A 72089-nucleotide genomic window follows, 5' to 3' on the forward strand; every position below is an offset into this window, starting at 1 on the left:
TCGCTCAATGCAATAAACCAGAAGTTGTTATCCAGGAGCTTGTATGTTTTCTGGTATATGTGTGTTTGTCTCCGTATATCTCAGTGTGAGTTTGTGTATTTGTCTCTGGTTATGTGTGCATTTGTCTGAGTGTGTGTCTGTATTTGTCTCAGTTTGTGTCTGTATTTGTCTGAGTGTGTGTCTGTATTTGCCTCAGTTTGTGTCTGTATTTGTCTGAGTGTGTGTCTGTATTTGCCTCAGTATATTACAGTGTATTTGTCTCAGTTTGTGTCTGTATTTGTCTGAGTGTTTGTCTGTATTTTCCTCAGTTTGTGTCTGTATTTGTCTGAGTGTGCGCCTGTATTTGTTTGAGTGTGTGTCTGTATTTGTCTCAGGTTATGTGTGCATTTGTCTAAGTGTGCGTCTGTATTTGTCTGAGTGTGCGCCTGTATTTGTTTGAGTGTGTGTCTGTATTTGTCTGAGTGTGTGTCTGTATTTGTTTGAGTGTGTGTCTGTATTTGTCTCAGTATGTGTGTATTTTTTTAAAGTGTGTGTCTGTATTTGTCTGAGTGTGCGCCTGTATTTGTCTGAGTGTGTGTCTGTATTTGTCTGAGTGTGTGTCTGTATTTGTCTGAGTGTGTGTCTGTATTTGTCTCAGTATGTGTGTATTTGTTTAAGTGTGTGTCTGTATTTGTCTGAGTGTGTGTCTGTATTTGTCTGAGTGTGTGTCTGTATTTGTCTGAGTGTGTGTTTGTATTTGTCTGAGTGTGTGTCTGTATTTGCCTCTGTATATTACAGTGTACTTGTCTCAGAGTGTGTGAGAGTGTGTGCATTTGTGTTTGGTGTCTGTATATATGTGAGTGCGTTCGCAGAAAGAGACCCAACAACGTTCGACATGGTCTGATTTTATTACATCACATAAATCAGTTTCATATATTATCACTGACCTATATATACAATACGTGTCGTACTGGTGTGTTCCAATAAATTAGACTGATAGTGACTACAGGGAAACCCTATTAATTGGACGGTAATGTTCCAAATGACAAATTATTGTTACGGATTTAAATGTCGATCTTCCGGGGTTTCTGGATTGGCATAGTTTCAATGCACTAACCTAATCATGACATTGTTTTTTTAGGATACTATACACATTTGAATGGAACTATGGACTACTGACAATCGGTATAAAGAGACATGAATCGAAGACACTGGTCACACGGTAGTTGATGGGCGAAGACATGTGTTGCTATAGAGCTTTCCCTTCAACACGACTGTTGTAAGCATCCACGGTTTGTGTTAATCTACTCAGTGAAATCTCAGCGTCCATTTTGGCAAATGATCGTAAATGATCATGTATCGCAAATACATAATGCATGAAAATAACAGATAATTGGTACATCCATGTTCTTAAATATGAGGATAATTTAACAAGTGCATCATATTCATTTATAAAGTCTAATCATCCATTAAGGATGCTATATGTACTCTTCCATGACCCCCATACGAATATATATCAAAGGTACTCATCGAGCGCTATTTCCAAGGGCTGCTTAATTCTGAAACGAGTTTTATTTTATCATGCTATTTGTTTTTCCCACAGTGGTATACTTACAAAAGAACGTAGCAAACATAATATTCGTGTGCCGAAAGGAACATCCATTGTGACGTACTTACGTCACGTGTTACTTTAGGTCTTTTGGTATGACTCGATGGCTTCCTATAAATGATATCTACCTTTAACATCGAAATGACAAAAGTCAAAAGTTTTCTATGTACGTCATGCATCCAGATTGACATAATACTATCTGCTGCATCTAAACGTTTAAAGTGCAACTGGAAGCCTTGTCAACCTCCCTTACGTCGATATGTTGTTTGTGATGATCTAACTGTATCGTCCCGGCTGAAGCTTCGTCGTTACCAAATATCGACAGTCCCCTTGTCTCGAAATACCCATAGCTCAACTGATGTTCGAGAGAGAGAGAGGGGGAGGGAGAGTATGGTTTTACGCCGCTTTTAGCAATATTCCAGCAATATCACGGCGGGGGACACCAGAAATGGGCTTCACATATTGTACCAATGTCGGGAATCGAACCCGGGTCTTTTGCGTGACGAGCGAACGCTTTAAGCACTAGGTTACCCGACTGCCCCCGAAAGAGGATGAGTGGTTATGGTTAAAGACCTCTTTGAACAGTATTTCAGTTATATCACGGCGTGCCAGCATGGTGTGGAAGCAAAACCCGAAGTCTTAAATAATCCACATTGAGCACGGGTTTGGTGCTGGCCATGAAAAACCTAGATCCAACATAATCTTGGCGATTCGGGGATTCGAACCTAGCATAAAAGATTCTGGCACGCCTAACATCTTCCCGTGTCAAGGGCGTCAACTGACTATAAAAGTCCAGTTTCCACATGACATTTATAGTCAGTGAACTCCCTTGCCTGGGGAAGATGTTAGGGCACAATTTATTAATGTTTGCGAAGTTACAAATAATACTGTGCCACTTTCTGTCCTTATTGCGACATTACATGTTACACCACGAAGGATTTTAGTCACAGAAATATGTCAGATATTCTAATTTAGAAAACCTAGCATGAGGTGGCAATTATATTTAGATCAAGAAGACGGTGATGGCTTGTATATCTTACATTATGTAAATAAAGAAAACTACCCCTTCAATGAAAATGACACTGTTTGATGGAAACACTTCCTGATTGTCTTAGCTTGTCCCATGTGATTTTCACAATGTACCATGCATTTCTATTTTATTGACTAAACCTTGAAATACACCTGTTGGCTGCTACGGAAGTGCGTTTCCTTTGTGAAATGTCAAGGTCATGGTACGTATGTAACACACTTATACACTGTTAAAATGCCCTCGTCGAAAGAACCTTTCCCTTTGACCTCTGTTTTCGCAGTTGTGACGTAGTCCTGTACGCTACCTCACAACGTGGGTCACTGTGAAATAAAAACACATTATTGTTGCTAACGTCGTTAGACTCAAGCTTGTCCTACTGCCCACGTTGTCGGTGTTGCAGGCGTTTTCTCTACAACAGGATATACATCTGATTTGTGTGACGCCGTAGCCGATGGCTCTGCAGCCATACTTGCATTCGGCGGTGCAGTCCCTGTTTATGCTGATTGTCATTCCTTTGACCGTCACGCGCTCCACCTGGAAGACACAAGGAATATGTGAGATATGTAAGTCATACAATGACATTCGGGACCACTCGTGTCATTCCGGGACGAGCCGAATTTCTTCTTGCAGCATTCGTGACCAACTCGTGTTATTCCGGGACAAGCCGAATAGCGACTCGTGCCCCTCTCGTGGCCATTTTCCAACCGGGTTCCGTCTTAGCGCAAACGGGCATACCTAAAACAATTGTCAACTCGTTGCGCAATGGTTCACATATATTTCCCCATATATCATTTATATTTCAGATGCAATTAAAAGCACATCAGGACATGCGAAATTATACAGTATGATTGAACACATTTAACTGTGTCTTGGGTATATTTTTAGATGCAAGACATATGTAAAAACAGAAATTATTTCTGAGGGATTCTTTGACAAAGAACTTAAAATCATACGCGCATTCTGATTGGTTTGTCGTATTTTCGCACATAACATTCCTCGATAGGGGGACGAGTCTTCTTGCAGGTTACGGAAAGGGGCGAGTGGTGACGAATGTTCTTGCAGGTGACGGAAAGAGACGAGTGATAACGAATGATATTATGGATGAGTAAGCCGTTCTATCACAGCGCGCCAACTTGAAGGAACCTCACCGCGTTCATTCCTATCGCTGTTTATTCCACAACGAGGCTCACGTTACCGTGCTATGTTTTATAACGGATCTCTTTCTATAAATCTGTACTATCTGGTTATACGTGCAGAAAGGGAATTCCATTGTTATGTATTGAGTTCACGTATTACTTCAGATCTTCCAAATTTAGGAAGGGTTCCCTGGCTTCCTTTAAAACAGGTGGAAAGCCGAAAGTGTTCACGAGAATGATGCTGCCCACTGTTGATAAAGGATCATAACTTGGAGCAATCTAGGATTCGAACCCAGGACTAGAGGAGCTGGAAGGACCATGGGATGCAACTATGCATAGCGAATTGCGATGCAGTATTACGGAATAATGGAAACCAAATGTTATACATAATATATCAATACGACTATTTAAACAATTTGCGAAAGCCCCTGATGCGTTTACTGGGAGAAAGAAGAAGCTATGTTGTTAATAATGCGTACAAAGTGTCAATTAAACCAAGTCAATTTCCCTACTTAAGAGGGGCGTTCAATAAATTTTGTAACTTTAACACAAACGATATCAACTTGTTGCGGGTGTGACACTAGTCATAACATCAGCTTGACATGTATGAAAACAAGTTCCAGACAATAAGTTAGATGTGATGGCTTCATTCATCCAAGGGTGGTCACAATCATTGATTCTCTCAAGCATGAACAACGCGCTGTAATAAAGTTCCTTACATGCTCCGGTTCACAAGTCGAGAATTGCACAGGCCGTCATATGTGAATGTGGATTCGAACACTTAAATCACCCACCCTACAGCCCAGACTTAGCCCCCAGTGACCATTTCCTGTTCCGGCAAATGGAATCTGCCCCACGTGGAAGACGAGGAGATAAAGGCTGCCACAGAGGCGTGGTTAGGGGGCCAATCTGCGGATTTCTATAAAAGTGGTATTAAAAGCTTGGAGGACAAATGGAATAAGTGTATTGAGGTGAATGGAGATTATATTGAAAAATAAAAGTGCAAAAGATATTCTGCGAGTTGGTCTTGTATTGATCATGAAGTTGCAAAACTAATTGAACGCCCCTCGTACGACTAAAGATAGGATTTAGTGATACAAATATAAATACCCCTGTGGCACTGACGGTAATTAACATTGATGTCTAGGGGAAAAATAACGGTTTAGTGACGTCAGTTTCTCTGGTGGCTATTGTACGAAAGGTATCTCATATCACAGTTTTAGAACTGTTACCTTATCTGTGTTAAAAACTTACTTACTGTGAGAAAATGTTTTCCATCAAATTATGACAAATGCGGTAGTATTATGTTTCGGGGGTCAGATGTGCCCTGACCTCGACCTTCACTCACAAATGATTGTACCAATAGGGCAATATGTGATGATCTTATTTTCTAGCGGTATGTATATCGTCAAATCAGGACTAGACAAACTATAGGTTAATATCATGAGCAACGATCCAAGCCATCTTAAAACTATAACAGATAAGTCTCTTAGCCTGGGAGGGGCGGTCGGGTAGCCTAGTGGTTAAGGCGTTCGCTCGTCACGCAGAAGACCCGGGTTCGATTCCCGACATGGGTACAATGTGTGAAGCCCATTTCTGTTGTCCCCCGACGTGATATTGCTGGAATATTGCTAAAAGCGGCGTTAAACCATACTCGCTCACTCACTCACTCTTAGCCTGGGCACCTGATCCCCGGTTTAGTGTGCTCTTACGACAAGCGTGGCGCACTGGACCAGAATCCTTACGAGTTCCTTATACACTCATGCTTTTTTGTATGGTCGGAATTTTACAATCGATTCTGCATTTGGCAGAGATGTCTTGTGAACATGTAAAGGCTTTATTTACTTAAGAAGCTACATTTTTCACAGAGAAGTTGATAGAGGGCTTGTTATGTATTATATAGTTCCTTAAACTGTAGCAGCAGCGTCAAAGCCTGTCATCCACTAACACGTTGGAAGAGGAAAATGTCATCATTAAAGAATGCTACTCTGCCAACACAAGGACAGGGATATGTGCAAGAGTATGGCCATACAAGAAGTATTTTGCGGTATCCGACAATAGAAAATCTAATTCCGTGCCATGCCGTACAGTTGGGTATCAATCACTTTTACTTAAAGGTATTAAAGACTTTTAATTTTCCTGTCACTTAAAAACTCGAACATGTACTTTCAATACAAATACGTCAAATATTGTCATTAGGTCATATCAATCAGTCTTTGAAGCGTGTGTGAGAATGGATTTTAGATTGATTTTAAAGGTAGGGTGGTCATATCATGGTATTGACCAAGTTTAAGATTCACAAATAATATTGCCTGTTTGAAAATCGAAATCGCCGCCGTCATACAACTGGGATACTGCTGAGAGCGACGTTAAACATCAAATGTACACATGAAAATTGGTCAATTAAGTGGTGTTTTAACTTTTACTCCTAAAGTGACACATTTCCCGCATTTTATAGTGCAAAACGAACATGGAATGAAAAATCCATAATCTCTTTCAGAGAGTGTTTATGTACATGTTGAAAGTCATACTGAATGTCGTCAAAAGAGAACAAACTATTTTCCCGACACATATAATACAATGTTGCCTCTGTTCAGTAACCTTTGCCAGCCCTGATTATGTCTAGATAAGTTCTAAGGCACTTTCTGTCATTACAGGCGTATCTGGAATAGAAAGGCAAAAAGTTTGCTTACACAACCAACATTTCCTGTAGATGTGTTAAACATAACAAAGTGTTTTTTGGACCGTATAAAACAAGGGCAGTTCTTTGCTAATTGAGTTTAGATCTTCATAATGCTCTACAAATAATGGGAACGTTCGATTGCCATTAACTTTCCCCGGAGAAGTAAGTCAGTTCCGTGATGTCCTCGTGCAAAATGATCAATCATAAACTACAAGAAAGCCACGCTAAATGCAGATAACTATTTCTGTCACAGAAACAACATTTGTCAGAGAAAATATTAGTTGAAATTATACACCTTATTTCATGTATCGATTATTCATTTAATTCAAAAGAAAGTACACACTTGAAAATTGGATTTGGCCCAAAGATTACAAATGTTATCAAAACGTTACTAGGCTGAAAGCAGTCTCCGAAACACTGCATACGTAAGACCCCCAAACAAGTAAGATACAAGAATCAAATGCATCGATATCACCATCGAAAAACCCTTTCTTGTTTGTTTCACCAAACATGAGTGCTTACATTCTTTAGCCCAGCAGTTTATATGAACTACATCGGTCAACGATTTCAAAAATGCCAATATTATTTGTCAAAGTACCTCTCATAAGTTAGACTGAATTGATTAAAGAAGGTGGATTCGGTTTCAATGAAATGACATTTGATCAAGTAGAACTAATGAACCTAATTCAGATAAATATATCAATTAATTATTCACGATAATGGAGGTCTGTTCGACCAGAACGTGAATAATTCCTAAAGGCGATAGGTATCAGATAATTCAAACAAAACATTACTTGGACACAAGGCGTACCCTTGCACACCGGCTGACCTGAGCTGGATGACAATTACATGGTTGAGATCCATTTCCTATACAAATCACTAATCAATGGAAATTGTATCGATTTCCTACGCGTTTCAATTAAATGGTATTGGATCGAGAATGCAAATAACGGTAATTGTATATTGGACTGGTTCGGTATGTGTGGTGTATTTCATTTTCGCAAGAATTAAAAAAGAAAAATCTATATCTATATTTGGATGAAAAGTGAAAAAGTCTACAACATAAACATACTCATTATATTTTTCATTGAAATCAGTTGCTAGTTTAATGATTTCAATAGTATGTTGACGGTTATTAAACCAACATGGGGAATAGTATATTTTTTTATACTGTTAGGTCAATTATTGACCAACAAATTACAAACCTTCTCAAAACGTTACATAGCTGTAAACACTCGATGTAAACTTAAGGTCCAAGACACAACTATGCTTCCCGTATCAATTACACTACTATCGAATAACCATTTCTTGGTTGTTTCTTTTTAACCACCATCACCCATGGGTGTATACTTTCTTTTCCCCCGCAGTTGATATCCAGCAAGATGGAAATAATATGTTAATGTCACAGTAATGGGATCATACAATACACTGTAAGAAAATTGGACTATGCATCATGCAATGTTTATAAGACATCTGTCTTCATTGCACCATTATAGCGTTAAAGTCACTATAAGCCATCATCGTGGCCGATGTCCAAGATACATGGATAAACAGTATGAAATTATACTCTTGCATAACTCAGTATTCCTTTATACAAGTTTAGCACGGAAACTAAGATAAGCCTGTTTTATCAATATTATTTACAATCTAACGTTTAATGTAATACATATGCTTGGAATAACGGATTGACGGAGGGTGCCAGTTTTGGAATAGTCTCTTCTGCCATGTTGATCTTAAAATACCCTGACGGAAATTTGAACCCATTCATAGATACCCACTCGCGAATCATGGTTAACCTTGGCTCGCAAAACAGAAACCCGCCCTTCAGGTGATAGTTGGGGATGGGTCAGCGGTAACGCTGCTGTGAACAGAACAACACGTAGTGATGCAGGTCTTTGGTCTTAACGAAAAAGGATTTGACTAGACACATAACCAGGGCAAATCTGAGACTCGAACTCAAATTCATAGGTTTCTGTCACGTCTAAGGGAGGCAACTCAGAGCAGCGATTTGTAGTGTCACAGATGACTGGGTTACCAGTGCCCCCGATCCAGTGACAGCTGAGGTAGCTGTATTGATGTCAGCATGTCCATAACAGAAATTTTTATTTTAGTTATTTGAGGCCCAGGAAGACCACTTATCCAGAGTGTCAGGTCCTTAAGCAAATATTAACTTTAAACGCCCAAAACAGTTTGACTGTATATAATAAAACAGGACAGGTGAAGTGCGAGAGCAAATATTTGAACACTTTGCGTCGATATCCGTAAAAATAGACCCGGGCCTGACTCTATCTACTTAATCATCATTAAAGCCGATCAACTTCTTATCGATTAGTAGCCACGATTTGGATAGCAATTATAGCAATGAGAAATGAGCCAGCCACATGTGAAACACTGTTCTACCATGGTTACCTGTCCAGGATCATTTAAACGAAGTGCAGATTACCCCATATGGTTAAACGTAACTGCTGTGAGGTCATACGATTCAATCAATGCCATTCGCAAGGGTCTCCCTTGAGACGAGGAGTTGCAAACACATGGTCAGGCACTTAGTGTCAATACATGTTTCCCTTGCCCGCTTCCACCGCAAGGACTTATCAACCACGATAAGTGGGGAATCGTGTCCAGATAGTTGCGAGATACACAAACTGGTGACGCTTTTGTTTTCGTTGCGTTTTTCCATGTCACAGACGCTAAACTGGTCCCCTAAATCAACCTGTGCTGTGCTTGACATGAGTGTGCAGTAATGGAATTGCTTTAGGTTTAAGTGCACGCAACTGCAAAGTCAAATATGTATTGCATGTCTGGTAGTAAATTAAATAAATGCGATACAATCGAATCGTTCCATGTTGTTATCAAGAACAATGTTGTGTTTTGTGAAGCTCAAAGTACATGACAAGATCCAAAGTAATATAACATATAGTACAAATCAATATAGGGAATCGCATTGTATTGTCACATTTGGAAATGTCCTCCCAATGTCTACATATAACCTTTTGGAAGCTTTGCTAAGATTTTGAATGTTGTAACCTTGGTCAAAAATCTTTTGAGTAAGAGTCGCATGACACTCTCTGAACCTTTCGTGGTAAGAGCATGTTCGATTGTACCTCAAACGTTGTGGGATTTAGACAAAGGCCGAGCTGATGGACTATTGTTCGACAAAAGGGAACGTTCAGGTCATATCTCTTGTCATACAGTTGCGTGGCCTTACAGTCTAGAAGTAACGGGTAACGCCGGGGTTGATATTAACTATAATGGTTCCGCAATAAGTGACGGGTTATAACGGATTGTTATTAACTGTAATGTTTTGTATTGTTCTGCTACATGTAACGAGTTATAGCGGATTGTTATTAACTGCAATATTTTGCATTGTTCGGCTACATGTAACGAGTTATAACAGATTGTTATTAACTGTAATCTTTTGCATTGTTCAGCTACATGTAACGAGTTATAACGGATTGTTATTAACTGTAATCTTTTGCATTTTGCATTGTTCGGGTAAATGTAACGAGTTATAACAGATTGTTATTAACTGCAATGTTTTACATTGTTCAGCTATAAGTAACGGGTTATAATGGATTGTTATTAATTGTAATGTTTCGTATTGTTCTGCTACGGATAATAACGGATTGTTACCGCTTACTGCTATGGTTAAACCTTCGAAGAGGGGTATAGTGCTGACAAACCTTGAAACCTGTGATTCGAACCCACGATCATAGATCATGAATTGTTATTGTTTTTTTCTTATTTCTTAAACGATGCATATCCCTGGCCCACAAGAGCACTAGTAACACCTTCTCTATTGAACCTCACACTGAAGGTGACATACATGTCAATTTGTTCTTACGAAAGAGGATTCCAACGCTACCTTAATGGCACGATTTAGTGTAATGACACAGAATCAAGAATTGATACCAAGACTGTGGACATGTCATAACACCATTACACTGTAAAATCATGATACGACGCGCCGGGCCAAAGAACATCGAAGGATAATCATATATTTACGAAGGGTGGAAAGTGATTCAGAAACAAGTGTGGCCTGAGCCTTTATACGTCTACAATACTTTTGTAACTTACAATTACATTGTAACTGAAACTAATGTTCAAGGTGACTGCATCTGATGATATTGTAACCCTTGTAGTCTGGTTTCTGTGTAGCTTAACGATGCACTCGGCAATACCGGAAGACAAACCGGTGATTGATATTATGAGCACCAATGATGACACGTGATGACAAGGGGAATGATGACACATTATCAACCAAGTCACCGAGCCTGACTACCCGATCCATTAAGTTTGTTTGTTTGCTGTTTTACGCCGCAGCTATATGACAGCGGTCTATAAATAATCGAGCCTGGGTCAGACAATCCAGTGATTGACATCATGAGCATCGATCCACGCAGTTGGGATACGATGACAAGCTGAATCAAGTCAGCGAGTCTGACCATCCGATCGCGTTAGTCGCCTTTTACGACAAGCATAGTCGCCTTTTACGACAAGCATAGTCGCCTTTTACGGCAAGCATTGGTTGCTGAAGATCTGTTCGCAGCCGGATCTTCACGGATGCGATCCATTTAGTGTCCTCTTACGACAAGCATACGTTGTGGGCCAACCCGGAACGCCTACGAGACGTAGCCTGGTGAAACGAAATGTAGCCTGATTAAATTGTAAGCCATCGTGTCGCAAACCCAGGTTTGAAGCCAATTGTTATAACACAATCAATTCTCACGTATCCAATTTCAAACATAATCTTTACATAGATGTATTTCATTACATATCAAGTGTTTATCCATCGTCAAGTTCGTCACTTTATTGATGCATTTATTGTTGAGTTGTTTGTTTGTTGTTTAAAGCCGCACTCATCAATATTCCAGCTATATGACAGCGGTCTGTAAATAATCGAGTCTGGATCAGACAATTCAGTGATTGCCATCATGCGCATCGAGCCCCGCGATTGGGATCGATGACATGCATCTACCAAGTCAGCGAGCCTGACCATCCGATCCCGTCAGTCGCCTCTTACGACAAGAATAGTCGCTTATTGTTGAGTGTTTTCAGTCGTTATTTATGAAACATACGATATCTCTCACTGACAATAGTTCACATTTGTTAAATTACATGGGATTGAGTTGTCTAATAAATCGTCTCAACCTGTCAACCTGTCCATTAAAACACGTAAATCATGTGAATAAAAAAAATAATCAATCAAACTGTATTGAATGATAAATAATTTATTGGACCGCTTCCCGACTGTTTGTAATGAAACCGATACAATGCATATGCTTGTCGTTTGAAAATAATGACATGGCTTTTTGCTCGACTAAAATAAGATCATATTCATGGTGAAACAAACTGCCATGACTCACAGCACAGTGTTTTCTTGCCCGGGGATAGTGACACAAAGGCTACGAAAACAAAAAAAATTTAGTAGTAAGTACTTCATGGACTTATATTACCATAACAAGACTTTAGAATGCAAGCTATGTACTATTAACTTGGTAGAATGGTTTAGAATGCAAGCTATGTACTATTAGCTTGGTGGACTGGTTTAGAATGCAAGCTTTGTACTATTAGCTTGGTGGACTGGTTGAGAATGCAAGCTATGTACTATTAGCTTGGTGGACTGGTTTAGAATGCAAGCTATGTACCATTAGCTTGGTGGACTGGTTTAGAATGCAAGCTATGTACTATTAGCTTGGTGGACTGGTTTAGAATGCAAGCTATGTACCATTAGCTTGGTGGACTGGTTTAGAATGCAAGCTATGTACTATTTGCTTGGTGGACGACTTTAGAATGCAAGCTTTGTACTATTAGCTTTGTGGACGGGTTTTAGAATGCAAGCTATGTACTATTATCTTCATAGAATGGTTAAGAATGCAAGCTATGTACTATTAGCTTGGTGGACAAGTTTAGAATGCAAGCTATGTACCATTAGCTTGATGGACTGGTTTAGAATGCATGCTATGTACCATTAGCTTGGTGGACTGGTTTAAAATGCAAGCTATGTACCGGAAGCTAGGTGGACTTGTTTAAAATGCAAGCTATGTACTATTTTCAATACACTTCTTATATCGTTAGTGAAGCTTTTCAATTCCAGTCAGGAAGAAGTTTTCTGAAGCCAATCTGAAATACCCATTCACGGCAGCTTTGAGGTCATCGTTGTCGTCATAGCGCTTTCAACGAAGGTGTTCTTTCAGTTTAGGAATCAAGTGGAAATCACTTGGTGCCAGGTCTGGCTAGTATGGAGGGTGAGGAAGCTCTTCGAACCCACCTTGTCGCACAGCAGCCTTTGCAAGTCGATGTCAGTTCTTTTTTTCCTTACGGTCAGAATTTAGAAATTTGGCACCCAACAAGCAGATATCCTATTCATCTGTAAATGTTTATGAATAGTAGTTTCAATGGATTACATGACTTGGACCTGTGTTTTCCTCAAGTTCAGCAATGGTTATACGTCTATAATGACAATATCAGTTTTTATATCTCCTAGATTGAACTTCATTGATGGACGTCCAGACCTTGGGTCATCACCAAGACTTGTTCTCCCAGCCTCAAACATAGCTGCCCAACGTTTAACAGTGGAATAGCTAGGGCACTTTCCTCCATACTAAATAACAATAACTAAATGATTGCTCGGTAGTTGTTTTTTTTCCATTTCTGTGTCCATTTTGACCCCTATCTCGTTCAACCCGGGCGAAGATCCGGGGTAGAATAGGTTTCACCAACCCATGCTTGCAGTAAGAGGCGACAAACGGCATCGGATGGTCAGGCTCACTGACTTGGTTGATGCTTGTCAGCGTATCCCAATTGCGTGGATCGATGCTTATGATGTCAATCACTGGATTGTCCGATCCAAACTCGATTATACACAGACCGCCGTCATATGGCTGGAACCTATCATGTTCAACTCACTAATACACAAACAACCTCAAAAGACCAAATCCACTTGCAATGAACTGCTCAAACAATGCACAACATTAACTACTTCGTTATGGCCCTAAATTATTGACCAGCTTGTATTGACCTTATAGTACTCATCTGTAACTTAACGGCGTGGTTTACCTAACAGTACTTGTCACAGTATGGCTTACCTTACAGTACTTGTCTGTAGCGTGACCGTGTAGCTTACCTTACAGTACTTGTCTGTAGCGTGACAGTGTGGCTTACCTTACAGTACTTGTCTGTAGCGTGACAGTGTAGCTTACCCTACAGTACCTGTCTGTAGCGTGACAGTGTAGCTTACCTTACAGTACTTGTCTGTAGCGTGACAGTGCCTCAGTGGCACGGCAGTAAGGTTACTCTGGCAGGGCGTGAAGGGGTCCCAGTAGTTGTTGCTATCCTTCGTGTTCTCCGCACAGTCATAGCAGGTCAGATTGTTGATGAACTGATAGGTGGGAGCAACTGTTGCTCCGTCACCTGAAAATATTGCAAATGAATTGGGAAGAATCACAATGCCAGCATATAAAAGATGACCTCAATAAAAGCGACAAAACCCTTTCCTTTTCCAAAGAGTCTATAGCACAATTCCGGCTATATGACAAATATGTGTTTATGAATCATTATCAAATAGTGATGATACCAGGTGTTCGCGAAAAGGTGAGGCGTTCGAATACGACGTTGGACCGTCAACATGTTACATACACAAGCGGTACGGCACACAGGGCTCCTAGTGCTGAAGTGTTGTGATTTGTGAGTGATCAAACAAATATCTACTAACAAGAGGCCATTAAATGAAAAACAGTGATGACAATTAAAATGAATGGATGATCCGAAGTGGTGTTCATGAAAAGGGTAATCATGTTCTACCCTACAGGTATCAACCGCCATATGTGCGTGCGTGCGTGTGTGCGTGCGTGCGTGTGTGCGTGCGTGCGTGCGTGCGTGCGTGCGTGCGTGCGTGCGTGCGTGTGATTGACCTCTCCTGGCATTTTACTATAATGATTTTGCAAAAGATCATTGATTTTCTAGTAGTACATAGTTGATAAATTCATATCAGTGATTAGAGACATGTTTAGCATTTTCGGACAGCCCGATAGAAGTCCCATCTGCAAGATTCTTTACCGGTGCAATGTTTGGTATTTCACACTTAATACGTTTATTGAAATAACCATAACAGGAATTAAATAGATATAATCAGGTTTGGATTATTGATTTTTCAGTCACAGAATTGAATGTTTGTGTTACTTTGTCAGGAAGGGCCCTGAATCTGCGGTATTGGATGACAATGTGGAATTGAGTTGATGTTGTTAAATAATCATCCACATAATCACATCGATTGCACATCGATTGTGAGGCCAAATGATAAAATAAATATTGCAACTTTATATCTGCCCACCATTGGACGTCAGGGTTTTGCTGCAAAGTTGACAGTGGTTGGAATGTCTAGATATGGCTGTCATGTGGTAATCTGTGAAGCTGTTTATTCAGTGTAGAGAGGCCACAGAGGTTATCATTACACACGAAAGCGCATTTTAAAACACGTCAAAATATAAGTTTTAAATACAAACATATACGAATATACCAATCATGTGACAACACATTTATTAAAAGAAAGTATAGATGAACATATTTTGCAAAGACGTTAATAATCATTATGTCCCTTGATATCATTAACTCTTATTTAATGACTTCATATTTGGGAAGGTTGTCTACACATTGAGAATATACGTTTTCCTAAACATATTATTCAAGGGGCTTTGAAGAAGGAACTAAAGCACATTTCCTGTACATCTACTTCCCAGACGTCTTGATGGTTGGGCGTCGATATTTGGCTGAAATATTGTAACCTATTGAATGGTTTAACTTTTTGATAGTTAGACATCGGGTTTTTGGGTACAGTGTTGCTACATCTTGGTGGCTGGATGTGAAGATATGGTTGTAATGTTGCTACTTCTTGGTGGTTGGACGTCAAGATGTGGTTGTAATGTTGCTACTTCCTGGTGTCTGGACGTCAAGATGCGGTTGTAATGTTGCTTCTTCTTGGTGTCTGGACGTTAACATGTGGTTGTAATGTTGCTACTTCTTGGTGGCTGGACGTCGAGATATGGTTGTAATGTTGCTACTATTTGGTGTCTGGACGTCAACATGTGGTTGTAATGTTGCTACTTCTTGGTGGCTGGTCGTCGAGATATGTTGTAATGTTGCTACTTCTTGGTGTCTGGACGTCGAGATATGGTTGTAATGTTGCTACTATTTGGTGTCTGGACGTCAACATGTGGTTGTAATGTTGCTACTTCTTGGTGGTTTGATGTCCAGGTATGGTTGTAATGTTGCTACTTCTTGGTGGCTGGACGTCAAGATGTGGTTGTAATGTTGCTTCTTCTTGGTGGTGTGATGTCAAGGTATGATTGTAATGTTGCTACTTCTTGGCGGCTGGACGTCAAGATGTGGTTGTAATGTTGCTACTTCTTGGTGGCTGGACGTCAGGGTGTGGTTGTAATGTTGCTACTTCATGGTGGGTGGACGTCAAGGTGGGGTTGTAATATTGCTACTTCTTGGTGGTTGGACGTGAAGATGTGGTTGTAATGTTGCTACTTCATGGTGGGTGGACGTCAAGGTATGGGTGTAATGTTACTACTTCTTGGTGGCTGAACGTGAAGATGTGGTTGTAATGTTGCTACTTCATGGTGGGTGGACGTCAAGGTATGGGTGTAATGTTACTACTTCTTGGTGGCTGAACGTGAAGATGTGGTTGTAATGTTACTACTTCTTGGTGGCTGAACGTGAAGATGTGGTTGTAATGTTACTACTTCTTGGTGGCTGAACGTGAAGATGTGGTTGTAATGTTGCTACTTCATGGTGGGTGGACGTCAAGGTATGGGTGTAATGTTACTACTTCTTGGTGGCTGAACGTGAAGATGTGGTTGTAATGTTACTACTTCTTGGTGGCTGAACGTGAAGATGTGGTTGTAATGTTACTACTTCTTGGTGGCTGAACGTGAAGATGTGGTTGTAATGTTGCTACTTCATGGTGGGTGGACGTCAAGGTATGGGTGTAATGTTACTACTTCTTGGTGGCTGAACGTGAAGATGTGGTTGTAATGTTACTACTTCTTGGTGGCTGAACGTGAAGATGTGGTTGTAATGTTGCTACTTCATGGTGGGTGGACGTCAAGGTATGGGTGTAATGTTACTACTTCTTGGTGGCTGAACGTGAAGATGTGGTTGTAATGTTACTACTTCTTGGTGGCTGAACGTGAAGATGTGGTTGTAATGTTGCTACTTCATTCTGGGTGGACGTCAAGGTATGGGTGTAATGTTACTACTTCTTGGTGGCTGAACGTGAAGATGTGGTTGTAATGTTACTACTTCTTGGTGGCTGAACGTGAAGATGTGGTTGTAATGTTGCTACTTCATGGTGGGTGGACGTCAAGGTATGGGTGTAATGTTACTACTTCTTGGTGGCTGAACGTGAAGATGTGGTTGTAATGTTGCTACTTCATGGTGGGTGGACGTCAAGGTATGGGTGTAATGTTACTACTTCTTGGTGGCTGAACGTGAAGATGTGGTTGTAATGTTACTACTTCTTGGTGGCTGGACGTCAAGGTGTGGTTGTTATATTGCTACTTCTTGGTGGCTGGACGTCAAGGTGTGGTTGTTATATTGCTACTTCATTGTGGCTGGACGTCAAGGTGTGGTTGTTATATTGCTACTTCATTGTGGTTGGACGTCAAGGTGTGGTTGTTATATTGCTACTTCATTGTGGCTGGACGTCAAGGTGTGGTTGTTATATTGCTACTTCTTGGTGGCTGGACGTCAAGGTGTGGTTGTAATGTTGTTCTTCTACAGAAATGTTGAACTTCTTGATGGTTGGATGTTAGACATTGGCTCGAATGTCGAACTTCTTGATTGCTTCAATGTTTGATACAATGTGGTAACATCTGGATGGACGGGCGTTTACCTTACTTACAAGCAGCAGAATCTCTGTACTTGTACACAGCAGTCGTAATTCAAAATTAACATATCGTTGTTATTAGTTTCATCCAAACCAGTAAGACACGCAGTATCGTGACACTGGAGTTTTGGGTTCACCACCCACTTAAGTGTCTGGTTTGTTTACAGGTTGATTAGTTTGTTTGTTGTTTAACGCGGAACTCAACAATATTCCAGCTATATGACGGCGGTATGTAGATAAACAAGTCTGGACCAGACAATCCAGTGATTAATATCATGAGCATCGATCCACGCAATTGGGATCGATGCCATGCATCAACCAAGTCAGCGAGCCTGACCACCCGATCCCGTTAGTCGCCTTTTACGACAAGCATGGTCGCCTTTTACGGCAAGTATCGGTTGCTGAAGACCTATTCTACCCCGGATCTTGTTTACAGGCCGCCATCTGTACTGAGTATTGCTGTGCGGCGTCAGGCAATAAAAAATTATTTTTTTACTAAAATTGTGTGAATCGTGGGTGCTACCGGTAGGGCAGGTCATACCTATCTTTTACGCGAACACCTGGTGTCATCACCTGGTCCATTCATATAGTTTTCACAACTAGTGTACCCATTACGCCAAATGGAACCTGATTAGGTGGATAATCTATACTGATTATTCCCTTGCATTGACTATTTATATATAATGCAAAAATGTAGACGTGCCTCAGTTAAAGTTAAAATATCCTAATAAATTGAATGAATCGAGGTTCATGGCATGATAGTAAGTTGAATGATAGTAAGAGATTGAAGACATTAGATTTACAAACTTGTGTCTGATTGATTTCTATGATATCGTTGTTCCTAAACGGTGAATATGCTTGACAGACCAAAAGAAAATGATACTCATGTTCGGCATGGTCAAGTCTAAATCTGACACAGTAAGGACAATAATCACCTGTTCTCATCCCTATTTCCAGTTAAGAATAAGTACATTAGTGCGATTGATTAAACTAACTATTAAGAACATAAATATTCATGGTATAAACTCTCTTCCCTTCAGCCTCAAAAGTGCACCAAGTACTACTGTGCTTAAGTCTGGACTAAAACATATCTTTGTGAACGCCACAACTGAAAGTGTATATTTTTATTTTCTTACTGCCCCCTCTTTTGTATATATGTACATATGCTGAATTTACGCACTGAGCATGTCCCTCGGTGATGTGGATTTTGCGCTCTACAAATAGCTTTATCATTATCATCATCATCATAATTATAAAACTACGTCAGTAAAGGATCATCTGGTAATTTCAAATAAATTTAAATATATAACAAGTTTTATACCTTATACTGCCTCAATACATTCCGTCATTCGGAATGTAACGTTAGCATAGTGTCTATGTTCGTGGGGATTTCATCATCGCTAGAATCGTCATTCATCTGCCGATATTGGAACACAAAGTCTCACACTGTCTTTCCATATATTTCATATCTACAGGAGAAGTCATATTGTCTATCTACCTGCTTCAGCAAACATGTGTTTACATCTACGAATTTTAGACAATCTACCTACTTCCTCTGTCACATGTCTGTCTATCTACCCTCTCTGTCAACCTGTCTGTCTATCTACCCGTCTCTGTCCACCTCTTCAGGTTACGCCTGTCTGTCTCTTCTATAGACATCCGTGACATACCTGTAAGTAGTCGCCCAGCAAGGATGACAGCAGCGAAACACGCCCTCACTAGTGACCGGTGCAGTAACTCCATGTTGTAGGTCCTCTATTGGCAAAGACGAGGGAACATCCACGGTAAAACCATTTCCAGAAGCATGTGTAAATCCTTCCCTTTAGAACCTTCCACAATCACATATAACGACCCTGTTCAGTTGATTATAAAAAGTTACAATGCTTCATGGTTTGAATGTTTCCTCGTCACGCTGTGTTTAGATGTGTTTATGCCAATGTCCCATTGCTGAGATTCCCGCGAGAGTCGCTTTGGTGACGTCACAGTCACTACCCCCGTTTCATACGATCTCCGCTATGTAGCGCGTCTCCGATGCCCGGTGATTGTATGATTAATTCACGAGACAAAGCTCGGTACACGTGAATCCTTCAAGCGGAAAGCTGATCAGTGAACACGGGCAGCAACTCCTCATCATTTGCCGAGGATGTGAATGGGATCTCCTAGCGGCCCACCATCCGGAAAATATCTACATCTCCCATCCCGTTTAGTTTGTCCTGGGAGAATTGATGGCGAACAAGCTGTTTAGAAGTTGTCACTGAGACACCATCTCATTTCATCTTGAGTTTGGCTCACTTTTTTAACGGATACTGACACGTAGTTACACCGCCGATTGCTCAATCACGTTAGGGAACAATCCATACCTGAGACTGAAATAGTCACGCAGAGAGACAACAATTTGAAGTCTCGACGTTCCAGATCAGCAGTTCTTTACTGATATAAAGCATTGGAATGTGTGGCCATTGTATCGTGTTGGTTGTTTTGTTTGGAGGCTGATTAGAAAATGTTCTGACAGGGGATATTTTCACTGGTGATTGATAATGTGCTACAACCGGTGTGTATTCATTGCCCTGGCGACGGGTCTGTCGTCTTTCAATTACAGCCATGAAATGAATCTCATTTGCATAATGGCACTTAACTGTTAGACGGAAGGACTTCCGTTTTATAGAGTACGCAAAAAATGCAGTATCGCATTAGCTACTTGGCTGCTTGTTTCGGTACGTACCTGTCATGGCAGTTGCTTCTGCGAACGTGTACATTTCGATTCCTGTCGATAGCTGAAGTGTTTGTCGACAGTTGATAGGACATAATCCGATATGTTACTGACAAATGGTATTGACAATATCGACACGGAGCGGTGACGGGATATAAATTCTATATTTGTAAGGAATCGAGTGTTCCAGAAAATGCAATATTTCCAGAAGTTTGACTCAAGCGGTAGTACAGCTCCGTCGGAAAAGTCTGTACACGCCTCTACTTGCAATATTTAAGTAATTGGCTTTTTGTGACAGTAAATATAGATTGATTGATTTCATGTTCATGAAAGTATTACGCATTAGCTTAAATCAAAACAGAAATGGGTATTGTGATGCTACAACGCATTATATTAGTACTCGTGGGTTCGAATCCCAGAATCTCCATGATCATGATGGTTGGTTTGGTAGCACTTCACCAATGACCACACATGTCACCAAAGTTATACTCTTCGTATTGCCATCCCATAATAAGCTGACACATTTTTCCATAAATAAAAGAAAAAACAAACAAGGTTACGCCCAACCAACTCGCTCACTTAATGACCAAAACAAAATTTGAGAATGTTTATCACTTTTATATATATGACGATAGGTTTACGTCGCATGTTATATATCTGTCGATAGAAGATGGACTTGTTTTTGTTTGTTTGTTTGGTTAACACCGCAATCAGCAATAATCCAGGTATATGAGGGCGGTCTGTAAAAAATCGAGTCAGGACCAGACAATCCAGTGATTGACATCATGACCATCGATCCACGTTATTGGGATACGATGACATGCATCAACCAAGTCAGGGAGCATGACCACACGATCCTGTTAGCCGCCTCTTACGACAAGCATTGTCACCTTTTACAGCAAGCATTGGTTGCTGAGGACCAATTCTAACCCGGAATCTTCACGGGACTGAGGATCGAACGATCGATACTCAAACTGTAAATAACGCTTACGGAAAGCCACGGATTGCTGAAAAGCCACGTATATGCGCCATGGGTATGCTGCAAACAGGAATGGGGTAGAAGCGAAGTTCATGGAAACACAATATCATCTCTTTGGAGACGTTATGTACAGCAGGGCAACACTCATGACTTGTCAAGGGCATGTCTTCCACGTGTTGCGTTACGTTAAAAAGACAACCATATTGAATTGGTGCAACTACGGAATCGATACTAAACTACCATGTTAACAGGTTGGACAATTCCAAGGTTGATACAACGTCACATGCCCAGCTTCTTGGGTTCAGAAAACAGGACTGGAGCAGTATACTGTTCACATATGAGCCCAGGTTTGATCTGGACAGCTCTGATGGTCGTTGGAGGATATACAGGGGTCCAGGAGAACGATTTAGCTACGCTTGTGTTACTCGGCATCGCTAGTTTGAGGGTGGCAATGTAATGATATGGGGCGGAATCATAACTCAGGGAGAACACAACTCATTGTTGATATCAATTTGACGTACGCTACCGGGACGACATCGTTCGTTATGATGTTCTACCCTTTGTGCAAATGCAGGGACGTAACGTCATGGCCGCAGCAGGATAATGCCCACCCACAGACCTTTTGGGGCAGCATAACATTGCTGTACTGCTCTCCAGACCTCTCCCCCACAAAACATGTGATAGAAGGAAGCCTACGACAGGACCAGAACCAGCCGGTGACACTAGCTCAGTTGGACCAGTCATGGGTTGATATTTGGAACAATATCCCCAAGGCTGTTTTCAGTCATCTGGTGTCGTCAATGCGCCGCCTCTCCAGACCTGTATCAACGCAAATAGTGGCCACACCCGATATTGACATTGTTAATTGAGATGTCACACCACCCCTCTTTTAGGGCGTGTATCTCTGTCTCCAGTTAACAGATATGGGTTTGTCAATACATTTGTTATGACAAAACCTGGATCAGATGAATAACCAAATATTATGTAGTTATTCTTAATAACATATCATTTGGCACTTTATATGAAGCACAATTACTTTTTTCCGCTGGTATATATATCTCATTACATTATCGAGTTCACTTTCTGAATTTCAATATTTAAACCGGATATGTAAATATGTTGTTTGCTTAATGTGGAATTATTCTCTGTGGCGTTCTCTGCAAGATCTACACATCCATGCAACACTAAGTATACACTTGAAAATTGGATTTGACCAAAACATTACAAACGTAATCAAAACGTTTCAAGACTGAAAACAGTAACAGTAACACCCAAACGTAAGGTCCAAAACTCAACTACGCTATGCGAATCAAATACAACTCTATTGAATTTCGTGGTTGTTTTATTTTCAGCTACCATCTAACATGGGTGGGTACTTTATTTTACCCGGCAGTGTAGTCTCAAATACGTATTATAAGCCAGTACTTGAATAGGTGGGGCGGTCGGGTAGCCTAGTGGTTAAAGCGTTCGCTCGTCAAGCCGAAGACCCGGGTTCGATTCCCGACATGGGTACTATGTGTGAAGCCCATTTCCCCCGCCGTGATATTGCTGGAATATTGCTAAAAGCGGCGTTAAACCATACTCACTCACTCACATGAATAGGTAACACCTATATATAACAGTTTAATAATAGTTGTTTTTATACATAAAAATGATGAGGTCTAACTATAGAGTTTCCCCGTGCTTGCGCCCTCCTCACAACCCAGGTAGCTAGCATACCAACGCTATAAGTGGAAATCAATTCTAAATGCCATTATGTCGTTTGGGGGATCCTGTCAATATGGCTTGAATAAAGTTGGCGGCATATTTCGCTGTTAAATGAATCTATCGATAATTACTATTGATTCCGTGGTCAATACCACCTCCCGAACTGCTACCCGGCGACCGTTAATAAAGTTTTATCAAGGCCTGTCCAGAAAGGATTTTCTTTATTATTCCCTGTCAGGAGAACTTTATTGTGTCAGGGTGTATCCTGTGGTGTTGCTGGAGAGATACCTTGGGCAGGTGTCGCGGTTAGAAAACAATGTGTTAATGCAGGCGTTTGTAGTCAGCAATATTACAGCTATGTGACGGCGGTCGGATGCGTTTAATAGGGCAATGGGACAGGCCGATACAGGTTAAATGTGTGAGTATTGATCCACACCGTGTGGGTGTGATGGGACACTACGTCAGCAAAGTATCGCTTACATGATCAGGTAACTACATGTACTTTGTTTGTGGAAAAGGTGCGGTGTGTTCTGTGAGGCGTATGTTGTGTTGCATAGTGTGCAGCATGGGATACGTTGTGGGCGGTTTGTGGTTCGGGGTGTGCGGTGTGCCGCTTGCGAGATGTGTGGCTTACGATGTGCCGTGTGCCATGTGCTTCTTGCGATGTACGGCGCTCGATGTGCTGTACGCGGAGGGCGTCTTGCGATGTTAGGTATGTGGTGTGCAGTGTGTGGTATCCAGTGTGCGGTGTGCGGTGTGCGGTGTGCAATAGTTGATGTGCTGTGTGCTGCATGCGTCGGACAATGTACGATGTGCGGCTTGAGATGTGCGGTGTGCAGTGTTTGAAAAAGTACAGACAAGCTAAGCTTGGGACAGGCCGTGTGCGGAGTGCGGTGTGCGGAGTGCGGTGTGCCGAGTGCCTTATGCGGAGTTCGGTTTGCGGTATGCGGTATGCGGTATGCGGCGTGCGATGTATAGAATATAGTAAATATAAGAAACGGTTTTAACATTTTGTTTCTGTTAAACAGATTTTCTTATATTGAATACGCATATTATTTTACCAGAACGAAATGGAGTTTGTCAGGATTTTAATCGATTTCATCAGGCATACGCTAGTGTTTGTGTACATTTTACATATGATAAAATAGATTTTTTTCCCAGCAATCGTCATAAAGACAATTCTTATGTTTGATTCCCGTTAATCATGTCATGTTTGTTGTGCATTGTGCAAATCACGTGCAAAGTGTTGGAAACAAGAGTAGAGACACTGACTATAAAAAAACCGTTCAAAATTCATCAGTTCATTACGAATTTTCTGACGTGAACGGAGATCGAAAAATGCCAAGATTAACTGCAGCTGACCGAATTATCGCCATTGGACGTTTGGAAGCAGGGGAGTTCCAGTCTGCCGTTGCAAGACACTTCAACGTTCATCAAAGCACCATATCTCGACTATGGGATCGATATACCCGCATTAATTCGACTCAAGATCATCCCAGAAGTGGAAGACCAAGAGTGACCACCCCTGCTCAGGATCGGTACATCCGGTTGCATCACCTTCGGAATCGATTTGCTACAGCAACGTACACTGCAGGACAAGTGCCTGGTATGCGAAGAATTTCCGACCAAACCATCAAAAATCGTCTGAGGGAAGTGGGGATTCGAGCGAGACGACCAAAAGTTTGACCTGTCTTGTGACGTCTACACCGTCAACGACGTGTCCGGTGGTGCAAAAGAGTACAGGCATGGGATCTCAGGAACTGGCGACGCGTTTGGTTCAGCGATGAGTCACGTTTTCTTCTTCAACGACGGGATGGAAGACAACGTGTCTACCGACGTCGACATGAACGTTTTGCGTCGAACTGCGTTCGACAGGTGGACCGATTTGGTGGAGGGAGTGTCATGGTGTGGGAGCCATATCCTACACGGGCAAATCACAGTTAGTGGTTGTCCAGGGCAATCTTACAGCAAACCGATACATAGACCAAATTCTGCGTCCTCACCTCCTCCCAGAGGCAGCTGTTCCAACATGACAACGCTGGGCCACATACAGCACGTGCAACAGTTAATTTCCTTGTTAATGAGAACATCAATGTCCTTCCATGGCCGTCCAAATCGCCTGATCTCAACCCGATTGAACATTTGTGGGACGAACTTGATCGACGCGTCCGTCAACGTCACCAGCGTCCCCACACACTGGCACAACTCGCCAACGCATTACAGGAGGAATGGCGAAGAATTCCCCACGAAAAAATCTTGTGCAATCTGTGCCAAGGAGGTGTCGAGCAGTGACAGCTGCAAGAGGTGGTGTGACCAGGTACTGACCATGACGCCCCCTTGTGGCTACACATGTGCAGTGACTGAACTGAATTAATGCTGACAATGACGACAATGCTTTTGTCGATCACTGTGTCTAATTTCATTTGACTGTGTTCACGCATATTCTGTGTAGATACTTTTACATCCGCTTAATAAATATCCTTATTTTCTAACTATGCGTTTCTTTTCTTTGAAGAGTGTACACATAAATACTTCCACAATCACCACTGAACCAGTTTGGATCAAGCAATGGTTTACGGTGTGATCACACCATTATTCACATAACTTCGAGTAATTTAGTGGGTATGTGACACCTTTTGTAACAATATTATAGCAATGTCATAACTGGAACCCATGTCTTATTTATATAAAGAATAAAATTATATACAAGTTACTTTACATAATTTCAAACTGACCGCCTCCGTTGTGTAGTGGATATACAAGTTACTTTACATAATTACAAACTGACCGCCTCCGTTGTGTAGTGGATAGAGTGTCTATCCAGAGAGCGGATGGGCGGTGAATGGATACCCGGCCACGTCATCCAAAAATACGTTAAAAGATGGTACTTGTTGTGACCCTGCCTGGCGCTATCAGTATATCATTATCAGTACATTATTTGTTTGATGGTTATTTAACGCTGCACTCAGAAATATTCCAGCTATATAACGGTGGTCTGTAATTATTGAGTCTGGACAATCCAGCGATTGACGTCATGAACATCGATCTACGCAATACGATGACATGCATCAACCAAGTCAGCGCGCCTGACCAATCAATCCCGTTAGTCGCCTCTTACGACAAGCATAATCGCCTTTTACGGCAAGCATTGGTTGCTGAAGACCTATTCCTCCCCGGATCTTCACGGATCTGTAAGTGCATTAATCTTAATCACCTCACCCACCGAAATTCAAAGTACCTGAGAAACGCATACGATTTTACTGTCACTTCGCTCACCTTTACCAAAGCATTGGACACTATTCCATACACTTATAGAAATAGAATAAGGGATGGAACGATGAACCATTAAGAACAATTCATATAGTAGTCACATTCAATGATTCCTGTCCAAAGGAATTGGGCACGGTTGAATGTAGCCAATAACAACGTGTGTGTGCAAAATGCATGCAGAAGCCATGTCAGCACCATCAATTTGTCCCCTACGAAAGCCTTTTGGGGTCAAAATTGAAATATGGAAAAAGACACTAAAATAAATTCGTTAAAACGGAAAAAAGATTTGCTCTTACGGAAAAAAATTAGTTAAAACGAAAAAAAGATTCGTTATTATGAAAAATAATCGTTATTACGAAAATAAATTCGTTGTAACGGAAAAAAAAAAGATTCGTTATTACGGAAATAATTTTGTTATCACGAATTTGTTTTCGTATTAACGAAACCTTTTCCGTATTCCGTATTGACGAAATTATTTCCGTAATAACGAATTTTTTTCCCGTTATAACGAATTTCTTTTCGTGTCTTTTCAATATTTCAATTTTGACCCCAATAGGTTTTCGTAGTCCCCAATACTTCGCCGAGTGACGTAAAAAGGCAATTGTTGCTTTGTTACATGTGTCATCATGGTAGGAAAATACTTGGGAGTAGCGCACACATGGCAATAATAGGCACGATTTACTTAGTCCGGGCAACTTTAGACGTTGTATCCATTGTATACAGGTTATTTGACATAACAAGCGAGCGCAATCACCAGACTACCCAACGGCACCTCTCCACAGGCGGGCTTGTGGATCTGAGGCACAGTTTGAAGGGGCAGGTCGGATAGTAGAGCACATTATCACAGAAATCTCTTGTGATCCGTCTCTTTTGAAAACCGGACTCTTTGAGGAAACATGTGTGCTTTACATTGATGCAAAGAACGTGACCATCATGCCCAAGGACATTCAACTCGCCAGGAGAATTCGCGGTGAACGTGCTTAAGTGACTCAAAAAGTTCCAACACAGCTAAAACACACCATGAATAGAAAACTGGAAACATGAAGAACAGATCATTTGGCTAAAGTTCAAACTGGACTCACAGTTCAAACTTGGACTCACAGTGAGTGAGTGAGTGAGTGAGTGAGTGAGTGAGTGATCTTTTGTCTGTTGTTTAATGCCGTGAGTGGGTGAGTATTTCTGTTGAATCTCGCCGTGTCAGCTTGATGTGGGAGGAAAGCCCGAAGTGATGCATGTCTTAGATGTTTACCAACTAGGTAATACTCACGTTAACGGGTATGGTACTGACAATCACAGAAACATAATCAACGCGAATCTGGGTGGTTTCTGGCCCGCCTAAGGGCAGGGCTCATCGGTTTAACACTGGAGAAAAGCTTGAAGTGATACAGATCTTAGGCGTTTACTGCCTTGGTGACATTCACGAGCACGGGTATAGTTCTGACAAAACAAAGGATCACAATCGGGATTCAAACCCACAATCAACTGATCCTACACATCTAAGGACGATAACTCTGTAAACGAATTACGTCTCCTTGTACGTTCTCCATGCACTACATGTATATGCTGAATGGGTAAGGGGATGAAACGAAAGATGGAACACGATTTCACTCATATCACTGCGTCCGTGTAATGAAAGAATGAAGAGAGTCGTGAGCGCGGGCGTGGGGCGTGGGGCGTGGGGCGTGGGGCGTGGGCCGAACAAAATAAGGATGTTATAGAGCTGAATATAGGGTTCGAACCTACTCAAGAAGAAAATATATTGGCGAATTTCTCGAGGGTCTTTATCAATATACAATGGACATATAATACACTGGATAATGGAAGATGAGTGTAGGAAAACGGACTTGTCTAATATAGACATAAACATATGTTAATGTGGGAGGAAAGCCCAAAGTGATACAGGTCTCGGCGTTTATCATTTTGATGAAACCCACGAGCTCGGTATGGTTTGTTTGTTGTTTAACGCCGCATTCAGCAATATTCCAGCTATATGACGGCGGTCTGTAAATAATCGAGTCTGGACAAGACAATCCAATGATTAACATCATCAGCATCGGTCTACGCAATTGGTATACGATGACACGCATCGACCAAGTCAGCGCGCCTGACCACCCGATCCTGTTAGTCGCCTCTTACGACAAGCATAGTCGCCTTTTACGGCAAGCATGGGTTGCTGAAGGCCTTTTCTTGATGGGTCGGCAATAAGAAAAAAAAATGACTGAATAAAACATATATACCGTGACAAGGGGCGATCGGGTAGCCTAGTGGTTAAAGCATTCGCTCGTCACGCCGAAGACCCGGGTTCGATTCCCGACATGGGTACAATGTGTGAAGCCCATTTCTGGTGTCCCCCGCCGTGATATTGCTGGAATATTGCTAAAAGCGGCGTAAAACCATACTCACTCACTCACTCACTATACCGTGACATGCGTCGTGCTGGCGTGCATATAGTTCAACTGACTACACGACAAGCTGACTGTGCAGGGATAGGTCAGGCTAGTCTGGTTCCTTTTACTCCCAACAGAAAAATCACGAATATGCGGGAAATATTTTAATGTACATTATAAAACAAATAGATTATGATGAAATAACGTTGGACGCTTGTTAGTGATTATCGAAGCGACCGTAAAAGGTCTAAACTCACCTTTTCTTTTTGCCCAGAATATATGCATTCTGATCAGTCCATCTTAAACAGTGAGTGTTTGTTTGTTTGTTGTTTAACGCCGCACTCAGCAATATTCCAGCTAAATGATGGCGGTCTGTAATTAATTGAGTCTGGACCTGACAATCTTGTGACTGACATCATGAGCATCGATCCACGCAATCGGGATCGATGTCATGCATCAACCAAGTCAGCGAGCCTGACCACCCGATCCCGTTAGTCGTGAGTGAGTGAGTGAGTGAGTGCGTGCGTGCGTCACGGGGTTCAACAAGTTTAACTGATGAAGATGAGTTCACACTGACACGCCACCGCAGCATCGGGTTAGTGATGCTATGTCTTCTTCGATGACCTGATATGGGTTCAGAATAATCTGCGTAGCAATAAGACTATATTTAGAAGCTCAATCACACCGCGCGACGCGTCGAGGGCTGACAGTATCGGGCTTCTTGTCCATGTTATGTTTTTTAACAGGACTTATCGGTTACGTCAAACGTTAAGCAACCGCCCGTAAAATCAATGGATTTCAATCCACAAACATTCACAGTTTGTGACATAACAGCTCAGAAAATTCGCCGTCAACACGCGTTTTTGGACAGTTGGTATTCCCATGCAACGGATGAATCCATTTCCATTGAACAGGGGAGTCCGGTGGAGCGTGACGTGGTGCAGGTGAAGTCCATATTCTGTATGATTCGTTCATGCTCCACGTCGTCTAGCCCACGAGCAAATCATCCCTCACTGTTCTTTTTGTCCACTGCGCGAAAATTATTCAATTATCAGGTCGTGATGTTACTTAAGTTTTCTAGCAGTTGTCATTGAGTTGCATGAGTACTCACCGTAATGTGAGGAAGCCAATAAAATGTATATATCTCAGAAGTTAAATACTTTGGGTGAATCTTAAGAGCACGGGTGCGGTTCTGATAGACAAAAACTCTGAGCATACCCACAGTGCTTGTAACGCAAAAGAAATAGCGGCTATACAAGACCGGATGGTCACATCCAGTGTTGGTACTATATAAAAGGATCTTTTTGTATAGTACTGACAGTGGGTGTGACCATATATCTTGTAGCCACTATTTCTTGCGTTACAAGCCCCTGTGATCATACCTCCATGTCAGGATGAGGGTTGGGAGGTGGGGGTGATGGTGGGGGCACGGTTGTCCCGGTCGTCTAAGGCACCGCGATGTGCTGTGCAGAGTTGCGTCATTTGGGCACGGCAGAAACCCCGATTATGTTTCTAGGTTTGTCAGCACCATACCCGTGCTCGTGGGTTTCACCGAGGTGGTAAACGCCTGAGACTTGCATCACTTCGGGCTTTCCTCCCACATTAAGCTGACACGCCGTGATATAACTGGAATACTGTTAAAAGCGGCGTTAAACCCAAGTCACTCACTCACTCAGAATGGTGTGATCTTGATCAAATACAATGTATTCAGCCTTGGAGGAAAATAAATTTCTCAGCCGGAGAATAAATCCCTTTTCCCAGCTTCGAAGCAAAAAGCCATAGGCTTTTTACGAATCAATGAAAGTAGCATGGCATAGAACACATTATCCACAGCTCAATCGAACGGCTGTTTTCTATCAATTTTGTATTTGTTTTAATTCTTTTACATTGTCGCATAAAAACATGTCGATAAGATTAATTCGTTGTAGCAGGACCATTAGGGTACGCGCTAGGTTTTATACCTCCGGCTCGCGGTATAAAACCAACTGCGGGACGCATTAAACCCCATTGTCTTGGTTGGCTGGTTTGTTTGTTGTTTAACGCCGCACTCAGCAATATTCCAGCTATATGACGGCGGTCTGTAAATAATCGAGTCTGGACCAGCCAATCCAGTGATTTATATCATGAGCATCGATCCGCGCAATTGGGATCGATGACATGCATCAGCCACGTCAGCGAGTCTGACCACCCGATCCCGTTAGTTGTCCCTTACGACAAGCATAGTCGCCTTTTACGGCATGGGTTGCTGAAGACCTATTGTACCCCGGATCTTCACGGGTCGTACCCCGTGTCATCCTGCTACAACCAATAATTACCTGGAAAACTCTAACCAATGACCATTGGTATGGCTGAAGAACGCAGCTTTACACTGGGAAAAGTTCAGACCTTTGAGCCTCCCATGGCACTTTGAAGCTAACACCAGACACAACCAGTCTCTGTGTCAACTATGGGTACACCTCCATGAAGTCCTCATCTAATCACTGCTTGTCAGAAGTAGGGACATGGTTTATTACGGCGTGGGATGTTGCTCGTAATATCAATCACTGGTTTATCTGGTCTGGCGTTTTGCTGACCGCTACGTTAAACAACAAAGTAAATAGACAATTGGTACACATTGCTTCGCGATTTTATATATTTACAGAGTAACCAAGTTGTCGTCTATTCATTATTTTATATACTACTACATGAGCACAAAACATAAAGGGGTAATTCACATTGTAAAGGTTGGTTGGTTTGTTGTTTAACGCCGCACTCAGCAGTAGTACAGCTATATGACGGCGGCCTGTAAATAATCGAGTCTGGACCAGACAATCCAGTGGTTAATATCATGAGCATCGATCCACGCAATTGGGATCGATGACATGCATCAACCACGTCAGCGAGTATGACCACCCGATCCCGTTTATTTACACATATTCCAAACGTGATGAAATGGTATTTGGAATGTTTGTCTGTCACACAACATACCTCTAGATTTCCAGACGTTTGAACGATGTTACAAACTCTAGTATTATCCATAGTGTTTATGTACATTGTACCATGATACCAAACCCCAGCGCCGAGTCATTCATTCATTAACCAAGTGCTACGCCATGACGTGGAGAGGGCGAACAGTTGAGATTGTGAGAATATTGGGGCTTTTATTAAGCAGCTACTTCGATTTCAGTGTTCTGAATCAGATGCATGAGCCTGTTGATGGCACAGATAGACGGGGTCTAAACCAACATAGGATAGATACAACTTAGCTATACATAGTGTTGCATGTACGCACAGGGTGTCAATACACAACTTAGCTATATATAGTGGCACGTGTACCCACAGAGTGTCAGTATACGACTTAGCTATACATAGTGGTCCATGTACCCGCAGAGTGTCAGTGTACAACTTAGCTATACATAGTGGTACATGCACCGACAGAGTGTTAGTATACAACTTAGCTATACATAGTGGTACATGTACCCACAGAGTGTCAGTGTACAACTTAGCTATATAAAGTGGTACATGTACGCACAGAGTGTCAGTGTACAACTTAGCTATATAAAGTGGTACATGTACGCACAGAGTGTCAGTGTACAACTTAGCTATACATAGTGGTACATGCACTGACAGAGTGTCAGTATACAACTTAGCTATATATAGTGGTACATGTACGTACACCAGGTGTTCGTATAACATTCATCGTTGTATATATTGGTACATGTACACACAAGATGTCAGTACAGAACATAGTTGGATGCGCCTGCGCGAGAAGATTGTCGATGAAAAGAGTGCTCCGTCCAAATCGCCTAATCCCAGACTAGTTATCGGATGATGTGGCGCAAACATAAGGTAATGGATCATTTAAGCTACCCAGAATGGGATCATGTAAGTCTATCATGAGTATAATTAAGGGGTTTGATTGAAATCAATGTAAACAAATGTGAAGGAGAATTTACACACGTATGTCATTGCTGATTGACTGAGCGTCCATGCAATCAACAAACAATGGGTAGCACAAGAGGAGCTCGTGAAGCATTGAGTAGCTCTCTCAACGAGGAAGACGGCCAACGATAAACTGCACAACGTGTGGAGAAAAAGACATTGACATTTTCAAAGAAATACTCATTGGAAAACTTGATGGAATATCTTTTGAAAATGAACTTTTGGAAACATACAATGACGATGAAGAAACCTAAACGAAGTGAGTCAGAGTAACCAAGAATAGTCGACATGATTACCCAAATTGATGTCTACCAAAACGTGTACAAAGAGCGGATGCCAGGATTGAGAAATACGCGTTTGGTTTTTATTGCCCATATTGTTTATTACAAACACAACTCCTACTCAAATACTGGAAAAAGCAAATACCCGGCAAAGGCAACCCCAACTGCACCCCCACCCAACCCAGCCCACCCAGGTCCTGCCAATGTGGAGACAGTTCGCTGGACACACAAGGAGGTAATGATTGTTCTACCCTAATCTATAAACACATTCCATTTTCATTCTGTGAAAAACAACATTTGTCCAGAAAATCTCCGCATAGAGGACAGTTTTACATAGTTGAAAATGCTGTTTCCATGGGTACATACTAAAGAATGAAAAGCGACAGAATATGTGGTCGAAAACTACCAATGTATGAACGTCGGAGCTTGCAGTATTTGCAAATGTTTGTCACTAATTCGCTGTCACTAACTAGTATCTCACAGAGATGTATCTTCGTCGACGTTCGTCTTTACTCTTGCTCTTCTAAAAGCAGTGAAATAAATAAAAAAACCCATTCTTTTGAAATGAGTTGGAAAACTTTCCCGCATAGCTTTGTGACTTTCTTGTGTTTACGGAGTAGCATTTAACTTTGACAAATAACATGACAAAACAGACGACCGTAATCACCTATTCAAAACTGTTTATTGACATAATTTATACGCAATTTATAGTCTTAATGCGAGAGAAAAAATAACTCGCCGTGACATCTTGCATAGGAAGTAATGAACTACAAAAGGGACGTAACTCTATGAACTTAATCTCTGGTGTTTGCGTGAGTGGTGTCTTGTATGGCCGATGCCTTTTACTCACTACTCCTAGCAGAGCTCGGTTCCCGTTTGCAACGTAATATTGGACTGAGATAAGCTGACTGTCACAGTTGTATCCGTATTTTAAGACATCAAAATACCATTTTGTATGCGCCTGTCTAATACTCATTTAATTGTGACAAACTCTTTTATAGGCATTTGGAAGTTGTAAGAACACGAAAACATGAAAAGGTTATGGATAACAACTTCTTTTTTGTTTGTAACGACTTGTCAGGGCTACTTCTTGCCCCTTCACCAGGCGAATATATATATATATATATATATATATATATATATATATATATATATATATATATATATATATATATATGTGATATGTGTTGTGTGATACGTGATATGTGTAATGGGACATGTGTGATGTGTCAAGTTGTATGTGCCGTGTGTCATGTGATGTTTCATGTCTCATGTGTTATGCGATATGTGTTAGTTGTCATGTGTCATACGTTATGTGATATGAGATATAATATATGTGATATACATGGAAACATGGTATTCTAAACAAATTACATGAGTTTGGATTGAAAGGCCGTTTGCCTCAATTTATAGTTTTAACCTAGAGACAATTTTAAGTATGCGTGTGTTCAACCCTGTTTGATCATTATAATGAAGATCAGGGTGACCAACAGGGCAGTATCTTGTCTCTCACATTCTTCAGTATAACGATTAACAGTTTCTCGAAGATTTTAAACGATTCAATGGGTGGATTTGTGGAGGATTTAAATATTTCTTTTATGTGTAGAAAAATGCATATTGTTGAAAGGCAACTGCAATTACATTATATAAAATCTATAAATGGCCCTTTGAAAAATGTTTTAAGTTATCAAAATCCAAGATCAACAGCATTCATTTTTTGTCTACAAAATAAGAAAGATACGGCCCTTCATTTAGTTTTGGATCGAGATTCTATCAAAGTTGTACAAGAGGCCATATTGGAATTGTAAGAAACACAAGTACGGATGCTAAAGAGGACAGCGCTAAAAAATATGTGACACTTCTTCTAATCCAAAAACTGATTATAAACCGGTTGCTAGATGTTACATGAAAAAAAGAGGGGATACATGTTAGTAAGTTTAAACAGATCACATAACATTAAATTAACTATCGATTACACCTCTTTCGGTTGTCAGGAAGACCTCCGGTGGCAATTGTCTGCCGAGAAGACATCCTGGAAGCAGAAGAGCCGCAAGAGGACCTCCGGTGGCAATTGTCTGCCGGGAGGACATCCTGGAAGCAGAAGAGCCGCAAGAAGACCTCCGGTGGCAATTGTCTGCCGGGAAGACATCCTGGAAGCAGAAGAGCCGCAAGAGGACCTCTGGGGGCAATGATTGCCAAGAAGACATTCTGTTCCATTTGACTGTCACGAAAACGGCCTGGAGACAGAAGAGTGCCAAAAAGACCTTTGGTGGTAAGTTTGTTTGTTTCTTTGCTTAACGCCGCACTCAGCAATATTTCAGCTGTATGAAAGGCGGTCTGTAAATAATCGATTCTGGACCAGCCAATCCAGTGACTGACATCATAAGCATCGATCCACGCATTTGAGATACGATGACATGCATCAACCAAGTCAGCGAACCTGAACACCTGATCCTGTTAGTCACCTCTTACGACAAGCATAGTCGCCTTTTAGGGCAAGCATGGATTGCTGAACACCTAATCTACCCCGGATGTGACAAATGTCTGACGCTGCAAAGGCGACATACCGGAAGCACAATGGATCGCCAGGAGCCTCCCCAGGACCATTCAGGAAGAACATATTCAGTGGCAATTGTCTGTCATGAATACGAAATGAAGGCAGAAGAGTGTCAAGATGTCCTTTGGAGGCATTAAATGCCAAGAAGATATTCAATGGCAACTGAATGTCACCAAGTCGCAATCGAGGCAGAAGAGTGTTAAGAAGACCTGAAGCATTGATTGGCAAGTAGATATTCAGTGACAGTTAACTGTCACGAAGACATCCTGGTAGCAGAAGAGTGTTAAGAAGATCCAATGACTGCAAGAAGGTATTCAGTGGCAGTTGCCTGTTATGAAGACACTCTGGAGGAAGAAGCGTGCAAGGAAGATCTCTTGAGGCAAGAAGACACCGCGGAGGCAGAAGAGTGTTAAGGAGCACTCTGAAGGCACTATATGCCAAAAAGAATTTAGTAGGCAATTGATTGTCACGAAGACACCCTGAAGATAGTAGAGTGTCAGGGAGCCCTCTAAAGGCATTAAATGCCAAGAAGATATTCAGTGGCAACTAACTGTCACGAAGACACCATGGATACAGAAGTGTGCCATGAAAACCTGGAGACAATGATTGCCAAGATGATTTTCAGTTGCAGTTGACTGTCACTAAGACACACTGTAGGCAGAAGAGTGCCAGGAAGCCCCCCTGGAGGCAATGGTTGCCAGGAAGGTTTTCCTGAAGACCTAGAAGACCTAGAAGACCTCTGAAGGCATTACATGCTAAGAAGATATTCACTGGCAATTTCCTGTCACAAATACGCCAAGGAGGCCGAAGAGTACCAGGAAGTCCCTTTCTTGAGGAATTACACACAACGGACTGTCATGAAGACGCTCTGGAATTGTCTGCCAAGGAGGCATCCTGAAGGCAGAACGGATCATCAGGAAACTACCCAGGACCAGGTATCCCACCTCCAATGGCCAGTGGACCAACAGAAGACCCCTGGAAACCTCAATCAAAAGGGTCGGGTTTGCTTCTAAGAGAAGTTAGGTTTAGGGACTTAACACTGCACTAACCTGCACAAACCCGCACTAACAAGCAGCACATAGGCGCATTACTTTATACAAAGACACTTCCAAATTACGTTGAGATAGGTCCAAAATCTGGGATTGTTTGATCGTCTGGGGCAGTGTCAGGCTCTTGTTATCTGCTAAAAGCATGCCCGACCAATGGATCAAAACAGTCACACCCAAGAGGCAGTGGAGGACCAAGAAGACATGTAGCAATGATTGCCAAAAATATATTCAGTGACGATTGAGAGTCACGAAGACACCAAGGGGGCAGACGAGTGTCCAGAATCTTCTGGAGGCAAAAATTGCCAAAAAGATATTCAGTGACAATTGACCGTTACGAAGACACCCTTGAGGCAGAAGATTGCCAGGAAGACCCCTGGAGGCAATAAATGCCAAGAAGATTTTCTGTGGCAATTGATTGTAATGAAGAAACCCCGCTTTTAGCAATATTCCAGCAATATCACGGAGGGGGACACCAGAAATGGGCTTCACACAGTGTACCCATGTCGGGAATCGAACCTGGGTCTTCCGCGTGACGAGCGAACGCTGTAACCACTAGGCTACCCGACCGCCCCTCTGAAGGCAGAAGAATGCCAGAAATCCTCTGGAGTCAGAGATTGCCAAGGAAATATTCAGTGGTAAATGAATGTCACGAAGACACACAGGAAGCAGAACAGTTCCTAGAAGGCCTCTAAAGGTATTAAATGCCAAGAGGATATTCAGTGTCAGTTGAATGTCACGAAGGCACTCTGAAGGTAGAAGAATGAAAGAAATTCTCTGGAGGAAGGAATTGCCTAGAAAATATTCAGTGGCAACTGAATGTCACGAAGACACCCTGGAGGCAGAAGATTGCCAGTAAGACTAAATGGGGGCACTGGTTGCCGAGAAGATATTCAGTGGCAGTTGAATGTCACGAAGATTTTCAGTGGCAGCTTACTGTCACGAAGACACCCAAGAGACATAAGAGTTCCTAGTAGCCCTCTCAAGGTATTACAAACCAAGGAGATATTCATTGGCAGTTGACTTTTAATGAAGACACCCTGGAGGCAGAAGATTACCAGTAAGACCACTGGAGGCACTGGTTGCCAAGAAGATATTCAGTGACAGTTGACTGTCACGAAGACACCCTAGACGCAGAAGACTTCCTAGACGCCCTCTGAAGATATTAAATGCCAAGAAGATATTCGGTGGCAGTTGACTATCACGAAGACTGTCACCCCGGAGGCAGAAGAGTTCCTAGAAGGCCTCTGAAAGTATTAAATACCAAGAAGAAATTCAGTGGCAACTGAATGGCACGAAGACACCCTTGAGGCAGAAGAGGTCCTAGAAGACCTCTGGAGGTATTAAATGCCAAGAAGATATTCAGTGTCAGTTGAATTTCACGAAGAAGAAGGCAGAAGATTGCCAGTAAGACCAATGGAACCTAATTGTCAAGAAGATATTCAGTGGCAGCTTACTGTCTAGAAGACACCCTGGAGACGGAAGCGTTCTCTCTAGGTATTAGAAACCAAGGAGATATTCATTGTCAGTTGGCTGTCACGAAGACAGCATGGAGGCAGAAGATTGCCAGTAAGACAACCGGAGGCACTGATTGCCAAGAAGATATTCAGTGACAGTTGACTGTCACGAAGACTCTCACCCTAGACGCAGAAGAGTTCCTAGAAGCCCTCTGAAGGTATTAAATGCCATGAAGATGTTCAGTGGCAGATGCCTGTCACGAAGACTGTCACCCTGGAGGCAGAAGGGTTCCTAGAAGGCCTCTGAAGGCATTAATTGCCAAGAAGATGTACAGTGGAAGTTGAATGTCACGAAGACACCCTGGAGACAGAAGATTGCTACTAAGACGAATCGAGGCGCTGATTGCCAAGAAGATATTCAGTGACAGTTGACTGTCACGAAGACACCCTGGAGACGGAAGAGCTCCTAGAAACCCTCTCAAGGTATTGAAAGCCAAGAAGATATTCAGTGGCAGTTGTATGTCACGATGGGTTTCAGTTGTAGTTTACTGTCACGAAAACACCCTAGACACAGAAGATCACATAGAAGCCCTCTAAAGGCATTAAATGCCAAGAATATATTCCTTGGCAGTTTTTGTCATGAAGATTTTCAGTGGCAGTTGAATGTCACGAAAACACCCTGGAGACAGAAGATTGCCAGTAAGACCAATGGAGGCGCTGATTGCCAAGAAGATATTCAGTGGCAGTTGAATGTCCCGAATATTTTCAGTGGCAGGTTACTGTCACAAAGACACCCTGGAGACGGATGACATCCTAGAAGCCCTCTGAAGGTATTATATCCCAAGAAGCTATTCAGTGGCAGTTGTATGCCACGCAGAGTTTCAGTTGTATTTGACTGTCACGAAAATACCCTGGAGACAGAAGCGTTCCTAGAAGGCCTCTGAAGGTAATAAATACCAAGAAGAAATTCAGTGGCAATTGAATGTCATGAAGACAGCTTGGAGGCAGAAGATTGCAACTAAGGCCAGTGGAGGCCGTGATGCCAAGAAGATATTCAGTGACAGTTGAACGTCACGAAGATTTTTAGTGGCAGTTGACTGTCACGAAGTCTGTCACCCCGGAGGCAGATGAGTTCCTAGAAGGCCTCTGAAAGTATTAAATACCAAGAAGATATTCAGTGCCAAGTGATTTTCACGCAGACACCCTGAGGCAGAAGTGTGCAAGGAAGACCTCTTGAAGATTCCCAAGAAGACAAGCGATCGGCAGGATATTCTCCATGACCACTGGCCCTCTGTCATAAGACATCCGTTGGCAAATGTCTCAAAACGACATGTGGAAGCAATGGTTGCCAAGAAGATATTATTTGACAAGCCATGGTTTCGAAGACACCCTAGAGGCAGAAGAGTCAAAGATGACATCCGTGGCAATCCATCGGTCTCTCCGCTAGGGTAACTGCCCTTTATCCACGGGAAGCTACTCTAACCCTTGTCTATGAGACATCACGTTTGTATAGAGTCGGACTGTCCTGTCATAACGTTAAAAGAAGCATTGAAACGGATTTTCAGTACATTTGGCTATTCATTTCACCAATTATCCCAATAGTTTCTCCAGATTCCCGATGGTTTATTCCGACTTGATCGCCGAATGACAAGGGCGACGCCATGTTTGTAAACAGTGAAAGTAGTCCCTACATGATATATGATCCCAACGGATATAGTTTTTTATCCGCTGGCTTTATCCTGCCGAGAAACCTACCCATTACATCATTATGGTACAATTTTAACTCACTCAATCACATCCATATGGCTTGTTTTTTATATTGTCGTTTTAATAAAACCTAAAATATTGTGATTTGACTGAATAGGTATCTCAACATTAATATTTAAGTTAATAAGATATTTTATATACTTATATACTGTAACTCTTCTGAATATTGCAAAATGAACTGACAAACTTTATTGCATCTTTCACTGAACATATTTTTCTGTTGTTGTTTGCTGTGACGGAGTCAAATCAGGAGTCCCTTGGTTTTAGTCCTTCTGACCTTGTCTTTACCCATACGGTCACTGGAACTTTAAAGCTTTTAAATGAACATTGGCTTAATGATAGGTCTGAGTTTGTTGGAGTATGTCTCATCATACTTTCAAAGCTTGTGAAGTTGCTAGGGGTAACATGAAAGAATCCCAGGACAAAAACGTCTCAAGAGAAAATTTCAGTCTTGGTCATACAGTCTTTCGCCAATCCCTGGGCAACCATCACGTTCTAGGTACTACGGTCCATATATTATTGACAGAATAATCATTGATATTGACTATGTTGTACAAACATCAGACCGTCGTAAAAAGACACAGCTTTGTCATGTCAAAATTTCATGAAAGAAATGACAGTTTACCTCCTCATTGTGTTGTCACTGTTTCACCTTTGGATATTGTACCAGGTTGAGAATTGTTAATTGGTAAAGTTAGATGGCATTGCTGATTATGCTAGCCCTAAGCTACAATTCTGAAGTTTTAGCTCACTTGGATGCCAATTTAGGTCATTTGTAATCTGAGCATAAGGCTCAAGTGTCAAATTTAAGAGTTTGCTCAATTTGTTCACAGATGTTCCGGGCCGTACAGATTTAGTGTGTCATGGTGTACATGTAGGTGACGATGTGCTTGTGAAACATTATCCCTACCGGATGAATCCAATGAAGCTTGAAGCTTTGAAGAAGGAAGTGCAATACATGCTGGACAATAACATCCAATCTTGAGTATGTCGAAGCCTACGTTTACGATGTCAATCATTCCATGGAGTGGGACGAACACATGAAGACTCACTGAAGCCAAGTTGACATTTAAATTTAGTGAAAAATAAATTTGCACAGGGATATGTCAATTTTAGATCATGTCAGAGGCCAAGGTCAGGTACAGCTGTACAAGCAAAGGTGGAAGCTATTTCAAAATTCCAAGTTCCACAAAACAAAAAGGAGTTTATAAATTCTTGGTGTGACTGGTAACTACTGTCAATTTTGTCAACATTTCTCACACATGGTATCCCCTCTCACTTATTTGTTGAGCAAGAAAGGTGAAATTTGTTTGAGACAGCAATTTTCAGGCTGTTTCATTTGAGAGAATTAAGCCACTCTCTCGAATTCTCCTTTTCTCCAAGCGCCAGACTTCGAATAATCTTTCAGATTGGCAGTAGATGCTAGTGACATTGGTGCTAGGGCTGTCCTGTTGCATTAAGATGCATCGGGCTTTGATCATCCGGCTTGTAATTATTCACGACAATTTGACAAACATCAGAGGAATTATTCCACCATGGAAAAATAAACTCTTGCTCCATTGTTAGCTTTGTAACAAATTAAAGTGTACTTTGGTACTACTTTGTTTCGTATTCGAGTGTACACTGATCACAATCCACTGACTTCTCTTCATAAAGTGAAGAACAAAACCAAATCCAAATCAAAGGCAACGACAACGTTATTGCTGATGCAGTGTTTCGAGTTGGTTAAATGTGATCAGTTCTGCCTACAAGCATGATTTGCATTTTCTGTATATATATTTCTAAATTATCATGTAAAATATTTATTAGTATGTACTGTACTTAGTAACATTTCTACTTTTATAAGCAAAGAAAGTTTATATGGCAGTGCATTTTTATTGTTTAACAGTGATTGTAGCTGTGTTGCAATGTTTCTGTTGAGCTTCGGTAGACGCTGATTGCATTGAGTTTGGACAGTGATCAGTCGTCAGGAAGTTACTAAATTAAGATGCTTGTGTGGTGTGTAAACATTTCCGGTCCGGTATACCGCGGACGGTGATAGAATGTTATGGAAACTTATGTATTGTTCTAGTGCTGCTGGACTGGTGAGGGCACTGTGTAGAACTTTCCAGTTGCTAGATACATGTAAGTTGTATAGAAGGAGACAAGAACGAGTTTAGACATCACTTACGCATTTCATCACATCGGAACCAGCTTTCATGTGAGGATCAATCATCAACCCTGCTTCCCTGCATAGCCCATCTTTGAAGCTTGACCACTGTCGCCGCTGGGTGAATATCTATTATTATCACCGACTTCTGCTATCACCACTGTATTTGTTTATTTGATACTGACCACTGCCATGATATTATATACTGTCATTGAATATTGTACTACTACTCTATTGTGTACTGCCATTGTAATTGATGTACGGTAATTTGTGTTGATTTGTAAACCTAGTTTATTATATAATACAATTATTAATTGTATACTATTTGATAGTTGTTTGTTGGTTTCACATTAATTTCTTTTACGCACAGGTTTCTAGGTTAATATAGTTTTTCAATTTGGGAATCGACAAGAAACAACTTGCATTTAAAGCACAGCGTTTCTGTCGCAATAATTCTTCTTCAAATAGTTCACTGTGAAAATTTTATAAACACGTTAAGGCTTTTTCTTCCCTATGGCCACTTGCAATTAAATACCCCTAGCTAATATACTGAGCATCCTTTGTCCAACTGAACAAGCTGTGACTTTGTATACAGACTCTGCAGGGATACCGAACGCATACAAATTAGTTATAGGTTCATATATTTCCAAATAATAATGTATTTCATAAGGTTTGATTGTCCAAGAGCATTTGATGCCTGCATGTGGTCATGAAAGGAAATAAAATGACACAAAACTCGTTGATTCGACTTGTATTTCTCTATGAAGTTCAAACGTATTCTTGCAATCATCTCATATGTTTCAAACCTGCGTAAACATTTGAAATTGTACAATTTCCTATTAATCTCTGCACCAGGAAATTTAAGGGAACTGTTTCATTTCCAACGTTTGAAATAAGTTTTGAAATTGTAAACTGTCTAAAATAATTCCAAAAGGTATGCACACGGGTGTACATGTCATTAATTTGTTTTTGTGCCACTACCCCTGGCATTGATAACATAACACAAATGCCAGTTGCGTCCCTTTGTTTTACAGGATCCATTTGTCGTTTTCAGGATCCGCTGGTCATGTGTTCGAATACAATATGCGCACCTATTCTTGCAGTGATAACTTGGTCTTGTTAACAATGCATAGGTTCGTACATATAAACATGGCGATAAACTTTTCAGAACCATTCGTGCTTGTTTCCCAAGATTAACAATTTTAAATTTGTATGATCAGTATGTATTAAACTCATTCTCGAACTATAATCCACAAATAACACCGAAGTCATAAAGAAATTATTTGTTAAAATCACTTCCGAGAATGAAATGTATAACTGAAAATGAAATGAATACCAATACTGATTGTGTCTCATGTTCAAAAGCCGAACATGCATAAACAGACAGTAAGTAACCCCACCATAACTCAAACTTCAGGACACCGTAGAGACGATGCTACTTTACGATCGTGACCAGTATCGGGTCTTCGCTTGTCTCAAACTACAGATAACCCGATATGGGACTTTTTCACTGTACAGTCAATCAACATTGTAATGTACATACAAATAGAAACGTAAAGTCAATTAAACCTGAAATCTTTACTTCACTGAACATGTCAATAACTGTAATTGTCTGTATCTTAAAGAAACAGGTGAAAGAAATGTCTGAAAACCTTTAACAAACTGAATTCATTGAAACAGTCCAGAGCCAGGTGTTATGTGTCCGTGGAGATTGTTGTAAAGTGTCTTTGTTGTGATTGTCAGTGGCAGTGACTGATTAAAGCGCTGGTAAAATGTCGAAAGGTGTCGGCAGCAGCGAGTGTTGTAAATTTCGAGTTACCTCCCCTGGTTGTTGTGACACATGGTAGGCTTAATCGTTAGAGAAGTGTCGGGATGAGGCAGACTCTAGAAGGCTGGCCGTTCATATATAAGAAGTACATTATAAGACCGGACATGTGTCTTGTATACTTGCTAAGTGCGGACTAGTGTCCATCTGAAAACACCGAATTCCTGCCAGCTTGCACCCAATTTCGGATTCACATACGGAGACAGGGACGTTTTAAGACTATCGACTGTGACAAAATTCTGGACATTCCTGAGTACACTTACATTAACTGAATGGCCTGTTACTCATTACTTCTGTCACATATTTCACACATTGTATTGCCTGCTTTGATTGTAAACCTAAAACTGTGTGTTTTTAATATAAATTATTCATTATCCATTGATCTTGTGTTGTCATTTACCGATTTCATAATTGAGTTCTTTACGTACTACTTTCGCAGTGAACCTTAATGTTCAATATGGAAATCACCTCGTAACACAGGTTATGACAGCAGACTGGTGTCTCTGTGTAGAGGGTTTGTCGGCTCAGAATACTGCGTCTTAGTGGGGTATCGCTGTGAAACTGCGTCATGGGGCTAGCAATTTGAAACCGGCATTAGTCCGGACAAGTACAAGCAACCACGCACGCACGCACGCATACGCGTGCATTCACGCCAGTATATTAGTGCAATAATCTTGAACGCGACGTTAAACCTCCTCTCAGCTCACCTCACCGCACCACTTCGTGTGCGTTTCTTACTGTATAACGGGCGTTATAAACCTGTTGAGGTCGCTCGTATTGCCGAAGGTACGGTGAGGTGAGGTGAGGTGAAATTGGGTTTAACGTCGCGTCCAAGATTATTGCACTTATATAGCGACGTGCATGCACGTGTGTGTGTGTGGCTGCTTGTACTAGTCCGGACTGATGCCGATTTATAGTGCTAGCTCACTGAGATACCATGCCGCAGTTTAACATGAATACCCCACTCAAACACAGTATACTGACTCCGAGCCGACCAGTCCTTGTTTTAGCCCCTTAATGTCGAGCGCCAGACAGGGTAGCAAAAAGTACCACCTTTTAACGTCTTTTGGTATGACGCGGCCGGGGCTCTCCGGGCGGACGCTCTGCCACAAGACCACGGAGGCGGCGCCGAAGGTACGGATTCGATTCCCCACATAAGTACAATGTTTAAAGTCCTAGACACCAAATCCTTCATGTTGAGTTATTTGTTGGACATATTATTATCTTTCTATAACCTTAAATAATTCGTTTGAATTGATCAAAAACATACAAAGGTTGTCTTCGCTTAATACCGTCTTCAAACTATGCTATCATTATTGGCACAAGTGTGACACCTTTGATAAGAACTGTTAAAACGACTGGTGCAAAAAAAACCACACCGTCTGCTTGGCATAATGCGTTTCTCTTAAAGAAAATGCATTTGTCATAATTGCATTGTGTGCAGAAGTCTCGTCGAAGATGTATAAGCTGCGAAGAATGATCCTCCGATATATGACTCACTCAAACTGACAGCAGAACAGAAATCGTGAGATAATACAATGACTGTGTGCCATATATTTCCGGAGGATGACGCATGTTAATGTAGGGAATGAATCAGATAAGAAATTCGATTAATTCTGGTCTATAATAGTCACCAGACAGTATGTACAGTGAAACAGTGTTAATCCGGACCCTGTTAAATGATTGTTTGAAACGTCTATAGAAATTCCTTGAATCGTTACTCCAGACTGTTTCACACACATCACGTAACTTAAAGGCGTGGGGTAGGACAGCGGTTGTAAGTGGTCGCTCGTCACGCCGTGATATTGCTAAAGTGTCGTAAAGACATACTCACTCATTCACTCACATAAAGGGCGCTTTTACCTGAAATCTCATCTCTATCTTTAGAGTTGGAGAATATGATCTGACACCTCCTTTAACAATTAATTAAGTACATGTATAGGGAATACAACGAAGGAGCTTCATACTGTGAATCCCAGTCGCGTTCAACGTTATTTCACGCTAGTTCGTGTATGCGTGTGCGCGTGCATGCGTGTGTGGTGTTGCTGCTCGTACTAGTCCGGCAGATAGTGCTAGCAATACCCAATTCAGACATATCATACTGATGCCGAGCCGACCAGTCCTTGTTTTATCCCCATAATTCCTGGCACAAACAAGTGACGTCGTCATGTGAAACTCGGATTCTAAATGCTCAGCATCCAAGGAAACACAAAACCCTTTCTAGGACGATTAGGCCGATGATATCTGCACCCAAATGGAGATTACCTGTTGTGTAAGTGAGTTGGATTTAACGCCTCTTTGAACTGTATTCCAGTTCTATCACGGCGTGTCAACTTGATGCTGGACAAAACCGAAGTGATGCAGGCCTTAGACATTTACCAACGCCAAACCAACGAACATGGGCATGGTGCTGAAAAACAATCTCAAATCAGGGCTAACTCATGCTCATCCTGACATGCCAAGGGACGTACCAATGTACAACCAATTGCGGTGCCTTAGAAGAATGCCCCCAACCTCCCAGTCTGTATAGCATTCATCGAAACAAAAAACATACACAACTGATCATCATGCCAAAAATGATATTACAAAGATGATCACATAAAAATACAAAATATTATAAAATAAACATATAAAATGTCTGAAAGTGCCCATATATATTATTCTTACGAGAAAACACGTTTTACATTTACGAATTTATTTCTTGTATCATGGGCCCGGGGCCTACGCACATACATAGTTTTAAAGAGGGGTTATGTTTCAAGGCCCGGGGCTCCTTCCATATCTAGGTCCTGGCGCTGTTATTCGTGCCACAGCTGACACTGTGGCGTTGACTGTGTATTTAACTGCTTGCGTGGTTGATATTCAAATCAGCAAAGGAAAAACAAAGTGGTATTTAACGTCTTGAATCATTCATCCTGGGTCTGCCCAATGACCAAAGCGTAGCCCCTCTTTAAAGAATTAAACATGAACATACCATGTGAAAACAGTGTTTCGTATACGTTTTCAAGAATTCTGGTACACGCGCTGTTTGATAAATGGATATGCTTCAGATGGGACTAATTGCAACATAAGGTGTTATTGTCTTGCGGAAATTTGACATTTTTTTTTCAGTTACCATAACAATTACATTTGTGTATGCTATGCTGAAATCTGAGTTTCAAAATAATCATGTCCTTTGTATTTCACAGGTTGATATTATGTAAAGTAAGTGTTTTCTTTAAATTTATATTTGTTTAAAGTTATCTTTTTCCGGCATCTTTTTGTTTCAGAGTCGTAAACAAGGTAATATATTACAAGCGCCCTAGTCGTTTCGTTCGGCACACGCACATGTGACCTTGTCGGCGTGTTCGCAGGTGAGAGCTATATGGTCCCACAGGGTGCCGGGCGGACAGTTCATAAAAGCAAGGCAGAGAACCTCTCCAAAACAGAAACGGTACTGTCCACAGTCATCAGGGTTCGCATAGTACCACCACCTGTTGTATGCATGAGAGGGATCTACAACAGAAAAATAGCAGTGATGTTTTAATAATTATGATAAGAGACTTGATCCAGTGTGGCCTCAACGAAATGATTATTTGTTTGTCGGATAATGTCTGCCGATAGTGACAGGCTGGCGATGCTTTCGTATTTATTGTTTTTACATATGAATTATTCATAATTAGAATTGAATCTTAACATTATTATGTATTCTAGGTGGTGTACTTGTCTTAGGGACGTACTACTAGGAGATGAGGCGGTACAACAGCACATTTCTTTTTTTCATGTTCACTGAATAGTATACTTTGAGTTCAAAAACTAAGGCAAAAAAAGGGTTGTCCTGCTCTTTTTCAAACAATTATTCTTAAAATGAAATTTACTTTAATCTCATGTTCCCATTCCTTTACAATATCAGATCAAATATGCCTAAGTCAAACACATTCTCTTCATAACTTGTATATGAATGCTTTCTTACGAGAAGTAATAATTGATAATAGGTTGAAGCGCTCCTGACAAATAAATTCTCAATTCGTTATGGCCCCTCAAGTTATATTCCATTAGACTTTTAGACTCAGTGCCAGAACTGATAACAGATGTTCATGTGGTATAATTGGGCTATGATTGATTTGTTAGGCTTTGATCAAATTATAGGGATGTATGGAAATTAAAATTGTTTAAAATAAAAGTGTACCGATGATAGGATAAATATTAGTGTGTCAATAATTACCTGTATAATAATCACACTCAACATCGTCCGAGGGTTCTTCAGTAGAAACGGCAGTAGGTGGAGTGGCTGTAGTAGTGGTTGTGGTGGTAGTAGTAGTTGTAGAAGTAGTAGTTGGAGTTGTAGAAGTAGTAGTTGGAGTGGTTGTAGTAGTAGTTGGAGTGGTAGTGGTTGTTGTAGTCCTTGTTGAAGTAGTAGCTGTAGTAGTAGTAGTAGTGGTAGTAGTGGTAGTAGTAGAAGTTGCAGTGGTCGTAGTTGGAGACGTTGTAGTTGGAGTGGTAGTGGTTGTAGTAGTTGTTGTAGAAGTAGTTCTTGAAGTAGACGCTGTTGGTGTTGCATCCAGAAGTCTGTTCTTGGCGGAGTTGATGAGGGTGAATCTGCCTCCCCCACATACATTATTGAAGTCATCCAAGTCGAGAGTCCAGAACATCACGCCGCCGTACCCCTGGTTTATCACCATGTCAGTCTGTAGCAGGGGCAAGCCCAAGAGCCGTGGTCAGTGGACATTAATAAACAGTGTACATTCACTTTAGAAATATCTACCTACATCAACAGCAACAACATTTGTTTGTTTGTTATTGAACGCCTCACTCAGCATTATTCCAGCTGTATGTCGGCGGTCTGGAAGTAATCGAGTATGGACCAGACAATCCGCTGTTTAACATCATCATCATCAACAACAACAACAATGATAATAACAACAATAACAACAACAACAACAACAATAATAATAATAATGTGCGCTGGTAAACTGGCACATGTCTTTTGGTTAGTGTGTGGAGAAAAGTGGCAAGTAAAATATAATCTACCAACCCGGAATCTTATACGCTGCGGGCAGTTCAAAATGTTCGCTCTTAAACATGTCATTGGATTGATGTTTACCCCGACATGGTGTTATACTTCCACATGCCAATAAACCTTATCTACATTTTGTATCACGATAAAGTAAAGAAAAGGGCTGGGTGGGGACCAAACAAAATTATCTAGTTTCTTTTTGTTACGTGAAGTTCACGTTGATTTAACTATGCAATTGTTTTCTGTATACGCTCATCTTGCCTTGTCTATATTGAGGATGTATTGAGCTTCGGCTATTAAATCATAATTGTCTAGCCTGCCGACCAGCCGTATTTATTTACCAGTCAGTTGCCAATCTCCTAGGACACAATTTTGCCAGTCATTGCCAATCATTTATACAAGCTTTACATCTACCTGTCAATCATCTCTACAAGTTTGACATTCAAACATTGTGCTTGACATTCCGTGCTTGACATTCGGTTTTTGTGTGTCTGAAAGCAGTTATCGAGAAGTTCACGTCATGTTTCGAGTTTTTGGTCTGGACCATACAATAAACCGATGTATCAATGTATCATTTTTTTGGTGACAAATTTCCCATAACAATAACTTAAAAATTTATTGTTATAAATTAAGTTCTCCCGGACGATGGGTATGTCTGATAGTTCTTGTCCATAGTCTACTGAACAAAGCGTCGCCTTGGCATTGCATTATTTGTATTTTTGAGTTAAAGAATCTGTTCGCAAGACTTAATCCTGAATTAACTTTAAAAAAAACTTTAATTACAAACGTAAGAAAAGCGGCAATTTTGACAAAAACATAATCAATTGGTTGTGGCCTTACAGACGGTCGTTTTGATTTTAGCGGGATTTTTTGCTATTCATAATTAGCATTGTGTATTTTTCTATACACAGATATATGGATCTATTTTGCGGTTTTATGGTTGTAGCAGGTATACATTTACACATAGCTAACGTCTCGTACCACGACCACCTAGTAACCTGGAATAGGTAACTATACATGTTATGCCAACATAATAAATATCGTAAATGATTGAGTGTGTAAAACTTTTGAGCCCTACATGTATGAATCAGGTACACTTACAATCTCTGAGTATTCGGATCCATTTGGTTTAATCCGTTAGATAAATAATACCTCGGGAAGCAATGGAGTAGAGATTTTGAGCGGTATCAATGTAATCGTGTAACACCAGATCCCCCGCATGAAGTTCGGACAACATGATGTCCGATGTTGACAAAAGCATATGAAATATTAAACATGAACGCCAGATAATATGCAGATTCCACTGGGCGTAAAAGGTGAAAAGTATTTCAATGGACCACTGAAAATCAGTGATATCGATGTTCGGATATGACACCAGGCGTTCGCGAAAAAGGGTAAGCATGTCCTGCCCTAGGAAGTTAGGTATACAATGCCGTCAGATTGTGCTGTGTGATGTGATAGTCACGTGAACTAGAGAATCCAATATGGATTCCTCCCATTGCTAGCCGAGAGGACCTTTGGGGAAGAGATGAGGTGAGGTGAAATGGGGTTTAACGTCGCGTCCAAGATTATTGCACTTTTATAACGACGTGCATGCACGTGTGTGTGTGTAGCTGCTTGTACTAGACCGGACTGATGCCGATTTATAGTGCTAGCTCACTGAGACACCATGCCGCAGTTTAACATGAATACCCCACTCAGACACAGTATACAGTTTTCGAGCCGACAAGTCCTTGTTTTAGCCCCTTTCTGCCGAGCGCCAGACAGGGTAACAACAAGTACCATCTTTTAACGTCTTTTGGTATGACGCGGCCGGGGATCGAACTCCGGACCTTCCGCTCTCCGGGCGGACGCTCTACCACTAGACCACGTAGGCGGTCGGATGAGATGAGCCGACTGCCATACAAGCCGTGTTTATAAGGGACAACCAGTGTGGCCAAGGCTTCAGTGTTTACAAGCACAGGATAGTGGACCTACACTGTCCAGTCTCCTTTATATAAAGTGGTTATTTGAGGCAGGCAGCAAGTCCATAGGATCAAAGAAGAAAATTGCGGAGGCCTGGATCATTAATCAATTGTCAGTCTTCTGATGATAGGACAGTTCCGTCAGTATATAGGTTGAATTACTTGTACTTCAGTGTTAACACCAACAGCCGATGAGCTGGGTCGGATACAAATCTGATTGAAACTGACCGCAAGACAATGTAAACTATCTAAACGATTCTTCATTTGACCGTACTATTGAAATAAAAAATGAAAAAAGAGATGTCTGAAATTATTGAGAAAGGTGTTAAAAGGGCAATAACCATAATGTTTTGAATTGTGCTTTTCAATGCTGGATATCAGGCTAAAAGCAAACCATTATTACCATGGCATGCTCAGTGGCAGTCGAATTTCATTGTCAACTCTCTAGGCAGTATACAATCGATTCTGCCTTATATTGCGCTAGGTTAACAGTCGCATGACAATCTCATCCTAACGGGTACCCATATACTGCTGAATGAACAGAGGCATGTGCAGCATATGTTTCAGTATGGGGCAGTAGAAACTCTCAGCGGTTAAGCTGCCGAACACGATGGGTCCACCCATCCAACTACTGTCCGCGAAAAACGTTGCTTAACTTCACCTGAGATGTAATCTGCGTGCAGTACACGGGATCCCCTACTGTGACAACCCAGTGTTCATTGACAACTAATGTGACAGCTATAGGTAAAAACATACAAAGGTATTTCTGTGTTTTAGATGTGAAACGATCAACAGTTTACTGTTTGAGAAAACTGCAAATACACTTATGATCAAAACAAACTTCCCCTCGATCGCGACTTCGATTGAAATTTACACGCACATGTTATTTTGAGGAGTAGTGTACGAGGTTATGTGACCCACCTTGATGGCGATGCTTACAATGTCATCGTAAGAAACCCACATGGAGCCAAACACTGCGTATGGAACGAGGGCGACGTCATCAAACACCCGCTGAAAGGAGCTATTGTTGCACACCTGAAATGAACAGTTTTAAAAATTATTTAGTTTGATGTTTGCGCGACACTCCTGTGTTTGTTATCTAGTTTACACATATCCCGACTTGCTTCGCGCAATACTCCTTGCACAAGAAACTAGCAATCTCATTAAAATCATCAGATTTTATTGCTTGCTAGCGGTACACATAGATCTGAGGACATCCCATTACAGGTCACGTCAGAACGACCTTTCGCGAAATTTGACCGACCAACGAATTAACTGACAAGACGTCGACATTAGCCAATGAGAAAACAGCTGCAAAATGGTGACTTCCATTCTAGACTACGCTTTGAAAAATATCGATACCAAATTTGAAAACAAAATTCTGGAATCTCTGATAGATGGTCGAAATATTATGACATTACGTCCCAAGGGCTATGGAAAGTCACTTCAGTTTCAAAATGTTTATTCCATTAAAGCGTGAGATAGACGGTGATTTTGACGGAATCACTCGTACACCCCGTAACTGTCTTTCGAATACCCCGTTGTCAACCTTTTCGAAATTGCATAATTAGAACACACATTCCGATTGTCACTTGCTGGCTAGCTACGCTCTGATTGGCCAGATGAAAAATCGTTCTGACATGACCCGTTGATGTGATGTCCTCAGATGTTTGTTTAGTGGTAGCAACTAAGATCTGATTTGAATGAGATTGATGAAACTAGTAACCTACCTCAAAGTACGCAATAACCCCCGGGGTTTTCACGTAAGTTGTCGCTGGCCCGGGTGTGCCGGGGGATCTAGGACCGGTCTTGGAGGGGTTTGTCAGAGTCCACGTATGTCCGTACGTCGGCATTCCAACAATTATCTTTGACTTTGGAATCCCAAGTTCTTGGTTGTAGATTCGAAGGGTTTCGGTCTGAAAAACCCATAAATGATATAAGCATATGACTGATTTAGTGACTTGGTTTTAAGGCCACTTTGAACAGTATTTCAGTTATATTATGGAGTGTCAGCTTGATGTGGGAGGCAAATCCGAAGTGATGCAGGCGTTAGACGTTTAACACTTTTGAGAAACCCATGAGCACGGATATGGTAATGACAGTCAGAGCGAACCTGGATTCGAACCCGGGATCACAGATTTCTGATCTGCCTAAGGTATGCAAATCGACTGGACCATCCGTGCCAGAGAGAAGAATACATGAATTATTGAACAGTTATATCCGCATAAACTCTTATAGCTATTATATCACTCAATCGCTGTTTACATAACAGTAACTTTTGTTTTGTGATTAAATTGCGTCTTTTTGGACATTTTTATATGTTTTACATGTTCGGATTAACTGTAGTCAAACCACGAGGCCTCTCATTTGACGTCTTGTATATATCATTGTGTCGCCACACACAGACGCGATGGCAGCGTAGTCATGTAGTCAATTGCCGGAGATAGAGATCGATTCAATAAAGAAATAATGCAACATTACTGGTATTTAAGAGGCGCGTATTATATTTGACATAGAACACTCTACAGCCACCAGTGCCATGTATATATTCATGTTAGTTGTGGACAATGACATCATTATTGCGAAGCATTGTTTGTTCCAAGTTGTGGGTACGAACCAAGGTAAAACGCTTATCGAGGTCGTCCTCCCGAGAATACAACGGTGCGTTATGTCCCGTTGTAGCATCCCAGGGACCGTAGTAGTCGTAGCCCATGACGTTCACGAAATCTAAATACCTGCAAGCATAACCATGGGTCTGTTTTATTACCTTTACTACTAATAATGTCCAAATATAGTCTAACTGCCAGGCAAAATAAAGTTTGATGGTGATTAAAAATGGAACAAACAATAAAAAGTTATACGAAGTTGATGTATACGGGTATTATACAGTGTAGTTGTGTTTTGGACCTTGTCTTTGCAGTGTTTCGGCGTCTTTTTTCAGCCTTGTAACGTTTTTGGTCAAATCCGGGCGGACATCCCACCACTAGACCACCGAGGCGGTCCAGATTTCATGATTTCTTTTTTCATTTTAAAAACATTGTTAAGGACGTTTTATAAGCCAGGGGCTCTATCATAGACTCTACAACGGCATTATTAACATAGAACGGAAGTATCTGTGATTCCGACCAATTAATATTATGTTTGAGGCTTTACTTTAATTGAAAAATGCCTGCTTACTGTGCAGCCTCGGTACTGTAGCCGGCATAGATGTTTTGGTATCCCGCAGGAACGGCTGCTGTCAGCAGGTAACCATAGGGCTCAAAGGCACGTTTCAGCTCCTGAAGAAGTAGAAATGATATTGCACATCTTGCCATGTATACCAAGTGATAAGGAACCTGTAAGATTGGTTGGTTGGTTGGTTTGTTGTTTAAGGTCGCAATATTCCAGCTATATGACGGCGGTCTGTAAATAATCGAGTATGGACCAGACAATCCAGTGATTAATATCATGTGCATCGATCCACGCAATTTGGACCGATGACATGCATCAACCAAGTCAGTGAGCCTGACCACCCGATTCTGTTAGTCGCCTTTTACGGCAAACATGGGTTGCTGTAGACTTATTCTACCCCGGATCGTCACGGGCCGGAACCTGTAAGAGATTGGAGCTTATATAACAATATTGGTCCTATACACATATAAGAAAGGGGTGTCTGTCTAAGACTAGGGAGTTAACAACCACAGGAAATATATATATAAAAAGTAAAGACGTGTACAGCTATTTAAGAGCAGGGAATGTATAGGTATGTAGGGATATGCTATAAGATTAGAGATTGTACAGCTATTTATTTTTTAGGGGGTGTATAACTCTGAGAAAAGACATAATTATATGAGAACAAAATGTTAATAGAAAGCAGAGACTTGGTATCAGACTGATAGAATCCATTGAACATGTGTTTGTTTTCTTAGCTTTTTTTCACGCGACGCTCAATATTTCCATTATATGGAAGCGGTCTGGACCAGACGAACCAGTGATTTAAATTATGGGGAACGATCCACGCCGTCGGGGCACGATGACGCACTGTCAACCAATTAACAAAGCCTGACCACACGGTCCATTAAGTCAGCTCTGACGACCAGCACAAGTCCCTGGGAACCTATATCATTAACCAGGAACCCCTTTGTAAAATACAATCAGATGAAGGAACATGGCATGGTAATACCTCACCTGACACAGCAACGCGAAGTTTTCCTTATCTTCAGCTGTTCCTCCTCTGGTACCAGGGTACTCCCAGTCCAGGTCAAGGCCGTTCAAACTGTACCTGGACAGCGTGGTCAGTGTGCTGGAAATGAAGGCCGCTCGGCTGGCAGTTGTATTCGCCATGTAGGAAAACGCAGGGGACCCGAAGTTGAACCCACCCACAGCTATCATAATCTTCAGCTCCTTGTTGGAATTGCGCAGCGCAGTGAGACCGGATATCCTGTCACAAATTTGAATAGATGGACGTTTAATGATTTCTTTGTGCACATTTAGAACGGAATGAAGTTTAAGGTCAAACAAATCAACTACTTGTTTTTATATAATTGTCAACGAGATTTCTTTGGAAATTGAATACATTTTTTTCTTCGTATAAACGAACCCATCCATTTCGTTATTTCATGGTATATCAGTTTTATCATTAGCTTATGGAATGGATTTTGTTGCGTTTTTTTAACAAATTGTATCCATATCGGGAATCGAAACCGGTCTTCTGCGGGACGAACTGACTTTTTACCTACTAGGCTATCCAATCGCTCCTAAGTGTCCCGCAAGGACCTTAAATACTTCCAGCTCGTTATCATAGATTATCTCCAACTCGAGCGTAACCCGAACGTTTCTCTGTTAAGCAAATATTGGTTATTCAAAAGCGTCCATCTTAGATCTTAGAGTCCAATTAAACTCGAGCTTACAAAGACGCAGCGTTCCATTCATCAGCTCGGAGATCCCAGGTGTCCCAGTTGAACAGGTAGAAGCTGTAGATGATGTGGGTGCAGAGGTTGGGGTCGATGTCTCCGGGGAGGAACGTCGCCCCGCTTGGCCGGTACTGGCTCCAGCTGGTGTAGTAACATACCCGCTTGAAGCTGGTAGCTCCTGTGTGGAGAGATGGGCTCGATGGTACAAATGCTAGAAACTAGTGTTATACTTCGACATCATTTATAAGTAATAGGGAATGTCGGCTCTTTGGGTGATATAAATGACCCGAAATATTCATTTTAAAGGATAAAGAATAATAACGTCCCTTTTCGGGATATGAAACAAAATTAAGAAATGAGGAATACGTTTACAAATCATTACGAAAGTAATCAGATGTGTTTATTCAAATTAGAATTAAATTTAGTTTATTTCAACATCTGCATGTGTTGCAGCACTAAAACTAAAACAGCATTACGCAAGGGTACACTGTGTCAAACATACACATGGTTTAGAGGTTACCATTTGAATATGGACAAAAATTAAACCAAAGGTGATTTTCTCAGGTGTAGATATCTTGTGTCAAAGATTTGTTTATACTTAGGGCAAGTTTGTTTTTTACTTACCGATACACTGATGGACAGCTGCTAGACTAAGCAAAGCCAGCAGAACCACTGACGCCCCATGTCCACACTGAAAGTCACCAAATGATAGTTCCATGTATACAGCAACCAACAGGGGATTTATAAGATCATTAGTAACATCTATAATACAACAATCAGGGGACAAACGACTTCGACAAACTAGATCCACATTGAAAAACATCCACGTTACCGTTTCAGCATCTTAGAAACACATATTATAAAACATTCAGGGGACTCACGATATCGAAAAACCAGATCAATAATGAAAGGCATTCATCCCAGAGATTCTCCGGTTTACAATAAAACAATACTTTCTTGCGTATCAATATGGAACCAAATATCTAAGTATTCCAGTATTTTGAGTATATTTAAAGACGTATACGGGTATTGATAACGGATCATGTTACTGAACAAATAACACCCCAAAAGACCCGAGTGTCAAATTGTAGATGAGGTGATGGGGTTTAATGTAACATTCGAGATTATTGCACTCGTAAATAGCGACGTGTATGCACGTGTGTGTAGCTGCTTGTACTAGTTCGGACTTATGCCGATTTTATAGTGGTATCCCACTGAGATACCATGACGCAGTTTAACATGAATACCCAACACAAACACAGTATACTGACTCCGAGCCGACCAGTCCTTGTTTTAGCCCCTTAAAGCACAGGGACAGCCACAGTAACAGCAAGTACGTATGACGCGGCCTAGGATCCAACGCCCGACCTTCCGCTTACCGGGCAGACGAAACTTTGAACGTGTCCTGCCTATTCGTAGCGTTTGAAGGTCGAGGTCACGGTAGACGTGAGCCAAGAAAACATTCCAACACCTTCAAGTAATTATAAGAGCCCAGGTGTATATGAGGGAGTATTTGCATTATGTACTCTAACTTCAAAACACACGTTCTCGTGTCTTACTGTGTTTACCGACCGATTACCTTGTATGATTTCCGGATAAAAACAAGACAATTGCGATAAGAGAGTACGACGTCATTAATGATCCTTTAAATGCGGATGTAATTATATACCTTCAATTTGATATGAATAACTTATTTGTACCCCCAGAAGGCAAATGGGTCAGTTCGCAGATGTTCAGGACTTAAGACTGATTGTTTAACAAAGCGATGGTTGAACACTTACAAACGCTTATAGTTGAGGGTGGGGAATGTTCGTAATTTGTGACTCATTCAAGTATGGTTTCTATCAATCTCAAAAGGGGTGTGTAAAGTAAGAAAGGTTTTAGATTTCGAAAAGATTGAAGATTTTAAATTTGTATTACCTACACGTGTGGGAGTGATTGTCATTATATCATACCTAGTCATGTACAACAGTTTGTTAAATTCGACATTTCGTATGTTTGACATTTTACGTCAGGGAATATATTTTTTTAAATCCAACGTTTTTGTGTGACTGACATGACAGTTTGTCGCCATGTGGTACATTTATTACATACAGTTCATCATACATGTAATTTTGTTATATCCAACATTTGGCCATGTATGGCACTTTGTTATCTCAAACATTTCGTCATGCATGACACTTTGTTATATCCAACGTTTAGTCATGCATGGCATCTGTTTATCCAACATTTGGTCTAACATGACACTTTGTTATATCCAACATTTGGACATGCATGGCAGTCTGTTATACCCAACATTTGATCGATGGTGGCGCTTTGTTTCATCCAACGTTTTTGTTCTGTGTGACAATTTGTTATATCTAACATTTGGCCATGCACTACACTTTGTTATATCCATCGTTTGTTCATGTGTGGAACTTTGCTATATCCAACGTTTTGTCTTGTGTGGAATTGTGGTATATCCAACATTTGGCCATGCACTACACTTTGTTATATCCATCGTTTGTTCATGTGTGGCACTTTGCTATATCCAACGTTTTGTCTTGTGTGGAATTGTGGTATATCCAACATTTGGCCATGCACTAAACTTTGTTATATCCATCGTTTGTTCATGTGTGGAACTCTGCTATATCCGACGTTTTGTCTTGTGTGGAATTGTGGTATAGCCAACATTTGGCCATGCACTACACTTTGTTATATCCATCGTTTGTTCATGTCTGGAACTTTGTTATATCCGACGTTTTGTCCTGTGTGGTATTTTGGTATATCCAACATTTGAACATGCATGATGCCTTGTTATATCCAAAGTTTGGTCATGCGACACGCTTTGTTATATCCGTCGTTTGTTCATGTGTGGCACTTTTTTATATCCAACGTTTTGTCTTGTGTGGTATTTTGTTATATCCAACATTTGGCCATACATGACCCTTTGTAATATCCAACATTTGATCATGCATGATACTTTGTTATATCCAACGTTTGGTCATGCGTGGCACTTTGTTATATCCAATGTTTGGTCCTGTATGACATTTTGTTTTGTATATGTTGTCATATAAGGCATTTAATATATCCCACATGTCGTCATGCATGACATTTCTTTACGTCTGTGTTATTCACATCTGTTACAACTGTGATCCAAAAGTTACAAGGTACTGGTAGGGACAGTGACGGCACGAGAATAATCAAAGCATGCCATTGATCAGTTCTATCTCCCGTTATCACACATTGACCGTGAAAATCTAGTTCAGTTTTTACATGCGGTTTTTATACCTACAGCATTTTGAGTTTAGTTAAGGTTTTTTTAAATATCACGGGAAAATATACATATGATACTGTTTTTTGAAGAATGCATGATATAAGGTGATTATAAGAAAATAAGTCATATGTGAATTTAAGAATACAGAAACGAGGGTCAAATATGACAATACAAAGTACATATTTACGAACACAAAATTTAGTGGACGTCTTAGTATTTCCTAAGACAGGACCTCCGTACTGATACTACTCATATCTATATGTCTATATTAATGAATGTTAACATTCTGTCAGTTCTTTTGAGATACAAATATAAATATATACACTGGTGGGTTTATGAAATGTTTAAGTCGGACTAAACAACCTACCATTGCCGTATCGACTGTCTAATCCCAGGTTAAACCGGAGACTGGGATGCTTCTCCACTTGGCTACTTTTATTTCTCGTCAATTCACTATTCATGACCGTGTTTGCGCCTAACAAAGCAGGCGGGCCATAGGTTTGAAGCAAACGGGAACGAGTAATACATATTATTTCTGTCCCTTCACGAGGTTCCATTAAGTCCATGCTTTCCCATAGGCTTCAAACAACACGAGCTCGTTTGTCGTCCACTAAACACCTTTACGTAATTCGACCATGTATCTTTCCAGGCAATGCTAATAGTGTTCAACATCGTTTACCTTCCATCTACTTTTCTTCTCTGTTTACACAGTAAATATATGTCCACAGGGAAGGACTTGTTCACTGTTATGATCAAATATAAACAGAAGAAGTGATTAAGCGGTACTTATTTGATCACCACTTACTAATATTTATCAACGTCGGGTTTAAAGTGTAACGAAGACTTAGGGTACGAAAGCTTGTGAAACAAAATATGTTTCGCAAAGGGCAGCATCTTGTCTCTATTCATTATGAAACAGGTTTTGCCTAGTTCTGATATTTTTCCTTGGTACATATTACATTATTGACAAGGATCATTAATAGTAGGGATACACCAACCCACCCTAAGTCAACAGTAGTTAACAGGGGTTTATTAACATATACATGCCACCTACGTTTTACATATTGTATGTGTACTCCTACAAGTGACAGATCCAGTTTATACGTAATAGAAACTCGTGAGAAAGATATACATCATAGCAACATATAGAAAATTGATTTTTAAGAGGTTTGTTCGTCACATTTACTTTTACAGTTTTACTTTTGTTTGACAGTTCGCCAAGGTCAAGTATGTGTGTAAGTGAGTGAGTGAGTGAGTTTGATTTTACGCCGCTTTTAGCAATATTCCAGCAATATCACGACGGGGGACACCAGAAATAGGCTTCACACATTGTACCCATGTCGGGATTCGAACCCGGGTCTTTGGCGTGACGAGCAAACGCTTTAACCACTAGGCTACCCGACCGCCCGTATGTGTGTAAGCTTCCGCTTATGGGGTCTTTACTATGTTAGTCCTTTTTAGTTTAGAAGTAATTTTTATCACAAAGACCCAAGGACATAACCTAGTTTTCCAATTTAGTTTAATGTGAATAACAAATTGAAACGTGACCGTACTAAGACATGGGCCAACATGTGGCTTCTGTGGCTGAAATATATGTGAAATTGCACGATATAACTGCATATACCTGTCCTCAGATAGAAACTATGTTTGGTGTATATTTATTAAGTTAACTTTGAGCAAATCTTGGAATCTCGAAGCCTATTAACGCTTGATATTATGGACACTGTGCGCTATTCCACGCGACAAGATCGCCGATCTAGTAGCAGATTTTATATGCTTCGGATTTTATTTATAGGCTACTGTAAGCATCTCATCTAAAATGATGTTCAATGGTAAACGTGATTTGGGAAGCTATTTTTACCTATACACTATTGAAAATCACTCTTGCAATACTATTGAAGGTGAATACCTTTATCTCCCCATAATGTAGCCACCCTTCATGCATTTGATAAGGCGACAAAACCTAACACGTCCGCCATCTTCTTGCAATTGGTTAAGCAGTTGATAAAGAATCAAAGTCGTTATCTATGTGTATTGACATCCACATGCAACGTTAGAGAACAAAAGGTGTTTGGATAAAAAACGAATCGAAAACTTAAAGCATTTGTTTCATTTTCTTACGTCCATTGATACTGTAGATAGAATAGCGGGACAGTTTGGACATTATGCTCATTACTGAAGTGTCTTTCCTTCACTGTCTCGTGGCTATACATGTAAGTTAAAAAGCTCCAGAACAGTATGAAGATTGATCGGGCATGATCCATTTTCTTGACATAAAGATAAAGATGGATAACGATGCCTCAAGTCACATACACATATTGTATAACACTGATCGACTTTGTTTTTTTTATGTCGGAACACGACAATCAAGTTTGATACATATTAATAGATATAATGCCATTAAAATTATGTAGGTAAGAAAGAAAATGAGGAATACACCCTCTTTAAGAAGACATTCTTACACAATCTTGATATAAAAATCAAAGAAATAAGAAATAAGTGACACTGTAGTGAAATGTGTATCCAGTTATTGACACACATGTACGACCTTGAAATACACTTCAAGTTATTGACATTCGGGCCCTCCAATTAAAGTATGCGTCTACACTAAACATATACGTCCTTGAACTAGTCAATTAGCTATTAACATACATGTACGTCCTTGAACTATACATCTGGTTATTGACATACATGTAGATCCTTGAAACATACGTCTGGTTATTGACATACATGTAGATCCTTGGACCATACATCTAGTTATTGACATAGATGTACGTCCTTGAACCATACATCTAGTTATTGATATACATGTAGATCCTTGAACCATACATCTAGTTATTGACATACATGCTCACACTTGAACTATACATCTAGTTATTGGCATACATGTACATCCTTGAACTATACATCTAGTTATTGACATACATGTAGATCCTTGAACTATACATCTAGTTATTGACATACATGTACATCCTTGAACTATATTTCTAGTTATTGACATATATGTACATCCTTGAACCATACATCTTGTTATTGACATACATGTACATCCTTGAGCTATATTTCTAGTTGAAGACAGACATACATGTGCGTTCTTGAACTATACATCCGGATATTGACATACATTTACATCCAATAACCATACATCTAGTTGTTGACAAACATGTACATCCTTGAACCATATTTCTAGTTGTTGACATATATGTACATCCTTGAACCAAACATCTTGTTATTGACATACATGTACATCCAATAACCATACATCTAGTTGTTGACAAACATGTACATCCTTGAACCATACATCTAGTTATTGACAAACATGTACATCCTTGAACCATACATCTAGTTATTGACAAACATGTACATCCTTGAACCATATATTTAGTTATTGACAAACATGTACATCCTTGAACCATACATCTAGTTATTGACAAACATGTACATCCTTGAACCATATATTTAGTTATTGACAAACATGTACATCCTTGAACCATACATCTAGTTGTTGACAAACATGTACATCCTTGAACTATACATCTGGTTGTTAATATAGATGAAGGGCCTTGAACTATACATCTAGTTGTAGACATTGATGTAGGGCCTTGAATTTTCATCTAGTATTGCCATATATGTACATGCTTGAACGATATTTCTAGTTATTGACATACATGTACATCCTTGGACTATACATCTAGTTATAGACAGACATACATGTGCGTTCTCGAACTATACATCCAGATATTGACATACATGTACGTCAACGAAATATGCAGCTAGCAATTGATCATTACATATGTGTACATGTGTATCCTTATATGCATTCATGAAATATTCTTATGGATACGATCATAAATTTTTTCTCTCCATATATACATGTTGCTGTGAAGCGAACACTGACATGGGATCGTGACATATACACCCCAAGGCCTGAATATACGGTGTAGACATCCATGACACATTGTTACATTCAGCGACGTGCAACATAAAAACACACACACAAACACACACAGACAGAGGCATCACAACAAAAGAAATAACTGTCCACCCAACCCTAATCTATTTCATTATCGATTGTTGGGCCACAGATACACATCTTTCACACAGTATCCGAGTTCAGCATGTCTGTGCAGTGGTGATTACCCCAATGGCTACGGGAAGGCAAGAACAATGTCTTCAAACAATCAATCATATCATCATCCTCGGTAGCCACGCGTATCAGGACATATAGAACATTTGTCATGTCAAGAATAGTATTTTTTAAGTAGGAAATGCGGTTCGTGTTCAGTATCCTGTGAATATGTTCGGACATGATACGCTGAGCTCATTAACCTCAAGACATGGGACGGACCAACGAATCTGGTCTGTGTCTCCAGACAGCATCCGTCACGTAGTAGACAGGTCCGATTATTAATAGTAGAATCCTCCTGCATCTAACCGTAAATTAGACTCGTTATGAAGAAAACATACAAGCTTACACATTTCTTAATGTACAAACTTAAAAAGAACGGTTTTCATCTTGATCAAATATTTTTCACTATGCCGTTATATAGGGGATGAATGTGACACGGTGTGAATCATACTGTGGCCATGTGTTAGGAGATTATTTAACAAAAGTTGGGTTAAATATAAACTTTGCTCGTGCTTCGTCGTTAGAGATCGTGTGATTAGGTGAATTGTCATTATGACAATACCAGTATAGACTTATTAGTCTACACTACTATCATTGATGTCTCTATTTCACTAATATATCAACTTTAGCTTGAATGGACGTCTTCTAAAAATAAAAAAAATAAAAATTATCTTCTGTTATTTTGCTGTTCCAAAGTTTGTGATGCTGCCTATGATATTAATAAGTGACAGAGTATGGTTTTACATATTTTTACGTCGATTACCCTAAGAAGAACACAAGCAATGTCTCAGATTTGACTTGATTTGATTTGAGTTTGCTGTTTACAGCCGCACTCAGCAATATTCCAGTTGTATAACGACGTCCTGTAAATAATGTCTGAACCAGAAAAATACAGTGGTCGATATTGTGAGCACCGATCCATGCCATCGGGGTACAAAAACACGCAATCAACCAAGTCACCGAGCCTGACCACCGGTCCATTTGTCTGTCTCTTTCAACCAGCATAGGTTGCTGGAACCTCTTCTAACCCGCAATTCTCATGTGGGCTAACACATTACAGTTTCGATATCAAGACTGGGCCCCAAACTATGGAACTTAGTTCCTGTTAAATGGACCAATTTCTCTGAAGTTATATGAATGTTTGTACATGTTTCAGCTTATTGCGAAAATAAACCTTGAACAGGACGTGTGATAACATCGGATACTCTACATATTGTGAACAACGTAGCCAAGCGAATGACTTTCTGTTCAAACAAGTCGATAGAGGTTATCTAAACACAACACGAACACGTTCAAATATCCACACACACTCAGTATTATAGCGTGTGGACGTCCGCGTCATGCACAGTGAAGTGGCTCGCCTCTTCCTGTCCATTACACACACTGATACGGATGTAGGATGAAGCGACAGTCTCGTGGACATTGGAACTGCGCATTTTTTAACGATTATGGTTATTGGAAAATAATGTATTCTCCATTGCGTGGCGTGTTAAAGATATTCCTTCGTTGACAAGATTTCAATATGATATTAATATATAACATATACCAACATGCATGCCCTAATATGGCTGAAATACTTCCGGACGATACTTTAAATAAATTAACATAACGCACTCACTCGCTTTTGTACAAATGGGGTATATTTATATATTTTAATTGATTTAAAAATACTGATTTGAACAGGGGGAAATTTGTGCCTTTTAACATTAAGTCATACCGCTGACGCACAAACATACCAGACCATATACCTGGACAAAAGAACCCTTAAACGAAAGGGTTCCCGTTGGGAATACGGTTTAGAATAGAAAGGGACCAATTCATATCTTTGACATCTTTGACAAGTCACTGTAGTTTAGCAAACTGGCACTCCTAGCAAGCACGGTTCATGTCATTTCACTTGATTTGTCAGCTAATGATTATCAATTCAACAGTTAACGGTTACCAATTACACAGCGACAATATGTCTGTTTCACAAATGATGCTACATGTAACATCACTGATGAGGACGATTAAGGAGTTAAGGATTTAGAATTGTAACTGCTTTTTATTTTTTAATACATAGCAGTTGAAAGACAAGACGTTTTAATCCACTAGTCAACTTTGTCTTCATAGATACTACAGCTTTTAAAATATATCTTAAAGATCATGTGATATCCTCACACGTCCTAAAGTGGAAATGAACATGAGATTGTATAGCCTGGTTTTCCTTCAATAATACAAACAAATGTATTCATGAAAAAGACACGCCCAAAACTGACCCACATTTATATATAGTAATGTTTTTTTATGTTAAGTTGTTCCCTTAGCACGAAACACGGGGCGTGACGACACAGACACTGACCCGAGGTCCGTGGGTTCGTGTTCGGCCTCCCAACACGTGATACAAATACAAGACAAGGTGGAGGCGTGAGTGTGTGTGTGTGTGTGTGTGTGTGTGTGTGTGTGTGTGTGTGTGTGTGTGTGTGTGTGTGTGTGTGTGTGTGTGTGTGTGTGTGTGTGTCTGTGTCTGTGTCTGTGTGTCTGTGTGTGCGTGTATGTGTTGGGTAGGATGGGGGTGGGGGTGGGGTTGCCATGCCTTGTCTTGGGAAGCTTATTCGCAAAGCGGACTTCCTGGGATTCCGAATAAATTTGGCCTTGAATTCCACTAAAAAAACTTCCAACCAAACACAAATCATCTGAAACAACAACCTTATTGTGACACACCTAGTGTGAGAAACCACACACGTATATCAGATGACTGTCCTACCTTGAAATGGTCAAAATGGTAAACGTAAGGAAAGAATCTTGTTTACAGTGATTAAGAACATTCAAGCATATGTTTGTATGATCATGGCGACTATGATATATAAATACATACATGTACATAATACAAAAAATAATTTAGTATCATTAATCGAGAGACGGTTTTGTTTTTATAACAAATGAATGAATGAATGAATGAATGAATGAATGAATGAATGAATGAATGAATGAATGAATGAATGAATGAATGAATGAATGAATGAATGAATGAAATAATTAACTGCTGGACAAAAGAATGTTTGACCAATCATGAAACAAACAAGAACTGGTTTTTCGATGGTGATGTATTATAGTTGATACAGGTATCACAGTTGACGTGCACATGGCGTCTTAATTAGGAACATGAAGAGCTGAATTAAAAACCCATTTTTAAGGTGTATACTTTATTTTGCCCTGCAGTTTGTAATGAAAATAAAAAAAATAATATAAAGTAATAATCATTTAAATAAATGAATGAATAATCAACAAGTTAAACTCATGTATATAATCTACAGTTATCACAATAATACTCTGAGAATTGTAGAATAAAAAAATACTTACCATTTCAAGATGCCAATTTCCTTTGTGTGAGTGTCGTGTAAGTGCCTCAAGAATTGAAAGCCAAATGATGAGCCGCTGTGCTCTCTAAAAGTTTCATACCATACGTACTTTGTTAGCACATGTCGACTCTGATTCATTGTTCACTCGAGCGTGGCTGCTGATGTAAAAAGTGACAATCCTACTCCGTCACCTCTTGTCCAGCCTACGTTTTAGTGTCAACAAAACAAAAGCTTTCCGTCATAATGAAATATGAGTTCTGACGATTATTCCATCCCCAGCATATTTGCAATCTGCGTGGTGTTTTTTAATTATTAATAGGCAAACACCGTTACGTGGTTACAATATAGATAATGGTGTACGATCGTGTCAGATGCGAACGTTTTAAAAGTGTTAAAATATGAAATAAAAATTAATTCACATATTATGCTGATAGCTGAAAACAAGGAGGTAAACTGTTTTAAAATAGAGCTAATTTAACAAATCTGGTGTTGTTACGGAGTTTCATCCAGCACTTCATAATTGCCTTTTATACGATTTAAAGAAAGGAAATATTGATAGTATTCTTCACTGATATTTGGTGCTCATTATGTATGATAACATGGCACGTGTCAGGCACGCATGCCTAGTATGTGTAGTGTTGCACTAGAGCTCCCCTAAGAAATAATAAGACAGTTTCATCTAAAAATGAAAATACAATCAATAAATACAGCATATTTTAAATCAGAAACTTTATGTCAGTGCAGATGTTGATGCAACAGTTTCGTTACTGGTAGCGTGTACAAGGAATTAAAATTCCTGACGAGCTGTACACAAACACTTTACAGGTGTTGTTTTCGTCTATGTACGTGAATGAGACCTGCAACTGAAAGTTCTTTTCCTTCTAATCAGAGTGATCATATTTCGAAATTTGGAAATAAAGCAAAGCAATTTTACGCGCACGTATGTGTGTCCTTGCATCCGTGCGTGCTTGTATGTGTGAATGGATGTCTGCGTGCGCGCAGGCGTATTCGTGAGTACATGTGTTTGCATGTGTGTGCGTGTTTGTGTGTGTATGTGTATGTGTATGTGTTTGTGTGCGTGCGTGCGTGCGTGTGTGTGTATGTGTTTGTGTGCGTGTGTGTGTGCGTGCGTGCGTGTGTACATGCGTGCGTTTGTGTGTTTCAAGTCATACAAATTGTTTCTTCTAAGGGAGGGGCGGTATGTTTTTTAACCCAACCCTTTTTTTAGGACATGAATATTGCCTGTCATGACCTTACGGTACACAACATTAGCGAGACATTCATGAATATCGCCGCGTGGTGTTTTGAGTATGCTCATGAAGAACCATGGTTTAACAGTCACTTACAGAACACTGTATCAGTCACAATAGGAACGTGTAACTTGTAGCGAGCGTCTTCCAAACAATGAACACGTTGAACGGACACCTGCTCACGATCTGTGTAGGACGATATAAGTAGCATGTGACGCCATGCACAGTTTTTGTGTCTTCCCGTACCACGTGACCCGGCCACAACAGCGTGCTTGAGTGGTAATTTATCCACTAAAACGGCTCACGGGGGAATAGGTTTAGTGTTTATTTCTAAGGTATGAAGGCCACTGTTCCATGTTCATTACAGATACTATCATGTTGTTATATGGGTGTTTGGACTGACCGAGGACTTATAGGAAAACACGCATTTAATGATATATGTATTAATTGACAAGGTAAAATATATGTTTCAATCAAAGAGATCAAGGACACGTGAAGATCCGGGTTAGAATAGGTCTTCAACAACCCATGCTTGCCGTGAAAGGCTACTTCGTAGTTCACGGTTCCAAGTCTATAGGGCATATTGATAGCTAATTTGTTAATGCTCTGAGGAAGGTAGCTGACATTGGTACTCATTTCTCTTTCACGAAAATAACGACATTTTAACCCACAATTGCCTCCTAAGTTAATGCTCTATTGTAAAATGCACATTCAAGCAGTCGCGCATTAAATACGATGATACAATTATACCCAATATTAGATTTGTATATACGTATATTTATTCACCATTATTATAACTATTTAAAAGTACCAAATTTAAACAATTCTGTTAATTGTTATTCTATTTATATTTTTGATAATTTTAATAAATGTATATATGTTACTTCGTATAAAACATATTAACGTAAATCATCATATCGTGTAGAATTGTATCACATATGTAGAAAGTCAAATGTTGAAGAAAATCACACGATTTCCTTTTCAAAGTTAACCAAGGCTAAATACTCAGTTATATATATCAGATAACAGTAATATATTTACCCAAGCGTAAGCGATGCGAAATCGTAAATAATCAGGTTTATTACTTATGTCGACATACCAAGAAGAGGATTTCACTGCGTGAAAGATATAAGACTATAAAACATTCACAACTCAAGTGTAGTGGAAATACACCGCCATATTAACTGGTCATGTATGACATGATATGAGGTTGAAATGCTACGTACAATAGCCATAAAGTGATCAATATTCTACACAGTGATAACCCCTGCAAACCGTGTAAGGTCTGTCGAGAGAAGGACAAGAAAGAAACATACGTCTAAAGCATTCATTTTTTAATGATACTGTTATATTTTCATTTTGTACAGATTGAGAACATAAAATAAAAATAGCAATGGTTTGATTGAACAACACGCATGGGAATAGCCTTGCTGAAATTACTCACTGCAGGGAATGTTACATGTATAGCATAACACTGCATTGTGATATACACTGTCGTATTAAAAGGGCTGACTTCTTACATTAGTAAAGGATTGCGTTGTTACATACCAGACCATCTTTTCATTGTTCACTACAATCAGATTATTAAACCCAAGAATTGCATTGTTACACACTAAAGGATTGCATTGTTACATACAAAATGATTGCGTTGTTACACACTAAAGGATTGCATTGTTACAGACTAAATGATTGCGTTGTTACACACTAAAGGATTGCATTGTTACATACAAAATGATTGCGTTGTTACACACTAAAGGATTGCACTGTTACATACAAAATGATTGCGTTGTTACACACTAAAGGATTGCATTGTTACAGACTAAATGGTTGCGTTGTTACACACTAAAGGATTGCATTGTTACAGACTAAATGATTGCGTTGTTACACACTAAAGGATTGCATTGTTACAGACTAAATGGTTGCGTTGTTACACACTAAAGGATTGCATTGTTACAGACTAAATGATTGCGTTGTTACACACTAAAGGATTGCATTGTTACATACTAAATGGTTGCTTTGCTGCACACGCACGAATTGCGTTGTTACATACTAAAACATTGCGTTGTTACACAACAAAGGAATGCGCTGTTACACGCATTGTCTTTCTTTGAAAGAAGGAGACAAACGTAAATCTTTATTCAGGACGTCCATGTTTTGTTTGGCAGAGCTCGAGCCAAAATTATATTTCAGTGTTTCCTGGAACAAATTATTTCTTTCTTTATTTCAAAAAAGAAAATCAGAAGAAATCATTGTTTAGCCAAATGAATATAAATCGAAGAATGAGAACATAATACATATATTTGATTTGTTATCAGTGGGTTACAGATGTGTACTATGTAAAGTGAAACCACACTAATCCGACTCCTTTATTCCGGAAAACCCGGAACGTCTATGTACGTTTGTACGTACCGATGATTTGCTAATCCTGAACTATGTACCCTAGATGATTTCATTTGAAACGAGACGTTGCTCATAGTATCAAGCACTGGTTTGTATGGACCGGGCTAGATTATTTCATTTAGCTGAATATTGCAGGGTTTGGTGTTAAACACAAACTAACATATGAATAAACACTTTAATTGAATGAGTTTCGTTATAAACGTTCAGCTATACTATAACATTGAAAACAGAGTTTGTTAAAACGATTTAACAAGTTTTCAAAGAACCATTGCTAAACGTTAGATGAAACCTTTATAGGACCTTTGTCAACTTTTATGTGTTCCTTTTCCACCTTTTGTCATAGATTTATATCTGTTTTCATTGATCCAATGTCCGTGGATTATCAGTCTAAGCTCAACTACACTAAGGAAATATTAGTCTCCTGCCAAAGGTAAGATGAATTATCACAGTGGGACCCCAGATCCCTTCGATCTGGCAGCATTAAAGAGTACCAGCAACGCCTGAAGTCATTCCAGGGACATAACTCAATCTCAACGAGGCTAGAGAATGAAGACAGGTGCGTGCTCTCCCATCCTGATGCCTGGTACTCGGTCCAGACCACCCCGAACTCCAGCACTTCAACCAATGTTTGCCGTCGTCTACAAAGAGCTCTTCAACACTCATGTCATTTTTCATAACGTTATGATAGGTCATTGTGTACACCAAGATTGCCACTCCGGGCCACAAACCAGGCAATGATTCGTCATCCGGGGACTGTTAAGGGTAGGTGAGGGTGACATTAAACGTCGTTAATAAAACAGTAGGTTTAATGTACAACAGGGTTCCAAGGAAGTATTTGACAGTGTTGTTGCTTCACAGCAGGTATGTCGAATGCGCATGGACCCACATGTCCTGAGAACATTTGTGATGCATGTGTTCAGATGAAGAGAAGGCGTCATGACATAAAGAGTAGTAAGTGGATCAAATCACTCTGACCGACGAAATTGAGACCCAATTCTGTAATACATGTGCAGATAAGGAAGTGGTACCTATTCAAGGAAAGGACATTACCAGTTGTTCTTATTCTGTGCTGTAGTGAAGCTCCAGATCGGCCTTTTCAAGCAATTGTGACAATCGGATGTCGATAAATTGATCGGTAAAGTTAACCAAGGACACGAATGGCGCAAAATGCCTCAGGACATTGTGATGGTATCTGTCTTTAAGTAACGTCAAAACCAACGACAATGGTGTGTATACCGCCTCGCGAAGTCAACGTGAGCGGCATCCTTTATCCCAACACGCCTAAGGTATTGCCGACGTGGGAGATTGTTGTAAAATGTACCGTTTGTGGATGTGTGGAACTTGTGGCTTTGTTTGGTAACATTCTTGTTATTGCCATCGTTGCCCAGTCACGGAAGATGCGGACGACAACCAACTTCTACATCACCAACCTCGCCATCTCCGACCTTTTTGTGGCATGCATCCCCTTCTGGATACACCTTGTGAACGACGTCACTGACGGATGGTTTCTTGGCGAATTTCTCTGCAAGTTTAACGCTTTCGTACAAAGTGAGGAATGTTTGATACTGTGCCCTATATCTCATACATACAAAAAGATGGGTTGAAAATTCATCTTGATGGTTATATTGATAAAATTTCGTTGTTTCCCATTCAGTGTTTTCTCATAATCATCAGTTTTAAACTACTGATGGGCACTTGTAATGTTTTCAACCAATTTATATCTGCAACCGTACTGTTTTTACTATTTAACATATTTCTCTATATAAATGTGAATAATATTAAACTAATAAACGTATTAATCACAATTTTGATTACCCTTTTCCCTATGAACCACTTCCAGCTAAGTGGGATATTGGGGGATACAAATCGTGTGTTCTACTAATCCCAGTAGGGTTATTGTTACAACAAAAAACACCACTCTGATTGGAATTACATACAACTTTTCTCATTCATAACTTTATATATGAGATTTAAACTTATGTGGTCTGAAAAATATTTCGTATGAGTTTTTCAAATGTGAGACATCTGCGAATACAATGTACTCCTGTCAAACCAGGTTCCCTTGCTAGTTTTTGACGTACACATTGGAATCATACTTCTTGTATTCTGAAGCGATCGTCCGCTATTGTCCGCTAGGTCTCAACTTCAGTGTGTTGTACCATTATATGCGCCACAACTAAAATGATCTCCCTTGCTTTTATTCACCGTTATAATTATTTAATGTGCTATGCTCCACCATTTAGTAATGATCTACTTTGCTGTCTTCCACCATAATAATGATCCAACGTCCTTTATTCCCCATTATAATGATCCAACGTCCTTTGCTTCACCATTATCATGATCCAACGTCCTTTGCTTCACCATTTTAATGATCCAACGTCCTTTGCTTCCTGTTATAATGATCCAACGTCCTTTGCTTCACCATTATAATGATCCAACGTCCTTTGCTTCACCATTTTAATGATCCAACGTCCTTT

General features: G+C 40.4%; 3 protein-coding genes across 3 annotated transcripts in view; 1 reads left to right on the forward strand and 2 right to left on the reverse strand.

Annotated features, from left to right (window-relative positions):
- Positions 1–900: 900 nt before the first annotated feature.
- LOC139469310 (uncharacterized) lies at positions 901–19628 on the reverse strand. The gene is made up of 3 exons (XM_071251450.1): positions 18999–19628; positions 13678–13850; positions 901–3152 (listed from the first exon to the last, which is right to left on the reverse strand). The coding sequence occupies exons 1-3, from the start codon at positions 19069–19071 to the stop codon at positions 2919–2921; spliced, it is 480 nt and encodes a 159-aa protein (XP_071107551.1). The 5' UTR covers positions 19072–19628; the 3' UTR covers positions 901–2918.
- A 26338-nt stretch (positions 19629–45966) lies between these two features.
- On the reverse strand, positions 45967–58944 carry LOC139469311 (chitinase-3-like protein 1). Its single transcript, XM_071251451.1, has 10 exons — positions 58860–58944; positions 55861–55927; positions 55234–55414; positions 54512–54764; positions 53522–53622; positions 52962–53079; positions 52075–52260; positions 51266–51379; positions 47589–48051; positions 45967–46879 (listed from the first exon to the last, which is right to left on the reverse strand). Exons 1-10 carry the CDS (start codon positions 58860–58862, stop codon positions 46686–46688), a joined length of 1680 nt encoding a protein of 559 aa, XP_071107552.1. The 5' UTR covers positions 58863–58944; the 3' UTR covers positions 45967–46685.
- An 11891-nt stretch (positions 58945–70835) lies between these two features.
- LOC139469313 (QRFP-like peptide receptor) overlaps positions 70836–72089 on the forward strand; it is a 12213-nt gene continuing 10959 nt past the window's right edge. Inside the window, exon 1 of the mRNA XM_071251452.1 lies at positions 70836–71160. Coding sequence (XP_071107553.1) covers positions 70836–71160 — 325 coding nt within the window. The remainder of the gene's footprint in view (positions 71161–72089) is intronic.

Source organism: Haliotis cracherodii, unplaced genomic scaffold (assembly GCF_022045235.1).
Source record: "Haliotis cracherodii isolate W230 unplaced genomic scaffold, xgHalCrac1.p SCAF_2, whole genome shotgun sequence".
In the NCBI taxonomy this organism is placed as follows: Eukaryota; Metazoa; Mollusca; class Gastropoda; order Lepetellida; family Haliotidae; genus Haliotis; species Haliotis cracherodii.

Bases quoted from the DNA above. Each gene is read 5' to 3' on its own strand.
- LOC139469311 (XM_071251451.1), bottom strand. The intron at 55,415-55,860 runs GTAAGTAAAAAA...CTCTCCACACAG, and splicing joins AGCTGTCCATCAGTGTATCG to GAGCTACCAGCTTCAAGCGG. The intron at 54,765-55,233 runs GTAAGCTCGAGT...AATTTGTGACAG, and splicing joins GAATGGAACGCTGCGTCTTT to GATATCCGGTCTCACTGCGC.
- LOC139469310 (XM_071251450.1), bottom strand. From the start codon at position 19,071: ATGGAGTTACTGCACCGGTCACTAGTGAGGGCGTGTTTCGCTGCTGTC. The intron at 13,851-18,998 runs GTATGTCACGGA...CAATATTTTCAG, and splicing joins TGCTGGGCGACTACTTACAG to GTGACGGAGCAACAGTTGCT. The intron at 3,153-13,677 runs GTAAGCTACACT...TGTGTCTTCCAG, and splicing joins CTACAGACAAGTACTGTAAG to GTGGAGCGCGTGACGGTCAA.